The sequence below is a fragment of the Drosophila persimilis genome, unplaced genomic scaffold (genome assembly GCF_003286085.1).
Source record: "Drosophila persimilis strain 14011-0111.01,24,50 unplaced genomic scaffold, DperRS2 tig00001184-arrow-arrow-pilon, whole genome shotgun sequence".
In the NCBI taxonomy this organism is placed as follows: domain Eukaryota; kingdom Metazoa; phylum Arthropoda; class Insecta; order Diptera; family Drosophilidae; genus Drosophila; species Drosophila persimilis.
The window spans coordinates 19,171-90,513 of NW_020825432.1; the positions used below are offsets into that span (position 1 = coordinate 19,171).

General features: G+C 45.5%; 5 protein-coding genes across 5 annotated transcripts; 4 read left to right on the forward strand and 1 right to left on the reverse strand.

Annotated features, from left to right (window-relative positions):
- Positions 1-6,878: 6,878 nt before the first annotated feature.
- LOC113566880 (cysteine and histidine-rich protein 1 homolog) lies at positions 6,879-8,033 on the reverse strand. The gene is made up of 2 exons (XM_026994045.1): positions 7,272-8,033; positions 6,879-7,202 (listed from the first exon to the last, which is right to left on the reverse strand). The coding sequence occupies exons 1-2, from the start codon at positions 8,031-8,033 to the stop codon at positions 6,879-6,881; spliced, it is 1,086 nt and encodes a 361-aa protein (XP_026849846.1).
- Positions 8,034-10,419: 2,386 nt separating this feature from the next.
- On the forward strand, positions 10,420-11,571 carry LOC113566881 (cysteine and histidine-rich protein 1 homolog). Its single transcript, XM_026994046.1, has 3 exons — positions 10,420-11,149; positions 11,184-11,287; positions 11,383-11,571. The coding sequence occupies exons 1-3, from the start codon at positions 10,420-10,422 to the stop codon at positions 11,569-11,571; spliced, it is 1,023 nt and encodes a 340-aa protein (XP_026849847.1).
- Positions 11,572-18,289: 6,718 nt separating this feature from the next.
- Positions 18,290-30,314, forward strand: LOC113566882 (cysteine and histidine-rich protein 1 homolog). The gene is made up of 2 exons (XM_026994047.1): positions 18,290-18,508; positions 29,691-30,314. The coding sequence occupies exons 1-2, from the start codon at positions 18,290-18,292 to the stop codon at positions 30,312-30,314; spliced, it is 843 nt and encodes a 280-aa protein (XP_026849848.1).
- Positions 30,315-47,768: 17,454 nt separating this feature from the next.
- On the forward strand, positions 47,769-48,889 carry LOC113566883 (cysteine and histidine-rich protein 1 homolog). Its single transcript, XM_026994048.1, has 2 exons — positions 47,769-48,455; positions 48,566-48,889. Exons 1-2 carry the CDS (start codon positions 47,769-47,771, stop codon positions 48,887-48,889), a joined length of 1,011 nt encoding a protein of 336 aa, XP_026849849.1.
- Positions 48,890-51,192: 2,303 nt separating this feature from the next.
- Positions 51,193-52,313, forward strand: LOC113566884 (cysteine and histidine-rich protein 1 homolog). Its single transcript, XM_026994049.1, has 2 exons — positions 51,193-51,879; positions 51,990-52,313. The coding sequence occupies exons 1-2, from the start codon at positions 51,193-51,195 to the stop codon at positions 52,311-52,313; spliced, it is 1,011 nt and encodes a 336-aa protein (XP_026849850.1).
- The last annotated feature ends 19,030 nt before the right edge of the window (positions 52,314-71,343 follow it).

The following is a 71,343-nucleotide window of genomic DNA, read 5'->3' on the forward strand; positions in this document are numbered from 1 at the left end:
CGCCGATGCATCGGTATGGCCTCCTGGTACCGGCGGTTTGTACCCAACTTTTCCGAAATAGTAGAACCCATGACTGCGTTGTTAAGGAAAGATCGGCAATGGAAATGGTCGGAAGAACAGGAAAAAGCCTTCGAGGAGTTGAAGATCAGGTTAACTGAAGCGCCGGTCCTCGCCTGCCCTGATTTTTCTGAAAAATTCTCATTGCAAACCGACGCTAGCGAACAAGGATTAGGAGCCGTCCTTACACAAAAGATAAGGGACGAGGAACGAGTAATAGCCTACGCGAGTCGACGCTTGTCCAAAGCCGAGGAGAACTACTCCGTTACTGAGAAGGAATGCTTGGCAATAGTGTGGGCAATCCGCAAGCTGCGCTGTTACTTGGAAGGATACCGATTTGACGTGATCACGGACCATCTCGCACTCAAATGGATCAACTCGATCGACAACCCCACTGGACGGATAGCACGTTGGGCTTTAGAGCTGCAGCAGTATCAATTCGATATTCACTATGGCCGAGGGAAGCAGAACGTGGTAGCAGATGCACTTTCCCGCCAACCATTGGAGTTACTACATCAAGCTCTGGAGGAGGAGTCACAGTGCAAGTGGATCAGGAAAATGTTGGCGAGAGCAAATAGAGGGAGCAGCAGCCGGGCAAATATGAAGACTACCGAAGCGAGAGTGGACAACTGTATCGGCGCCTGCACACCGTGCCCGAAGAATAAGACTCCACCCCATGGAAACTCTGCGTCGCTGCAGAACATAGACGACGCGTACTAAAAGAATGCCATGCCCACCCGATGGCCGGACATCTAGGAATCCGAAAAACAAGCACACGAGTCGCCCAAAAGTACTACTGGCCAGGCCTGTTCCGAGAAGTCGCCAGATACGTTCGCCAATGCGTAGTGTGCCAAAAATACAAGGTGAGCCAGTTCAAACCGGCGGGGAAAATGTTCACCAGACAAGTTGACGAACTCTTCAGCGTGTTATGCGCCGACTTTGTTGGGCCGTTGCCCCTCTCCAAACATGGAAACACCGTCCTCCTGGTTTTCTTCGACGCATTTAGTAAGTGGGTCGAACTGGTGCCTTTACGCAAGGCAACTACGCCACACCTGGAAAGATCATTCCGAGAAAGAATCCTAAGCCGCTTTGGTACCCCTCGTACCTTCGTTTGCGACAATGGGGCACAGTTTACCAGCCGATCGTTCAAAGGATTCTGCAAAAGACTAGGGATGGAACTTCAGCATACTGCCCCGTACACTCCCCAACAAAATCCAACAGAACGCGCGAACAGAACAATTAAAACGATGGTGGCGCAATACATCGACGGAAAACAGAACACTTGGGACGAGCTCTTGCCAGAAATCACGCTCGCGATCAACTCAAGCGTGTCCGATTCGACGCGATTCAGCCCCGCGTTTTTGATCCAAGGTCGCGAGCCAAGGCTGCCAGGCGCCTTGTATGACAAGGTTACGCCAGGAACGTGAACTAGCATTGCCGACCCGGAGACCAGAGCACGACAGATGAGAGAGGTGTTCGAAATCGTAAAAACAAACTGCGACAAAGCATCAGAGGAGCAAAAACGACATTACAACCTCCGCCGTATGGAATGGAAACCGGCTATTGGATCCCAAGTGATGTTACGTCGCCACACTCTGTCCAAAGCAGCCGAAGGCTTCGCCTCCAAGTTGGCCTCGAAATTCGAGGGACCATACCGGGTGACCAAGTTTCTCTCTCCGAATCTCGTCCGATTACAGGTTCTAAACGGACGTAAGCAGCGATCAGCCAGTTTGAACGACCTGAAGGCGTTATACCCGACCATCGACGAAGATGACGAAAGGACCGACCAGATCAGGACGGACAGTGAAGACGACCCTGACCGAACCAATATACAACGATCTTGATTACAACGCAGATCTACTCAAACCGCCACGACGATGCTGACACCCCGGATACACAGAGACGAAACCAATCAGGAACCCGGATATCTTGCGAGGAACAACGCACCGAACGAGGCGTGCGTGGCTGCTTCTCCTGGACACATCCGCTTCAGGAACCCGGATATCTTGCGAGGAACGACGCACCGAACGAGGCGTGCGTGGCTGCTTCTCCTGGACCCATCCGCTTCAGGAACCCGGATATCTTGCGAGGAACGACGCACCGAACGAGGCGTGCGTGTCTGCTTCTCCTGGACCCATCCGCTTCAGGAACCCGGATATCTTGCGAGGAACGACGCACCGAACGAGGCGTGCGTGGCCGCTTCTCCTGGACACATCCGCCTCCGGGACCCGGATATCCTTCGAAGAACGACGCACCGAACGAAGCGGGCGTGGCTGTTCCTTCAAGGGCAAACCGCAACCGTGATTGTACCGAAGGGACCAACCAAGGCCGACATTTTGGAGATTCTCATTAAGTCTATAACCGCTCCGCCGCACTCATAGAGTATCAAAGTATTTCTTGCCTGTAGTCAACAAGTCCATTCCTATTCACAGATCATCGAATGCGAGAGACCGCCGCCGACGGAGAACTACGACAAAAGCCAGGCCGGAGCCCCCAATCGACTGGGAGATCATCGAGGAACTGATTCTTCGCCCCACTCCGCGAGAATGCCAAGTCCACCCAGAGGTCCTCAGCTGGGAAAATTTATGCGGCGACGTCGTAAGCTGGCCACGCATCGACCAGATCATCGAGGGGCACGATTCAGACCCCGATCACGTCAATATTACAGGAGACGTGGCCACCAACGCCAGGGACCCAAGCCCTGGCAACGTCGCCAGAGCCACGTTCACCCACGCTCAGGGCCCCAGCCAGGTCAACCCCGACCAGGTCGCCGAAGAGCACGCGCAGGGCCCTGGACACGCCACCGTAGGAGAAGCAGCCGACTTCACCGCTCCGGGTCCGAGCCCCGACGAGGGGGCAGAGGCCATCACTATCCCTGACGGGCTGCCAGGTGCCACCGCACGCGGATACCGCCAGCAATTCGAGCCGACGGAGTTCGAAAAAGAGATGCTCCGCTGGGAAGAGCCACCGCTTCCGGCACTCTTCGGGGCCCTTGATATGCTCAACCTTCTCGAACGGGTAGACGGGTTGGACATCGCCCCCGAAGATGCAGGACTACCGGCCGTCAGCAACTTTGACGCCATCCTGCGTCCCGAAGACATCGCCACCGAAGACGCAGAGCTACCGGCCGTCTGCGATCTGGACGCCATCCTACATCCCGAAGGCGGCCGTCCGGAGATACCAGAAACGTCGACCCCCAACCCAGCCGTTCGTTGGGTGACTGGGGAGGCGGATTGGAGAGTACTTACGCCCGACGGCCGGCTGCCAGACACCCTGAAAGCCCGGCTCCTGGCACAACTCGTCAACCCGCGGCGTAAAGATGTCCGATTCTTGGCAGAGGCGGACAACACCTTCTTCCAGGTCCACATCAGCAAGACGAGCAAAGTGACTATTCGCTCACGGGCCCCCCGAAGTAAGGAGAGGGTGTGAGGACCCATACTGGGAGCCTCACATAGTAACAAGAGTTAAGTGATTAATAAGACAACCTGAAAATATAGTAAGTCGCAATGGAGCGAGATTTGTATTAGTCAAAATCATATGCTATGGTAGTAAATAAGCTAGTTAAGTTTTGCATAGCCGAAATCCCGCCAAACGGCCAGCTCACACGGAACAACCGCAAAGAAAACAGCGAGGAGAGAGAGCCATGCTCAGCCGGCAGCAGAGCGGATCTCTTTCGAGAAAGTCCCGTTGGCCCGAAAACGAGCGCTAGGCGTGGGGAGAACGTCGAGCGACCGTGGCGAGAGAGGAGTCGATTTTTGGAAGCGAGCGAAGACGGAACGTCGCGGACAGTGAAGAGATAAAGAAAAAGTGTTGAACGGCCGCGCGCCAGAGAGGAAAGAAAAAGCATGGACGAGCTGCAGGAACACAGGCGCCGCATCCGCGGGTGAGCTGGCCGATGGCCAAGGTAGTAGTAGGAGTAGAAGGGAGTGCAAGGGGAATCAATCCAATAAAACTTCGATCATATAATTAAGAACTCTTTGGCTTCCATTTGTTTTCTCTGGTCGGACCACCGACTGCGGTCATCTCTCCACCCCCTCCCCTTCCGTTTTCCTGACTGTTTTCGGTCACTACGCTCCCGCTCTGACTCTGGCAACAGGGTTTTACCCTGCTGGAGTGGGAAGTGGTACGCGTTTCGGCAGAGGCGCCCCCCCCCCCCCCTTACCCTTTTCCTTCATCTCCCCGGACCCGCGGCCCACCTCGACCTTGGCAACAGGGGTTTTACCCTGCTGAAGTCGGGGAGTGCAGCGTCTCGGGTGAGTTTCGCGCCGCCCGGCCCAACGCCCGCTTCCCCCCCCTAATTTCTCCCGAAGGCCCCGTCGTTGACGGCGGCTCGGCGATCCCTGCGCCAACGACCCGCCTCCCCCCCCCCAGTCTCAACGTCTCAGCAACTTACAAATAAACTGTAGGTGACCCTGGGCAGACTGAGACTGACCCCAGCCTAGGATCACTACTTTACACTGGAAATCTTTTCTTAATGCGGGCTTTCCGAAACGTAGGTGCCAGTTTCGCATTAATGCCTTTCACAAAACTACTCTGGTCAAAATTTCGTATACACTTCTTGACCCACTTGAAAGTTTACTTCTCGGCTTCGAAGATTATAGATATTTTCATTGCGAACATGCTGCTGTTTCATTGCTTCTGCAGCGGTCTTGCGAATTAGCTCGAAGGAATCGTCGCGATCGAAGACTACTGTTCGGTTCTCCAACATACTGAGGTTTCGTAGGAGTTGATTAGTGGAACCGCCAGTAATCATGTTTTGGCCAAAAGCAACAGGATATGGGCTACTTTTGATGGCTGCATGCACACTGGATTGATCGGGCTTAATGTACGCTTTGATAGCAGTGAGTACCGAGCGATTTACCCGCTCTGAGGCATTGGTTTGGGGAGCGTAGGCGGCGGTGTACGAATGTCGAATTTGGTATTTCGCTAACAGATCCTTGAACTTGTGTGACTTGAATTGAACGCCGTTATCTGACACTATCACTTCCGGGACTCCAAAGCACTGAAACAGGTCTTCCTCCATGAACCGAGTTACGGCATCCGCAGTAAATTTCTTTACCACTTTTAGGAAAGGAAATTTAGAAAAATGATCGAGTACTACAAAAATGCCTATATTCCCGGATCGACTTCGGGGGTACGGACCTAGAAAATCGACGTAAAGTTTTTGAAATAGACGAAAGGTCTCCCCTGCTTTGCCCATTGGCGGACGTAGAGGATGATTGGGATGCTCGGTCGTTCCTATTCGAAGAAGTCGGTCAGCTGTACTCTTCGTCGCCCAAAAAAGCATAACATCTAATTCGTTAATTTCCTTCCTGTTTTGCTACTCAAAAAAAATTCGCTTCAGCAGCGATCAAATACAAAACGAGGGGGAACGTTGTGAGTTGCTGCGGACACCGCAACTCTACGGTTATACCCGATACTAAGTCAGTATGGCTCTCCTCCAGCAGACGCCGCTAATATTAATCGACACGACAAAGAGTGCGTGCGAGAGAGACAGAAAATCAGTCTGAGCGTGACGTCGGGCGCTGCGTAGCCACTGCAAATTGATTTGTTCCTTTTGGCTATAAAAATGATCTGATCTGATCCAGATTCAGCAACCTGATAGATATGCTCATTATTTATGATTCTGCGTTTTTAGTTTTCTCGAATGTGCAATATTGTTGATGCAACAGATTTTCGTCCTTTGTGTGGGCGGAAGGGGGTGGGGCGAAATTTTGAGATATACGTTTTATAGCGAGATCTAACAGGAGTGCGGATACTAAATTTGGTTACTCTAGCCATAATAGTCTCTGAGATTTGTGAATATCCCCAGATTTGCATCATTTTGAAACAAACTCGTCTCGGTCTGATATATTAGGAGTGTGGATACCAAATTTGGTTGCTCTAGCTTTTATAGTCTCTGAGATCTAGGTGCTAATGTTTTACTCTAAGCAAAGCCGCCTATGCTACGTGTGTGTTAGAGAGAGACAGGGCGAGAAAAAATGAAATTGTTTTCTTGATGCTGGCTATAATAATAATACGATCCAATTCAGATTCTGCAGTCTAATAGATATGGTCATTCTCTACGATTCTGCGTTTTTTGTTTTCTCGTATCTTTAAAATTGTGTATGGGCGGGGCAAAGTTTTGAAATATTTTTGGAGCAGTGACATATCACAGAAGTCTGGATCCAAAACATCGTTGCTCTAGCTCTTATAGTCTTTGAGCATTAGGCGCTGAAGGGGACGGACAGACGGACAGACGGACGGACGGACAGACAGACATGGCTCAATCGACTCGGCTATTGATGCTGATCAAGAATATATATACTTTATGGGGTCGGAAACGATTCCTTCTGGACGTTACACACATCCACTTTTACCACAAATCTAATATACCCCAATACTCATTTTGAGTATCGGGTATAAAAATAGCCAAGATTGCTTTGACTGATTGTGGTTTTACTGTAACTCTGCTTTCAGGTGTGCATGTGTGCTCGCGTGCCTCGTGAGGAGCCCACCAAGCCAGTTGAGGCTCAGCTCAACGACCTGCTGGCAAAGGTCAAGGAATTTTTCAACGAGGATAGCGTTAAGGTAAGTCTAGCCGACACTAGCCGACCTTAACAGACCAGACAAAAACGTATGCCTAATTTACTCGATTGCTTCTGCACGACTTCCATGATAAGGCCAACGCTGCTGCTGAAGAAGGTCTTGCTGTGAACGAGCAGATCCAGAAGGCGCCCAAGCCCTAAAAATGCAGCTCTAAAGCAACGAATTTAAAAATCAAATCAAAAGATGTGCCCAATAAAGGTTTAAACCACAATTTAAAGGTTTTTAGCGTCAGCTCAATAATGCAAAAACATCCACAAACGGAGCTGGATCCGGGTCATGGCAAATAGCCGGTACAGGGCCTGAGGTCCCGCCAAGGGAAGCTCCTGGCGCTTTGCGCACTTGCCGGTTGAATCGAAAATATGGCGGTAGATACGCGGGCGTATGTCGTGCAGCTGCTTGGCGCTGCAGACACTCTGCGGCATCTGGATCAAATGGTCAACCATGAGGGACACTCGTGGGGTAGTCGAAAGCAATAGCTGGCCGCTGACGGTGATTTTTTCCCCAGCTCTTTTCAGACGTAGACGCAGCACCCAATCCTCCTCAAAGGAACGAATCGTCTGTGGGGATCGGGATAAGAGATCATCAGAGGTATGCTGCAGACGAGTTCTGGTTCTCAAAAACCTTACCTCAGACTCGAGGGTCCGTGGGTGTAAACCCTCTGAGCGGTGTATCCACTTCATTCTCAAGGTGAAAAATTCCACCCGGCTAGCACTCAGCACCCGATGGAGCTGCAACACGGGCTTTTGGGCCTCAAGCTCCCTGTCTTCGACATGCAGCAGAATATCTAGGATCTCCTTTCCCTGCTTCTGGGGAAACCCACAGTCGGAATCATGTGAGACGCTGTCCTTGTAGGAGCCCTTCCAAGAACAGCCCACGCAGTGGTACTTCCAGCAAACCACACGCCCCTCACAAACGAACTCCAAGTGTCTGGAGAGATCTTTCCTATCTGAGAACTGGTCATTGCAGCTGGGGCAGCTGATGGGTAGCTCCCAGAGGGTCTGGCGCACCACTAGATTCTGCTCCTGATCGTAGTTTCTAATGAGCGATCGACAACTGGGGCAGCAGGCACGCGTTTTATTGAAGATGGCAACAGCCAGAACGGCGGTCTTGCAGTCCTCACACATGATATGCCCATGGCTGCACTGATAGAAGTCGTGTGGTTGTGGAACCTCGCGGCACACAACGCACACCAGTATGTTATGCAGTCGCTCACGAAGATCGGAGACGCCACCACCCGAGGACCCGCCGACCTCACCCTCACTGCTGTCCATAGTAGTCGAAATCTCATTCAAAGTACTTTCATCTTTACTTGCAACATCTGACAATCGCTGCCTCTTGGCGGCTGGGGGCTGCTCGTTGTTGTTGTCATTGGGGTTGGCATTCGACATTCTGAAGGGTATTTCGGCCAGCAGCCTCGGCCTGGCTTTACAGTATGTGTTCGTGCTTTATTCAACAATTCTGATTGCCTGTGTGTGGGCGGAAGGGGGTGGGGCGAAATTTTCAGATATACGTTTTATAGTGACATCTAACAGGAGTGCGGATACTAAATTTGGTTACTCTAGCCTTAATAGTCTCTGATATTTGTGAATATCCCCAGATTTGCATCCTTTGCGGGGGCGGAAGGGGGTGTGGCGAAATTTTGAAACAAACTCGTCTCGGTCCGATATATTAGGAGTGTGGACACCAAATTTGGTTGCTCTAGCTTTTATAGTCTCTGAGATCTAGGCGCTAATGTTTTACTCTAAGAAAAGCCGCCTGGCTATAATAATAATACGATCCAATTCAGATTCTGCAGTCTAAAAGATATGGTCATTCTCTACGATTCTGCGTTTTTGGTTTTATCGTATCTTTAAAAATGTGGATGCCACAGATTTTCGTCCTTTGTGGGGACGGAAGTGGGCGGGGCAAAGTTTTGAAATATTTTTGTAGCAGTGACATATCACAGAAGTCTGTATCCAAAACATCGTTGCTCTAGCTCTAATAGTCTTTGAGCACTAGGCGCTGAAGGGGACGGACAGAAGGACGGACGGACAGACGGACAGACAGACAGACAGACAGGATCAAGAATATATATACTTTATGGGTTCGGAAACGATTCCTTCTGGACGTTACACACATCCACTTTTACCACAAATCTAATATACCCCAATACTCATTTTGAGTATCGGGTATAAAAAAACATGTCAGCAACATATCTATTTGACATGTACTACATGAAGCATGGACTAATAGGCACCGTAATCTTGTTTGCGATAGCAGAGCACTTTGGCGGTCAAAGAGGTTACTTTTCACCACACCTGTCCACCGAGACACCACCCCCCCAGACCCATTGAACGCCTTGGGCCGCATTACAAATATTTTTGAGTACATTTATGTGTAGATCAAAGTGCATTCTATTAAACTAAACTATTCATGGGGGCCTACTATGCCGTTTTTCTCTGTGTTTATCCTCTGTTTTTATACCCGATACTCAAAATGAGTATTGGGGTATATTAGATTTGTGGTGAAAATGGATGTGTGTAACGTCCAGAAGGAATCGTTTCCGACCCCATAAAGTATATATATTCTTGATCAGCATCATTAGCCGAGTCGATTGAGCCATGTCTGTCTGTCCGTCTGTCCGTCCGTCCGTCTGTCCGTCTGTCCGTCCGTCCGTCTGTCCGTCTGTCCGTCCCCTTCAGCGCCTAATGCTCAAAGACTATAAGAGCTAGAGCAACGATGTTTTGGATCCAGACTTCTGTGATATGTCACTGCTACAAAAATATTTCAAAACTTTGCACCGCCGACTTCCGCCCCCACAAAGGGCGAAAAACTGTGGCATCCACAATTTGAAAGATACAAGAAAACAAAAAACGCAGAATCGTAGAAGATGACTATATCTTCTAGAGTGCAAAATCTGAACCAGATTGTATAATTATTATAGCCAGAATCACGAAAACAATTTCACTCCTTCTCTCTCTGTCTCACTCTAACACACAGGTTTCATGGTCGGTTTTGCCAATTGCAAAATATGAGTTCAAGGATCTCAGAACCCATAAAAGCTAGTGCAACCAAATTTGGTATCCACACTCCTGTGATATCGGACCTTGACCGTTTTGTGTCAAAATTTCGCCGCACCCCCTTCCGCCCCCGCAAAGGATGCAAATCTGGGGATATTCACAAATCTCAGAGACTATTAAGGCTAGAATAACAAAATTTGGTATCCGCACTTCTGCTAGATCTCACTATAAAACGTATATCTCAGAATTTCGCCCCACCCCCTTCCGCCTCCACAAAGGACGAAAAACTGTGGCATCCATAATATTGAGGATACAAGAAAACTAAAAACGCAGAATCATAGATAATAATCATATCTATCAGATTGCTGAATTTTGATCAGATCGGATAATTTGTATAGCCGAAAAGGAAAAAAACAATTTTCAGTGGCTACGCAGCGGCCGACTTCACGCTCAGACTGATTTTCTGTCTCTCTCGCACACACTCTTTGTCGTTTCGTTTAATATTAGCGCCGTCTGCCGGAATAGAGCTATACTGACTTAGTATCGGGTATAACTGTAGAGTTGCGGTGTCCGCAGCAACTCACAACGTTCCCCCTCGTTAAATTTGTAATTTTCAGGGAACCAGCTTGGCCTTGGAAAACTCGTAACCTTGTGCTCGTACTTTACACCAGAGTATCAGTTCACTCTGCAACAACAGGCAATCAGAATTTTTGAATAAAGCACGCACACATACTGTAAAGCCAGGCCGTGGCTGCTGGCCGAAATACCCTTCAGAATGTCGAATGCCAACCCCAATGACAACAACAACGAGCAGCCCCCAGCCGCCAAGAGGCAGCGATTGTCAGATGTTGCAAGTAAAGATGAAAGTACTTTGAATGAGATTTCGACTACTATGGACAGCAGTGAGGGTGAGGTCGGCGGGTCCTCGGGTGGTGGCGTCTCCGATCTTCGTGAGCGACTGCATAACATACTGGTGTGCGTTGTGTGCCGCGAGGTTCCACAACCACACGACTTCTATCAGTGCAGCCATGGGCATATCATGTGTGAGGATTGCAAGACCGCCGTTCTGGCTGTTGCCATCTTCAATAAAACGCGTGCCTGCTGCCCAAGTTGTCGATCGCTCATTAGAAACTACGATCAGGAGCAGAATCTAGTGGTGCGCCAGACCCTCTGGGAGCTACCCATCAGCTGCCCCAGCTGCAATGACCAGTTCTCAGATAGGAAAGATCTCTCCAGACACTTGGAGTTCGTTTGTGAGGGGCGTGTGGTTTGCTGCAAGTACCACTGCGTGGGCTGTTCTTGGAAGGGCCCCTACAAGGACAGCGTCTCACATGATTCCGACTGTGGGTTTCCCCAGAAGCAGGGAAAGGAGATCCTAGATATGCTGCATGTCGAGGACAGGGAGCTTGAGGCCCAAAAGCCCGTGTTGCAGCTCCATCGGGTGCTGAGTGCTAGCCGGGTGGAATTTTTCACCTTGAGAATGAAGTGGATACACCGCTCAGAGGGTTTACACCCACGGACCCTCGAGTCTGAGGTAAGGTTTTGGAGAACCAGAACTCGTCTGCAGCATACCTCTGATGATCTCTTATCCCGATCCCCACAGACGATTCGTGCCTTTGAGGAGGATTGGGTGCTGCGTCTACGTCTGAAAAGAGCTGGGGAAAAAATCACCGTCAGCGGCCAGCTATTGCTTTCGACTACCCCACGAGTGTCCCTCATGGTTGACCATTTGTTCCAGATGCCGCAGAGTGTCTGCAGCGCCAAGCAGCTGCACGACATACGCCCGCGTATCTACCGCCATATTTTCGATTCAACCGGCAAGTGCGCAAAGCGCCAGGAGCTTCCCTTGGCGGGACCTCAGGCCCTGTACCGGCTATTTGCCATGACCCGGATCCAGCTCCGTTTGTGGATGTTTTTGCATTATTGAGCTGACGCTAAAAACCTTTAAATTGTGGTTTAAACCTTTATTGGGCACATCTTTTGATTTGATTTTTAAATTCGTTGCTTTAGAGCTGCATTTTTAGGGTTTGGGCGCCTTCTGGATCTGCTCGTTCACAGCAAGACCTTCTTCAGCAGCAGCGTTGGCCTTATCATGGAAGTCGTGCAGAAGCAATCGAGTAAATTAGGCATACCTTTTTGTCTGGTCTGTTAAGGTCGGCTAGTGTCGGCTAGACTTACCTTAACGCTATCCTCGTTGAAAAATTCCTTGACCTTTGCCAGCAGGTCGTTGAGCTGAGCCTCAACTGGCTTGGTGGGCTCCTCACGAGGCACGGGAGCACACATGCACACCTGAAAGCAGAGTTACAGTAAAACCACAATCAGTCAAAGCAATCTTGGCTATTTTTATACCCGATACTCAAAATGAGTATTGGGGTATATTAGATTTGTGGTAAAAGTGGATGTGTGTAACGTCCAGAAGGAATCGTTTCCGACCACATCCGTTCTCTTTCGTAGTGATCAGACGTGTTTTTGTTTTGCGCTCCGCATTTTTTCCTTTTGTTTCAAATAAACAGCCGGAGTTTTCCTAACTAAATTCTAATTATACTCCCTAACCAGACAACAATCTGGAAACCAATTCTTTTACGCGAGTGCATGCCTTTTGATTTGTGTTAAAATATTATTTAACTTTTTATTTTTCGGCGTCGGCTTGTGTTGTGTTGTTGCAGTGAGTGAGTATTGCATTGCAGTCCGCTCTCGTCTGGTAGCTTTTGTTGTCTTATCGCTCTCTCGCTATCACCTCAACCTCAATAACTGTTCTTTCTCTCTCGCTCTTTCAACTTTCTGAGCAATAGCGCTCTCTGTCTAGTAGCTCTCGCTATAACCGCTCTCCACTCTGCTCTCTTTTTTTTTTTCTTACCAATTCCGCTTTGAGCGTTGTCTGGCATATTGGTCTGATACCAATTTGTTTTGGAAATTTTTAATTTTTTTGATTTTAATTTTTCTTTGCAAATTTTCTTAAGAAAATATTTAAATAATAAAAATAATAAAAATAAAAATGGAATTCGCTGTGGTCTGCGCCAAAAAAACCTGCAAGAAGCAGATCACTCAAGATCAGCCGAATGTCCCCTGCTGGCTCTGCGACAGCGTAGTCCACGCAAAATGCGCGGGATTTTCTGGCCTCGTGAGTGATGCTATAGCCAAACGTAATGGCTTGCATTACAGTTGCGAGGCATGCCGTGCGGTGGAGAAAGACATGGTGGCTTTCATGAGGCAGACGCGGAGTGGCTTTAAGGAGCTGACCGTTGGTTTCAAAAACCAATACGATCGGCTCCTAGCCATGGAGGCTCAGTTTAGCGGTTTAAGACTGCTGAATGAGTCTCCGAGGCGCAAAAAGGTCACTCCGCGGGACCTGCAAGTGCCAACCGTCACTCAGCCGTGCGCCGCCGAAAAACTGACTCCGACCACTCCAAGTGTGCAGCAGTTGATCTCGTTTGCCACTCCAAAGGCAACGAAAGCTGCTGGCGATGCAGATTCGGTAGCCGAATTCATCGCCTCGGAGAATGTGCAGCCAAGTACGTCTGCAGCGTCCGTGTCCGTGCTGTCCGCAAGTTCACTAGTTGTCCCGTCTATCCCGATCCCACCAGTAAATAGGCGTTCCGGACCTCCGGATATTGTCACCACAGGTACTAGACCTGTGGTGACTAAACCACTGGTGGGAGTCCCACCAAAACGACAAGTTTTTGTTTCACGGCTGGCCCCTGACCTCACATCTAATGATGTAACTGCTTTCATTCAAAGCAAAATAAAAGCCGTGGGTTTAAAGGTGGAGAAATTTAACTTCTCTTATGCCAGGGAGATAGCGTCGTTTAAGATAAGCATCTCCCCAACTCAATTTGACACCATTTGCTCCACCAAATTTTGGCCGGAGCATTTGGTGGTGAAGGAGTTTAAGGCTAAGAAGAAGAATAGGCCCCCTATATCGCTTCCAAATCTTTCCAGCGTGCCACCCTCAACCTCAACTTCCTCTTCCTCAACTTCCCGTCTTGCTCCAACCTTTCCAAAAAACTAACTTCTCTTTTAGTAACCTATCAGAATGTAAGAGGCTTGCGTAGTAAGCTCAGCATTCTTTTCCGGGATAGTGTTGCATTTGCTTCCCACGTTATTGTGTTTACTGAAACCTGGTTAAAGCCGGACATTCTTAGTTCCGAGGTTTTGGCAGGTCGGTACACAACTTTTAGAAAGGACCGTTCGTCTCGACGTGCAGGAGGGGTTCTAATTGCAGTGGACTCTTACTTCACGTCAGAACACTTCACAGTCCAAGTTCAACAGGAACTGGAATTCCTGTGTGTAAAACTGATTCTTCCCGCTTTCGCTATATTCATTACTTGCTCGTATATCCCACCTTCTTCGGATATTTCAATTTATGAGCAGCACTTGTCCGCTTTAACCGCTGTTGCTTCCTCGCTATCTGATAAAGATCGTATGATAGTTCTTGGTGACTTCAACTTGCCAGGAACTGTTTGGTCTTCGGTAAACGAGTCTAGTATCCTAGTGCCCATGTCACGACATGACTTTGTTGACGGCTTGCTTGACCTGTCCCTGTCTCAAGTCAATCATGTGAAAAATTCCTTGGGTCGATTGCTTGATCTATGCTTTGTATCGGATCCGACCATAGTGTTGTTAACCCGAGCCCTTCCGCTCACTATACCTGAAGACGCCTACCACCCTACTTTCGAGGTGTCGCTAGACATAGGACCAACTGTATTGGATCGGTCGAGTAGACTACCTGAACGTGTCCGCTGCTTTCGTAAAGCCGAGTTTGCGAAGCTTAATAACCTAATTAGGGATTTTGATTGGTCCGCTTTGTACTTGTGCACTGATGTCACAAAAGGCACAAACATTTTTTACAATGCTCTTGGCACATTTTTTGATTCTTGTGTCCCGCTTTCTTGTCCGATTATCCGATTAGATCTGGAAAACCCCCTTGGTTTACCAAAGAGTTATCCAGTCTAAAAAACTTAAAATCAAGACTTTATAAAAAATTTCAAGAAGTGGGTTCTCCTACTTCTCACTCTCGTTATGTAATAGCTCGGTCAAACTTTTCAGTTCTTAATGCTCAATGCTATAAGAACTACCTATCTCGTTGCAGGATACGTTTTTCTCACGACCCTAAACAGTTTTACTGCTTCGTAAACAGTAAGCGTAGAACGTCCGCACACCCATCCTCGCTATCATTTTGTAATACGTCGGCAAATAATGATCAGGCAATTGCCGATCTTTTTGCCCAGTTTTTCCAAACCACCTATTCTGAGGAACGCTACTCTGGTCAACCGTACCCATTCGGATTACCGAGGTCGAACGGCATTTTCAGTCCCTTGTTAAATGAATATTCCCTACTTCAAGATCTTCGACTAGTTAAGCCGGTGTTTTCACCGGGTCCAGACGGGGTTCCAGGTTGTGTACTCAGGTACTGCGCCGAGGCTCTGTGTGGACCATTGCTTAAACTATTCACCCTGTCCATTGATTCCTCTTGCTTCCCCCCAATCTGGAAGGAATCGTTTATAATTCCTCTCCATAAAAAAGGTAGCAAGTCTGATGCAAAAAATTATAGAGGTATAGCAAAGTTATCCGCTATTCCCAAATTGTTTGAGAAGGTTTTAACTCCGCACTTGCAACATCTCTGCAAGTCACTTATATCTCCAACTCAGCATGGATTTATAAGGCGGCGATCAACCACCACGAACTTGTTAGAGTTTACCTCTTTCATTATTAAAGGCTTTCAAGGTAACTTACAGACGGATGTTATTTACACCGACTTTAGTAAAGCATTCGACTCTGTAAACCATTCCCTTTTAGCACATAAACTTGACCTTTTAGGGTTTCCGCCCAACCTCCTGAGATGGATTTCTAGCTATCTTTGTTCTAGGTCTCAAAGAGTCCTCTTCAAAAACTCCCTCTCTTTACCAGTAAAGGTTTCTTCGGGAGTACCACAGGGCAGCCATCTAGGCCCCTTACTCTTCACACTCTTTATTAATGACTTGCCTTCAGTATTAACATACTCTCGAGTATGATGTTAAACTCTGTGTCCAGTACAAGGACATTTCATTTCATTCTCGCTTGCAATCCGATCTCAATAGCTTTCAGTCATGGTGTTGTGCAAACTTGTTACACCTTAATGCCTCGAAATGCAAAGTTATGACATTTCATCGTTCTAACCCTTTGTTGGCTCCCTACACCCTATTTGGGGGTTCTCTTGAGAGAATTACCCTGGTGGATGATCTGGGTGTTATGTTAGACCCCAAGTTAAAGTTTTCCGAACACATTTCTACCATGGTAAATAAGGCCATGGGCGTGCCCATATATAACAAAGACTCTCTATACCTCGCTTTCGGTTCGTCCGATCTTAGAATACGGCTCCTGTGTATGGTGCCCTCAGTACAAAGTACACCAGGACCGTATAGAATCAGTACAGAAAAACTTTTTACTCTTTGCTCTGCGGGGCCTTAACTGGGATGCGGGTGTAAGACTCCCATCTTACTCTAGTAGACTATTATTAGTAAACCTCCCATCCTTAGTTAACCGTAGAAAAATGCTTGGTGTGATATTTATGCACAACTTGATCAGGGGTGACACAGACAGCCCTGATCTATTGAGCCGCATAAACTTCACGATTCCTATTAGACTGACTAGAAACTTTATACCGTTGTTCCTTCCACTTTGTAGATCGAATTATTCCTTGCATGAACCGTTTAGGGTCTTATGCTCGGATTATAATTCCCTCTAACATATTATATCCTCCACTAATTCTCTTCCTCTTATTAAATTACTAATCCTTACACACCTTTCTAGTAATTAGTAATTGTAGTGGTATTTGTATTTTGTATTTTATTGCATGCTTAATTTCTTAATAAGTTCAGTGCTAATTTTCCTCGAATGTTAGTCTAATATCTATCTTTCTTGCATGCTCGCGTTTGGTTCGGCTACGCACCGCGCGTCATGCGGCAGCGCCCCTCGGTCGGTTGGGCGGGAGGAGGGCTGCGTTTTGCCTGGGATCCGCGCGTAACAGCCTTCTGCTGGTGTCACACGGGCCACTTGACGGTGCAGTAATTGCATCGCCTCTTGATAGATGCAGTCTTTGCATGTCAACGTCCATATATTATATATTCTTGATCAGCATCAATAGCCGAGTCGATTGAGCCCTGTCTGTCTGTCCGTCCGTCCGTCCGTCTGTCCGTCTGTCCGTCCCCTTCAGCGCCTAATGCTCAAAGACTATAAGAGCTAGAGCAACGATGTTTTGGATCCAGACTTCTGTGATATGTCACTGCTACAAAAATATTTCAAAACTTTGCCCCGCCCACTTCCGTCCCCACAAAGGACGAAAATCTGTGGCATCCACATTTTTAAAGATACGATAAAACCAAAAACGCAGAATCGTAGATAATGACCATATCTTTTAGACTGCAGAATCTGAATTGGATCGTATTATTATTATAGCCAGGCGGCTTTTCTTAGAGTAAAACATTAGCGCCTAGATCTCAGAGACTATAAAAGCTAGAGCAACCAAATTTGGTGTCCACACTCCTAATATATCGGACCGAGACGAGTTTGTTTCAAAATTTCGCCACACCCCCTTCCGCCCCCGCAAAGGATGCAAATCTGGGGATATTCACAAATCTCAGAGACTATTAAAGCTAGAGTAACCAAATTTGGTACACACCCTCCTTTAAGATGTCACTATAATTCGTATATCTCAGAATTTCGCCCCACCCCCTTCCGCCCACACAAAGGACGAAAATCTGTTGCATCCACAATATTGCAGATTCGAGAAAACTAAAAACGGGGAATCATAGATAACGACCATATCTATCAGATTGCTGAATCTGGATCATATCAGATCATTTTTGTAGCCAAAAGGAACAAATCAATTTGCAGTGGCTACGCAGCGCCCGACGTCACGCTCGGACTGATTTTCTGTCTCTCTCGCACGCACTCTTTGTCGTGTAGTTTAATATTAGCGGCGTTTCACAACGTTCCCCCTCGTTATACCCGATACTCAAAATGAGTATTGGGGTATATTAGATTTGTGGTAAAAGTGGATGTGTGTAACGTCCAGAAGGAATCGTTTCCGACCCCATAAAGTATATATATTCTTGATCAGCATCAATAGCCGAGTCGATTGAGGCATGTCTGTCTGTCCGTCTGTCCGTCCGTCCGTCTGTCCGTCCCCTTCAGCGCCTAATGCTCAAAGACTATAAGAGCTAGAGCAACGATGTTTTGGATCCAGACTTCTGTGATATGTCACTCCTACAAAAATATTTCAAAACTTTGCCCCGCCCACTTCCGCCCCCTCAAAGGACGAAAATCTGTGGCATCCACAATTTAAAAGATACGAGAAAACCAAAAACGCAGAATCGTAGAGAATGACCATATCTTTTAGACTCCAGAATCTGAATTGGATCGTATTATTATTATAGCCAGGCGGCTTTTCTTAGAGTAAAACATTAGCGCCTAGATCTCAGAGACTATAAAAGCTAGAGCAACCTAATTTGGTATCCACACTCCTGTGATATCGGACCTTGACCGTTTTGCGTCAAAATTTCGCCACACCCCCTTCCGCCCACACACAGGCAATCAGAATTGTTGAATAAAGCACGCACACATACTGTAAAGCCAGGCCGAGGCTGCTGGCCGAAATACCCTTCAGAATGTCGAATGCCAACCCCAATGACAACAACAACGAGCAGCCCCCAGCCGCCAAGAGGCAGCGATTGTCAGATGTTGCAAGTAAAGATGAAAGTACTTTGAATGAGATTTCGACTACTATGGACAGCAGTGAGGGTGAGGTCGGCGGGTCCTCGGGTGGTGGCGTCTCCGATCTTCGTGAGCGACTGCATAACATACTGGTGTGCGTTGTGTGCCGCGAGGTTCCACAACGCGTGCCTGCTGCCCCAGTTGTCGATCGCTCATTAGAAACTACGATCAGGAGCAGAATCTAGTGGTGCGCCAGACGCTCTGGGAGCTTTGGGAGCCCATCAGCTGCCTCAGCTGCAATGACCAGTTCTCAGATATGAAAGATCTCTCCAGACACTTGGAGTTCGTTTGTGAGGGGCGTGTGGTTTGCTGGAAGTACCACTGCGTGGGCTGTTCTTGGAAGGGCTCCTACAAGGACAGCGTCTCACATGATTCCGACTGTGGGTTTCCCCAGAAGCAGGTAAAGGAGATCCTAGATATTCTGCTGCATGTCGAAGACAGGGAGCTTGAGGCCCAAAAGCCCGTGTTGCAGCTCCATCGGGTGCTGAGTGCTAGCCGGGTGGAATTTTTCACCTTGAGAATGAAGTGGATACACCGCTCAGAGGGTTTACACCCACGGACCCTCGAGTCTGAGGTAAGGTTTTGGAGAACCAGAACTCGTCTGCAGCATACCTCTGATGATCTCTTATCCCGATCCCCACAGACGATTCGTGCCTTTGAGGAGGATTGGGTGACGTCTACGTCTGAAAAGAGCTGGGGAAAAAATCACCGTCAGCGGCCAGCTATTGCTTTCGACTACCCCACGAGTGTCCCTCATGGTTGACCATTTGATCCAGATGCCGCAGAGTGTCTGCAGCGCCAAGCAGCTGCACGACATACGCCCGCGTATCTACCGCCATATTTTCGATTCAACCGGCAAGTGCGCAAAGCGCCAGGAGCTTCCCTTGGCGGGACCTCAGGCCCTGTACCGGCTATTTGCCATGACCCGGATCCAGCTCCGTTTGTGGATGTTTTTGCATTATTGAGCTGACGCTAAAAACCTTTAAATTGTGGTTTAAACCTTTATTGGGCACATCTTTTGATTTGATTTTTAAATTCGTTGCTTTAGAGCTGCATTTTTAGGGTTTGGGCGCCTTCTGGATCTTCTCGTTCACATCAAGACCTTCTTCAGCAGCAGCGTTGGCCTTATCATGGAAGTCGTGCAGAAGCAATCGAGTAAATTAGGCATACGTTTTTGTCTGGTCTGTTAAGGTCGGCTAGTGTCGGCTAGACTTACCTTAACGCTATCCTCGTTGAAAAATTCCTTGACCTTTGCCAGCAGGTCGTTGAGCTGAGCCTCAACTGGCTTGGTGGGCTCCTCACGAGGCACGCGAGCCCACATGCACACCTGAAAGCAGAGTTACAGTAAAACCACAATCAGTCAAAGCAATCTTGGCTATTTTTATACCCGATACTCAAAATGAGTATTGGGGTATATTAGATTTGTGGTAAAAGTGGATGTGTGTAACGTCCAGAAGGAATCGTTTCCGACCCCATAAAGTATATATATTCTTGATCAGCATCAATAGCCGAGTCGATTGAGGCATGTCTGTCTGTCCGTCTGTCCGTCTGTCCGTCCGTCCGTCTGTCCGTCCCCTTCAGCGCCTAATGCTCAAAGACTATAAGAGCTAGAGCAACGATGTTTTGGATCCAGACTTCTGTGATATGTCACTGCTCCAAAAATATTTCAAAACTTTGCCCCGCCCACTTCGGCCCCCACAAAGGGCGAAAATCTGTGGCATCCACAATTTCGACGATACGAGAAAACTAAAAAAGCAGAATCGTAGAAGATGACTATATCTTCTAGAGTGCAAAATCTGAACCAGATCGTATAATTATTACAGCCAGAATCACGAAAACAATATCACTCTTTCTCGCTCTGTCTCACTCTAACACACACGTAGCATAGGCGGCTTTGCTTAGAGTAAAACATTAGCGCCTAGATCTCAGAGACTATAAAAGCTAGAGCAACCAAATTTGGTATCCACACTCCTAATATATCAGACCGAGACGAGTTTGTTTCAAAATTTCGACACACCCCCTTCCGCCCCCGCAAAGGATGCAAATCTGGGGATATTCACAAATCTCAGAGACCATTATGGCTAGAGTAACCAAATTTAGTATCCGCACTCCTGTTACATCTCACTATAAAACGTATATCTCAAAATTTCGCCCCACCCCCTTCCGCCCACACAAAGGACGAAAATCTGTTGCATCAACAATATTGCACATTCGAGAAAACTAAAAACGCAGAATCATAAATAATGACCATATCTATCAGGTTGCTGAATCTGGATCAGATCAGATCATTTTTATAGCCAAAAGGAACAAATCAATTTGCAGTGGCTACGCAGCGCCCGACGTCACGCTCAGACTGATTTTCTGTCTCTCTCGCACGCACTCTTTGTCGTGTCGATTAATATTAGCGGCGTCTGCCGGAGGAGAGCCATACTGACTTAGTATCGGGTATAACTGTAGAGTTGCGGTGTCCGCAGCAACTCACAACGTTCCCCCTCGTTTTGTATTTGATCGCTGCTGAAGCGAATTTTTTTTGAGTAGCAAAACAGGAAGCAAATTAACGAATTAGATGTTATGCTTTTTTTGGGCGACGAAGAGTACAGCTGACCGACTTCCTCGAATAGGAACGACCGAGCACCCCAATCATCCTCTACGTCCGTCAGTGAGCAAAGCAGGGGAGACCTTTCGTCTATTTCAAAAACTTTACGTCGATTTTCTAGGTCCGTACCCCCGAAGTCGATCCGGGAATATAGGCATTTTTGTAGTACTCGATCATTTTCTAAATTTCCTTTCGTAACTGGGTTCATGGAGGAAGACCTGTTTAATTGCTTTGGAGTCCTGGAAGTGATAGTGTCAGATAACGGCGTTCAATTCAAGTCACACAAGTTCAAGGATCTGTTAGCGAAATACCAAATTCGACATTCGTACACCGCCGCCTACGCTCCCCAAACCAATGCCTCAGAGCGGGTAAATCGCTCGGTACTCGCTGCTATCAAAGCGTACATTAAGCCCGATCAATCCAGTGTGCATGCAGCCATCAAAAGTAGCCCATATCCTGTTGCTTTTGGCCAAAACATGATTACTGGCGGTTCCACTTATCAACTCCTACGAAACCTCAGTATGTTGGAGGACCGAACAGTAGTCTTCGATCGCGACGATACCTTCGAGCTAATTCGCAAGACCGCTGCAGAAGCAATGAAACAGCAGCATGTTCGCAATGAAAATATCTATAATCTTCGAAGCCGAGAAGTAAACTTTCAAGTGGGTCAAGAAGTGTATAGACGAAATTTTGACCAGAGTAGTTTTGTGAAAGGCATTAATGCGAAACTGGCACCTACGTTTCGGAAAGCCCGCATTAAGAAAAGATTTCCAGGGTCGCTTTATTGGTAAATATCACGCAAATGATATTAAACAATAAATCGTATCCAGCACTCCAAGTGTGGATCACGCTTTGGTTAGCAAGACCCCAAACTGTGATTTCAGCGGGGTTGTAATATTCGACGCTTACCGTGTCTTCTTGTATTTTAATTATCCACGGCTAACTCCCAAAATTATAGCCTAAAACTAGGCCGTAAAAAAATTCGAGTTGAAGATCTTGTGAGCATTGATAAAGCTTATCAACAGCTGTTTTGCGACCAAGCGGCAACGCTTTGATATCCAATTTTTCTGCCGTGCACTATATTTTATTAAATATTGCTGTGTCTGGATCCTGTATAAAAGAAGAAGACCATAGAAAGTGTGGGAAAACGTGGGTTGCTGTTTTTAGTAGTCCCAGCCTCTTTATTTCTCTCCTCGTGACCGTCAGAGTGACCGGCCGTGGAAAAAGAAGTCTTGTAGAGCTGACCCAGTTCTCTAAACCAAGGTCAAGCCAAAGTCAGAGCCTAGTGCAAGTGCCAAGTGCGGCTCAAAGTGATCATTTAATTTGAGTGGACGCGCCAGTTATATATCGTCAATACTGGGGCAGCCGTTCGACCATTTGGAGAACGAACGCCCACAGTTCAGTAAAATTTTTCGATCAGTGGTGTAATTCTGTTGAGGTAATTATCCACCCAGCTACAGAGACCCGTTGAAAAATTCCTGTTCTTTCCACGTAGGATTAGCACCTCTAGTATCTACGTATTACAACGCTGGTCTAGAAGTTACGGATTGGTTATTCCCGGACACGTGCCAGTACCACCGATTTAACCCCCATCTGAAAAGAATGAATGTGCGGTAACTATTCGTTGGTCTTCAACCATAATCACGGTTTTATACATGCTCGTGCATTTATATATACCTACTACTAATCAGTTTTATAGATTTAAGATCATTATACCCTACCTCGCCCTTATGATATTCCTTCCCCAGTATATGCTGTATAGTAATACCCTATAAATGTAAGACAATATCGAATAGCAGGCTTATTTGAAGGGATCCTGACTGTTAATAGGTGGCCCTGAAGGATCATGGTAGGGTGGGCGTTCTCGCCAATGAGCGATACCGCAGCCGACAAAGATCTGACCGGTGATCTTCTTCGTTTACGTATCCATGCCCACATAGTATGCTACATAGTCTATAACTCTACTTTGAGCACTCTACTTCACTCCACTCTCTTATCTGAGCGGACCGGGACGTACGCTTCTAAGCACTTGACCTTGATAGTGGCGCCGGTAATAAGCCCGGCTCTCGGTTTCATCTCGGCTGCGACGCAAAACGAGCTGTCGCTATGAGTACTCAAGTCAACGTTCTTCAGTAAAGAGCAGCACCAGTAAAACAAACTAAAAACCAACGAGGGGGAACGTTGTGAGTTGCTGCGGACACCGCAACTCTAGAGTTATACCCGATACTAAGTCAGTATGGCTCTCCTCCGGCAGACGCCGCTAATATTTAACGACACGACAAAGAGTGCGTGCGAGAGAGACAGAAAATCAGTCTGAGCGTGACGTCGGGCGCTGCGTAGACACTGCAAATTGATTTGTTCCTTTTGGCTATAAAAATTATCTGATCTGGTCCAGATTCAGCAATCTAATAGATATGGTCATTATCTATGATTCTGCGTTTTTAGTTTTCTCAAATCTGCAATATTGTGGATGCAACAGATTTTCGTCCTTTGTGGGGGCGGATGGGGGTGGGGCGAAATTCTGAGATATACGTTTTATAGTGACATCTTAAAGGAGTGTGTGTACCAAATTTGGTTACTCTAGCCTTAATAGTCTCTGAGATTTGTGGTTGCCTCAGATTTTCGTCCTTTGCGGGGGCGGAAGGGGGTGCGGCGAAATTTGGACATGAAACGGTCAAGGTTCGATATCACAGGAGTGTGGATACCAAATTTGGTTACTCTAGCTCTTATGGGTTCTGAGATCCTTGAACTCATATTTTGCAATTGGCAAAACCGACCATGAAACCTGTGTGTTAGAGTGAGACAGAGCGAGAAAGAGTGAAATTGTTTTCGTGATTCTGGCTATAATAATTATACGATCTGGTTCAGATTTTGCACTCTAGAAGATATAGTCATCTTCTACGATTCTGCGTTTTTAGTTTTCTCGTATCGTCGAAATTGTGGATGCCACAGATTTTCGCCCTTTGTGGGGGCCGAAGTGGGCGGGGCAAAGTTTTGAAATACTTTTGGAGCAGTGACATATCACAGAAGTCTGGATCCAAAACATCGTTGCTCTAGCTCTTATAGACTTTGAGCACTAGGCGCTGAAAGGGGACGGACAGACGGACGGACGGACAGACAGACAGGGCTCAATCGACTCGGCTATTGATGCTGATCAAGAATATATATACTTTATGGGGTCGGAAACGATTCCTTCTGGACGTTACACACATCCATTTTCACCACAAATCTAATATACCCCAATACTCATTTTGAGTATCGGGTATAAAAACAGAGGATAAACACAGAGAAAAACGGCATAGTAGGCCCCCATGAATAGTTTAGTTTAATAGAATGCACTTTGATCTACACATAAATGTACTCAAAAATATTTGTAATGCGGCCCAAGGCGTTCAATGGGTCTGGGGGGGTGGTGTCTCGGTGGACAGGTGTGGTGAAAAGTAACCTCTTTGACCGCCAAAGTGCTCTGCTATCGCAAACAAGATTACGGTGCCTATTAGTCCATGCTTCATGTAGTACATGTCAAATAGATATGTTGCTGATATGTTTTTTATACCCGATACTCAAAATGAGTATTGGGGTATATTAGATTTGTGGTGAAAGTGGATGTGTGTAACGTCCAGAAGGAATCGTTTCCGACCCCATAAAGTATATATATTCTTGATCAGCATCAATAGCCGAGTCGATTGAGCCCTGTCTGTCTGTCTGTCTGTCCGTCTGTCCGTCCGTCCTTCTGTCCGTCCCCTTCAGCGCCTAGTGCTCAAAGACTATTAGAGCTAGAGCAACGATGTTTTGGATACAGACTTCTGTGATATGTCACTGCTACAAAAATATTTCAAAACTTTACCCCGCCCACTTCCGTCCCCACAAAGGACGAAAATCTGTGGCATCCACATTTTTAAAGATACGATAAAAAACGCAGAATCGTAGAGAATGACCATATCTTTTAGACTGCAGAATCTGAATTGGATCGTATTATTATTATAGCCAGGCGCCTTTTCTTAGAGTAAAACATTAGCGCCTAGATCTCAGAGACTATAAAAGCTAGAGCCACCAAATTTGGTGTCCACACTCCTAATATATCGGACCGAGACGAGTTTATTTCAAAATTTCGCCACACCCCCTTCCGCCCCCGCAAAGGATGCAAATCTGGGGATATTCACAAATCTCAGAGACTATTAAGGCTAGAGTAGGTTAGGTTAGGTTAGGTAGAGACGGCCGCCAAGCTCGCTCGGAGCCCAGCACACATAGGCCGGTTTCGGCCCGTTGTGATACCGTTTGGGATCATTCCCTCCCTGCAGATGAGACTTCATGTCAACAGTTGTCCCATCCAGATGCCCTTATAAAGTTGACGATCTTTCTGGGACATAGCGTGGACATCTCCGAGATGTCGTTCAGAAAGGCAGAGCCCAAGTGATGCAGCCTCCTTCTGCTGAGAGCTGGACAGGAACAGAACAGGTGTTCCACTGTTTCCTCCTCGTCCTCGTCTCTGCAGCTGCGGCAGAAATCATTGTATGGGGCACCCAGCCTGTTTGCGTGGGTGCCTACTAGCCAGTGTCCTGTGAGGGAACGTATGACTGCGCTGCACCTTTCCCTGCCTAGTTTGCAGAGCTCTGAGGTGCGCTTCTTATCTATGGTCGGCCATGTTTGCCGAGCTGTGCGACAACGTGGCCCTGTTTGCCACTTGTTGTCTATCAGTAGCGTGTACTGCTCTTTTATGATGAGCTTGCAGGTGGCCATAGGCATACAAATATCCACCTTATCTTGGAGAAGGGGGGTTGTAGTGCCAGATCTGGCCAGCTCGTCCGCTATGCAGTTGCCCTCGATATCCCGGTGACCCGGGACCCATATAAGGCTGATAGCAAATTGCTGAGCCATCTCGTGAAGAGATCTGCGGCACTTCGCCACAGTAGCCGAGTTCGAGGAGATCGCGTTAAGTGATCTGATCGCAGCTTGGCTGTCGCTGTAGATGTTTAGATTGGTTGCCGTGGTGGTAACCGTATGAAGGCAGTACAGAGCCTCCCTGATTGCTGTAACTTCCGCTTGGAAGACGCTACAGTGATCCGGAAGCCTGAAAGATTGCCTTATGTTAAGTTGTTCAGAGTAGATTCCTCCTCCAACCCTGCCGTCCAGTTTTGAGCCATCCGTGAAGATGCTTATGGCCCCGTCTGGGCCGGGGGGTCCCTCGAGCCAATCGTCTCTATGAGGGATGATTATGCTGAATGGAGTCTCCGTGTGCTCCATTGGAACTTGATAGTCCGTTCTTGCTGGGACCTTGTTGTTTTTGTTTAGTATAGATGAGTGACCTATGTTCTGGGGTACCCATTGGTCAGAGTCCCTAAGACGTATTGCTGCCATTTCTGCCCGCTCCTTTCCTGCAAAGTCAAGGCTCTGAAGGCATAACATGGCGTTTAGCGCATCATTTGGTGTAGTTCGAAGAGCTCCACTGATGCAGAGGGCGGCTGTTCGCTGAACCTTGCCCAGCTGATTGGTTATTGTCCTTTTCGCTAGGGCAGGCCACCAGACAGTAACTCCGTAGAGTATTATAGGTCTGACTATTGCCAGATATATCCATCGGACTATGCTTGGGTTCATGCCCCACTTTAGGCCGATAGCTTTTTTGCAAGTATAGAGTGCTGTCGTTGCCTTCCTCACTCTATCCTTGACATTCAGGTTCCAGCTGAGCTTTTTGTCAATTACCAACCCTAAGTAACTGGCACTGTCGCTGAAGGAGAGCCTGTATCCGTTTAGTGTTGGGGGGTTGAGGGGCGGGACCTTGTATTTTTTTGTGAATAACACGAGTTCCGTTTTCGAGGGATTTAGTCCCAATCCGCGCGATTCTGTCCATTGGGACAATCGAGCAAGCTTTGCAGTCATTAGGTCGCATAGTGTTTGGGGGTATTTCCCCGCAAAGATAATTGCAACGTCATCCGCGTATGCCACTACTTTACAGCCCCCCTCTTCCAGGTCGCAAAGAATCTTATTGACTGCAATGTTCCATAGAAGAGGAGACAGAACTCCCCCTTGCGGGGTTCCTCTGTTGACATACCTTGACTGGGTGGACGATCCCATCGATGATGTCACCGTACTGCGTATGAGCAATTGATCAATGAGCATCACCAAGTGACGGTCCACCCCCAGGTCAGTCAGGGCTTCTGTAATGGCGCCCGGTGTGACGTTATTGAAGGCTCCCTCGATATCGAGAAAAGCTATTAGTGAGTATTCTTTGAGATGCAGGGATTTTTCTACACTCGAGATCACTTCGTGAAGTGCCGTTTCTGTGGATTTTCCTTTCCGGTAGGCATGCTGCGCACTTGAGTACAGCTGGGGACTTATGGTAGTACGTAATTGTAGCCCGATAAGTCTCTCAAAGGTTTTGAGTAGGAAAGACGATAAACTGATTGGTCTAAAGTCTTTTGGGGTTGAGTGTGAGGCTTTGCCTGCTTTAGGGATGAAAACTATCCTAGCCTTAAGCCACGCTTGCGGTATTATACATACCGCCAGTATCTTCCTGAAGATACTATGTAGCCAGTTGATGGCCGTCTCACCGGCCCTCTGAAGCTGGGCCGGGATTACCTGGTCCGGGCCTGGCGATTTAAACGGGTTGAAGCTGTTTACTGCCCAACTTATGTTCCGTTTTGTAAGGATATGGTCCATCGATACTACCGATCCCTCTCTTGGGAGGTATGACGGCTCGGTGGATGTGCATCCGGGGAAGTGCGTGTCGAGCAAAATATGCAGGGACTCCTCACTAGAGTTGGTCCACGTGCCATCATTCTTTTTGAGGTACCCTACCGAGGGGGTGGTTTTTGAGAGAACTTTCCGGAGTCTTGCGGCCTCCTCCGTCTGGGTTGACGACAGGAAGCGCCGCGGCCGCCGCGTCCGATTTGTACACCTTGATGGTGACCGAGCTGAAGCCGAAGTTTAGCTCTCCTTTTGCTGCCTCTATCGGGGCCAGCGACTCTTTATTGAGAACGAGAACTGCCTGGTTAGTCGGCCCTTGTGTCGTCTCAACTTTGGCTACCTTCCAATCGGAGGTTGGTAGTCCTGGGTTGCACCTCTGCAACATCTTGAGGATGCGTTCTGGCTCCTTAAAGGTAGCCGGCACCCAAATTCTGGCCCTCGGTCTGCTGGGCACCTCGCTCCAGTCGACTGCGACGAGTTTCGCCCCAGCATAAACCTCGCCGACCTGCGCTACCGCCGCTTTGTACAGCTTCACTGAGCGCTCGTCTTCGCAGGCAATTATCTTTACATTGCCCTGGAACCACCCCATGTCCTTGCAGACTGGCGGAGGTCCAGGGTCTTTGTCGAGGAGTTCGAAGCAGCGGTCGGCCAATGCCGCTTCCACCCACTTCCACTGACTCCTTGGGATTCTCCCCTCTGCGCTGCCTTTGTCGAGGACACCAATTAGCGTCCTCTCCTTGGCAATCTGCGCAAAGGAGACATTTGGCAGCACTCTGGAGCGCTTTGCTACCGGTCCCGGTGTCTCCTGCGAGCGCTGCCTCTTGGCTTGGGGAGCCACCTTTTTCTGTTCTAAGGTGAACTCCGGAAGTACGGCCGAAGCCCATTCCACCTTCTTCAGCCATTCGGCTGATGTGCTGGCTTCACTGCTGGCGTGTTGCCGACGGAGTATGTGCCCTGCACTCCTCTTTTCGGCATATGAGTATCGTCTGGCTTGGGCACTTGTCGACGGCAAGTCAACCCCCTCCGCTTTACCAGAAGGTCGGGCAGCCGAAATATTGCTTAGCTTCCCTTCCAAGGTGTCAGCTTCGGGAGTCACCTTGCCACCCACACCGGATTCGGGATGGGACCCCCTCGGGTTCGCACAGGCACCTTCCACCTTGTAGGTATTCCCCACTATAGAGCCAGTTGGGCCAGGCCTTTGGGCCGCTGCCTTTCCGAGCTTGGGATTGCTCCCAGTTGGCATTTGGGGAGCGCCGCACTCATTTGTTTTTTTGTTGGTTTTTTTGTTTTTATTGTTATACATCTTGTTCCCACGAGATGCAGAGAAAGGGAAAGGTCAGCCCGGGCAGAGATCCACGTTGCCCGGGTAAGGCATCATTAAAACAGGGGGCTGCCAAGTCCCTGAGCCCTCCGTTAGAGACTGGGCTATTTTTTATACCGAGCCCCCAGCCAGGCTGACTCTCGGCACGGGTCGAGTAACACACTTAGTCCGGCCCGGTGTGAGGTGGATGTGGGGGTTGGGATGTGGGATATTGAGGCGGCACCACAAGCGCATCGTCAGTGTTGCTGCTTCGCGAACACCCGCTGGCTGTCCGGGACTGCTTATTTCGGTACTCTCCCGTGAGGGATGCCCGCTTATTCGCAGCTGACCTACCGAGGTAGGCCGTTCGCTATCCGCAACCCGCGACCCGTCCGGTGGCCTCAGCTAGGCCCCCTTTGAGCTACCTCACAAGCTCATCAGACCAGAAAGGCTAGAGTAACCAAATTTAGTATCCGCACTCCTGTTAGATCTCACTATAAAACGCATATCTGAAAATTTCGCCCCACCCCCTTCCGCCCACACACAGGCAATCAGAATTGTTGAATAAAGCACGCACACATACTGTAAAGCCAGGAATGAGATTTCGACTACTATGGACAGCAGTGAGGGTGAGGTCGGCGGGTCCTCGGGTGGTGGCGTCTCCGATCTTCGTGAGCGACTGCATAACATACTGGTGTGCGTTGTGTGCCGCGAGGTTCCACAACCACACGACTTCTATCAGTGCAGCCATGGGCATATCATGTGTGAGGACTGCAAGACCGCCGTTCTGGCTGTTGCCATCTTCAATAAAACGCGTGCCTGCTGCCCAAGTTGTCGATCGCTCATTAGAAACTACGATCAGGAGCAGAATCTAGTGGTGCGCCAGACCCTCTGGGAGCTACCCATCAGCTGCCCCAGCTGCAATGACCAGTTCTCAGATAGGAAAGATCTCTCCAGACACTTGGAGTTCGTTTGTGAGGGGCGTGTGGTTTGCTGGAAGTACCACTGCGTGGGCTGTTCTTGGAAGGGCTCCTACAAGGACAGCGTCTCACATGATTCCGACTGTGGGTTTCCCCAGAAGCAGGGAAAGGAGATCCTAGATATTCTGCTGCATGTCGAAGACAGGGAGCTTGAGGCCCAAAAGCCCGTGTTGCAGCTCCATCGGGTGCTGAGTGCTAGCCGGGTGGAATTTTTCACCTTGAGAATGAAGTGGATACACCGCTCAGAGGGTTTTGGAGAACCAGAACTCGTCTGCAGCATACCTCTGATGATCTCTTATCCCGATCCCCACAGACGATTCGTGCCTTTGAGGAGGATTGGGTGCTGCGTCTACGTCTGAAAAGAGCTGGGGAAAAAATCACCGTCAGCGGCCAGCTATTGCTTTCGACTACCCCACGAGTGTCCCTCCTGGTTGACCATTTGATCCAGATGCCGCAGAGTGTCTGCAGCGCCAAGCAGCTGCACGACATACGCCCGCGTATCTACCGCCATATTTTCGATTCAACCGGCAAGTGCGCAAAGCGCCAGGAGCTTCCCTTGGCGACCTCAGGCCCTGTACCGGCTATTTGCCATGACCCGGATCCAGCTCCGTTTGTGGATGTTTTTGCATTATTGAGCTGACGCTAAAAACCTTTAAATTGTGGTTTAAACCTTTATTGGGCACATCTTTTGATTTGATTTTTAAATTCGTTGCTTTAGAGCTGCATTTTTAGGGTTTGGGCGCCTTCTGGATCTGCTCGTTCACAGCAAGACCTTCTTCAGCAGCAGCCTTGGCCTTATCATGGAAGTCGTGCAGAAGCAATCGAGTAAATTAGGCATACGTTTTTGTCTGGTCTGTTAAGGTCGGCTAGTGTCGGCTAGACTTACCTTAACGCTATCCTCGATGAAAAATTCCTTGACCTTTGCCAGCAGGCCGTTGAGCTGAGCCTCAACTGGCTTGGTGGGCTCCTCACGAGGCACGCGAGCACACATGCACACCTGAAAGCAGAGTTACAGTAAAACCACAATGAGTCAAAGCAATCTTGGCTATTTTTGGTTTTTAGTTTGTTTCACTGGTCCTGCTCTTTACTGAAGAACGTTGACTTGAGTACTCATAGCGACAGCTCGTTTTGCGTCGCAGCCGAGATGAAACCGAGAGCCGGGCTTATTACCGGCGCCACTATCAAGGTCCGCTCAGATAAGAGAGTGGAGTGAAGTAGAGTGCTAAAAGTAGAGTTATAGACTATGTAGCATACTATGTGGGCATGGAGGACATTTTACTACCCATTTAGAGCTCTGGCAAATGGTCGAGATAAGAATTTATATAAAAAAAAATCGCGTACGAGTAGGAAAAGGATACTAGGAAACGGGATACAGGGGGTCAAAGGGACAGATCAGCATGGATACGTAAACGAAGAAGATCACCGGTCAGATCTTTGTCGGCTGCGGTATAGCTCATTGGCGAGAACGCCCACCCTACCATGATCCTTCAGGGCCACCTATTAACAGTCAGGATCCCTTCAAATAAGCCTGCTATTCGATATTATCTTACATTTATAGGGTATTACTATACAGCATATACTGGGGAAGGAATATCATAAGGGCGAGGTAGGGTATAATGATCTTAAATCTATAAAACTGATTAGTAGTAGGTATATATAAATGCACGAGCATGTATAAAACCGTGATTATGGTTGAAGACCAACGAATAGTTACCGCACATTCATTCTTTTCAGATGGGGGTTAAATCGGTGGTACTGGCACGTGTCCGGGAATAACCAATCCGTAACTTCTAGACCAGCGTTGTAATACATAGATACTAGTGGTGCTAATCCTACGCGGAAAAAACAGGAATTTTTCAACGGGTCTCTGTAGCTGGGTGGATAATTACCTCAACAGAATTACACCACTGATCGAAAAATTTTACTGAACTGTGGGCGTTCGTTTTCCAAATGGTCGAACGGCTGCCCCAGTATTGACGATATATAACTGGCGCGTCCACTCAAATTAAATGATCACTTTGAGCCGCACTTGGCACTTGCACTAGGCTTTGACTTTGGCTTGACCTTGGTTTAGAGAACTGGGTCAGCTCTACAAGACTTCTTTTTCCACGGCCGGTCACTCTGACGGTCACGAGGGGAGAAATAAAGAGGCTGGGACTACTAAAAACAGCAAACCACGTTTTTCCACACTTTCTATGGTCTTCTTCTGTTATACAGGATCCAGACACAGCAATATTTAATAAAATATAGTGCACGGCAGAAAAATTGCATATCAAAGCGTTGCCGCTTGGTCGCAAAACAGCTCTTGATAAGCTTTATCAAAGCTCACAAGATCTTCAACTCGAATTTTTTTACAGCCTAGTTTTAGGCTGTAATTTTGGGAGTTAGCCGTGGATAATTAAAATACAAGAAGACACGATAAGCGTCGAATATTACACCCCCCGCTGAAATCACAGTTTGGGGTCTTGCTAACCAAAGCGTGATCCACACTTGGAGTGCTGGATACGATTTATTGTTTAATATCATTTGCGTGATATTTACCAATAAAGCGACCCTGGAAATCTTTTCTTAATGCGGGCTTTCCGAAACGTAGGTGCCAGTTTCGCATCAATGCCTTTCACAAAACTACTCTGGTCAAAATTTCGTCTATACACTTCTTGACCCACTTGAAAGTTTACTTCTCGGCTTCGAAGATTATAGATATTTTCATTGCGAACATGCTGCTGTTTCATTGCTTCTGCAGCGGTCTTGCGAATTAGCTCGAAGGAATCGTCGCGATCGAAGACTACTGTTCGGTTCTCCAACATACTGAGGTTTCGTAGGAGTTGATTAGTGGAACCGCCAGTAATCATGTTTTGGCCAAAAGCAACAGGATATGGGCTACTTTTGATGGCTGCATGCACACTGGATTGATCGGGCTTAATGTACGCTTTGATAGCAGCGAGTACCGAGCGATTTACCCGCTCTGAGGTATTGGTTTGGGGAGCGTAGGCGGCGGTGTACGAATGTCGAATTTGGTGTTTCGCTAACAGATCCTTGAACTTGTGTGACTTGAATTGAACGCCGTTATCTGACACTATCACTTCCGGGACTCCAAAGCACTGAAACAGGTCTTCCTCCATGAACCGAGTTACGGCATCCGCAGTAAATTTCTTTACCACTTTTAGGAAAGGAAATTTAGAAAAATGATCGAGTACTACAAAAATGCCTATATTCCCGGATCGACTTCGGGGGTACGGACCTAGAAAATCGACGTAAAGTTTTTGAAATAGACGAAATGTCTCCCCTGCTTTGCCCATTGGCGGACGTAGAGGATGATTGGGATGCTCGGTCGTTCCTATTCGAGGAAGTCGGTCAGCTGTACTCTTCGTCGCCCAAAAAAAGCATAACATCTAATTCGTTAATTTCCTTCCTGTTTTGCTACTCAAAAAAAATTCGCTTCAGCAGCGATCAAATACAAAACGAGGGGGAACGTTGTGAGTTGCTGCGGACACCGCAACTCTAGAGTTATACCCGATACTAAGTCAGTATGGCTCTCCTCCGGCAGACGCCGCTAATATTTAACGACACGACAAAGAGTGCGTGCGAGAGAGACAGAAAATCAGTCTGAGCGTGACGTCGGGCGCTGCGTAGCCACTGCAAATTGATTTGTTCCTTTTGGCTACAAAAATGATCTGATATGATCCAGATTCAGCAATCTGATAGATATGGTCGTTATCTATGATTCTGCGTTTTTAGTTTTCTCGAATCTGCAATATTGTGGATGCAACAGATTTTCGTCCTTTGTGGGGGCGGATGGGGGTGGGGCGAAATTCTGAGATATACGTTTTATAGTGACATCTTAAAGGAGTGTGTGTACCAAATTTGGTTACTCTAGCCTTAATAGTCTCTGAGATTTGTGGTTGCCTCAGATTTTCGTCCTTTGCGGGGGCGGAAGGGGGTGTGGCGAAATTTGGGCATGAAACGGTCAAGGTTCGATATCACAGGAGTGTGGATACCAAATTTGGTTGCTCTGGCTTTTATAGGTTCTGAGATCCTTGAACTCATATTTTGCAATTGGCAAAACCGACCATGAAACCTGTGTGTTAGAGTGAGACAGAGCGAGAAAGAGTGAAATTGTTTTCGTGATTCTGGCTATAATAATTATACGATCTGGTTCAGATTTTGCACTCTAGAAGATATAGTCATCTTCTACGATTCTGCGTTTTTAGTTTTATCGTATCGTCGAAATTGTGGATGCCACAGATTTTCGCCCTTTGTGGGGGCGGAAGTGGGCGGGGCAAAGTTTTGAAATATTTTTGGAGCAGTGACATATCACAGAAGTCTGGATCCAAAACATCGTTGCTCTAGCTCTTATAGTCTTTGAGCATTAGGCGCTGAAGGGGACGGACAGACGGACAGACGGACAGACGGACGGACGGACGGACGGACAGACAGACAGGGCTCAATCGACTCGGCTATTGATGCTGATCAAGAATATATATACTTTATAGGGTCGGAAACGATTCCTTCTGGACGTTACACACATCCACTTTTACCACAAATCTAATATACCCCAATACTCATTTTGAGTATCGGGTATAAAAAAACGAGGGGGAACGTTGTGAGTTGCTGCGGACACCGCAACTCTACGGTTATACCCGATACTAAGTCAGTATGGCTCTCCTCCGGCAGACGCCGCTAATATTAAACGACACGACAAAGAGTGCGTGCGAGAGAGACAGAAAATCAGTCTGAGCGTGACGTCGGGCGCTGCGTAGCCACTGCAAATTGATTTGTTCCTTTTGGCTACAAAAATGATCTGATATGATCCAGATTCAGCAATCTGATAGATATGGTCGTTATCTATGATTCTGCGTTTTTAGTTTTCTCGAATCTGCAATATTGTGGATGCAACAGATTTTCGTTCTTTGTGGGGGCGGAAGGGGGTGGGCCGAAATTCTGAGATATACGTTTTATAGAGAGATCTAACAGGAGTGCGGATACTAAATTTGGTTACTCTAGCCTTAATAGTCTCTGAGATTTGTGAATATCCCCAGACTTGCATCCTTTGCGGGGGCGGAAGGGGGTGTGGCGAAATTTTGAAACAAACTCGTCTCGGTCCGATATATTAGGAGTGTGGATACCAAATTTGGTTGCTCTAGCTTTTATAGTCTCTGAGATCTAGGCGCTAATGTTTTACTCTAAGCAAAGCCGCCTATACTACGTGTGTGTTAGAGAGAGACAGGGCGAGAAAAAATGATATTGTTTTCTTGATGCTGGCTATATTAATAATACGATCCAATTCAGATTCCGCAGTGTATAAGATATGGTCATTCTCTACGATTCTGCGTTTTTGGTTTTATCTTATCTTTAAAATTGTGGATGCCACAGATTTTCGCCCTTTGTGGGGGCGGAAGTGGGCGGGGCAAAGTTTTGAAATATTTTTGTAGCAGTGACATATCACAGAAGTCTGGATCCAAAACATCGTTGCTCTGGCTCTTATAGTCTTTGAGCATTAGGCGCTGAAGGGGACGGACAGACGGACAGACGGACAGACGGACGGACGGACAGACGGACAGACGGACGGACGGACAGACAGACATGGCTCAATCGACTCGGCTATTGATGCTGATCAAGAATATATATACTTTATGGGGTCGGAAACGATTCCTTCTGGACGTTACACACATCCATTTTCACCACAAATCTAATATACCCCAATACTCATTTTGAGTATCGGGTATAAAAACAGAGGATAAACACAGAGAAAAACGGCATAGTAGGCCCCCATGAATAGTTTAGTTTAATAGAATGCACTTTGATCTACACATAAATGTACTCAAAAATATTTGTAATGCGGCCCAAGGCGTTCAATGGGTCTGGGGGGGTGGTGTCTCGGTGGACAGGTGTGGTGAAAAGTAACCTCTTTGACCGCCAAAGTGCTCTGCTATCGCAAACAAGATTACGGTGCCTATTAGTCCATGCTTCATGTAGTACATGTCAAATAGATATGTTGCTGATATGTTTTTTATACCCGATACTCAAAATGAGTATTGGGGTATATTAGATTTGTGGTAAAAGTGTATGTGTGTAACGTCCAGAAGGAATCGTTTCCGACCCCATAAAATATATATATTCTTGATCAGCATCAATAGCCGAGTCGATTGAGCCCTGTCTGTCTGTCCGTCTGTCCGTCCGTCCTTCTGTCCGTCCCCTTCAGCGCCTAGTGCTCAAAGACTATTAGAGCTAGAGCAACGATGTTTTGGATACAGACTTCTGTGATATGTCACTGCTACAAAAATATTTCAAAACTTTGCCCCGCCCACTTCCGTCCCCACAAAGGACGAAAATCTGTGGCATCCACATTTTTAAAGATACGATAAAAAACGCAGAATCGTAGAGAATGACCATATCTTTTAGACTGCAGAATCTGAATTGGATCGTATTATTATTATAGCCAGGCGCCTTTTCTTAGAGTAAAACATTAGCGCCTAGATCTCAGAGACTATAAAAGCTAGAGCAACCAAATTTGGTGTCCACACTCCTAATATATCGGACCGAGACGAGTTTGTTTCAAAATTTCGCCACACCCCCTTCCGCCCCCGCAAAGGATGCAAATCTGGGGATATTCACAAATCTCAGAGACTATTAAGGCTAGAGTAGGTTAGGTTAGGTTAGGTAGAGACGGCCGCCAAGCTCGCTCGGAGCCCAGCACACATAGGCCGGTTTCGGCCCGTTGTGATACCGTTTGGGATCATTCCCTCCCTGCAGATGAGACTTCATGTCAACAGTTGTCCCATCCAGATGCCCTTATAAAGTTGACGATCTTTCTGGGACATAGCGTGGACATCTCCGAGATGTCGTTCAGAAAGGCAGAGCCCAAGTGATGCAGCCTCCTTCTGCTGAGAGCTGGACAGGAACAGAACAGGTGTTCCACTGTTTCCTCCTCGTCCTCGTCTCTGCAGCTGCGGCAGAAATCATTGTATGGGGCACCCAGCCTGTTTGCGTGGGTGCCTACTAGCCAGTGTCCTGTGAGGGAACGTATGACTGCGCTGCACCTTTCCCTGCCTAGTTTGCAGAGCTCTGAGGTGCGCTTCTTATCTATGGTCGGCCATGTTTGCCGAGCTGTGCGACAACGTGGCCCTGTTTGCCACTTGTTGTCTATCAGTAGCGTGTACTGCTCTTTTATGATGAGCTTGCAGGTGGCCATAGGCATACAAATATCCACCTTATCTTGGAGAAGGGGGGTTGTAGTGCCAGATCTGGCCAGCTCGTCCGCTATGCAGTTGCCCTCGATATCCCGGTGACCCGGGACCCATATAAGGCTGATAGCAAATTGCTGAGCCATCTCGTGAAGAGATCTGCGGCACTTCGCCACAGTAGCCGAGTTCGAGGAGATCGCGTTAAGTGATCTGATCGCAGCTTGGCTGTCGCTGTAGATGTTTAGATTGGTTGCCGTGGTGGTAACCGTATGAAGGCAGTACAGAGCCTCCCTGATTGCTGTAACTTCCGCTTGGAAGACGCTACAGTGATCCGGAAGCCTGAAAGATTGCCTTATGTTAAGTTGTTCAGAGTAGATTCCTCCTCCAACCCTGCCGTCCAGTTTTGAGCCATCCGTGAAGATGCTTATGGCCCCGTCTGGGCCGGGGGGTCCCTCGAGCCAATCGTCTCTATGAGGGATGATTATGCTGAATGGAGTCTCCGTGTGCTCCATTGGAACTTGATAGTCCGTTCTTGCTGGGACCTTGTTGTTTTTGTTTAGTATAGATGAGTGACCTATGTTCTGGGGTACCCATTGGTCAGAGTCCCTAAGACGTATTGCTGCCATTTCTGCCCGCTCCTTTCCTGCAAAGTCAAGGCTCTGAAGGCATAACATGGCGTTTAGCGCATCATTTGGTGTAGTTCGAAGAGCTCCACTGATGCAGAGGGCGGCTGTTCGCTGAACCTTGCCCAGCTGATTGGTTATTGTCCTTTTCGCTAGGGCAGGCCACCAGACAGTAACTCCGTAGAGTATTATAGGTCTGACTATTGCCAGATATATCCATCGGACTATGCTTGGGTTCATGCCCCACTTTAGGCCGATAGCTTTTTTGCAAGTATAGAGTGCTGTCGTTGCCTTCCTCACTCTATCCTTGACATTCAGGTTCCAGCTGAGCTTTTTGTCAATTACCAACCCTAAGTAACTGGCACTGTCGCTGAAGGAGAGCCTGTATCCGTTTAGTGTTGGGGGGTTGAGGGGCGGGACCTTGTATTTTTTTGTAAATAACACGAGTTCCGTTTTCGAGGGATTTAGTCCCAATCCGCGCGATTCTGTCCATTGGGACAATCGAGCAAGCTTTGCAGTCATTAGGTCGCATAGTGTTTGGGGGTATTTCCCCGCAAAGATAATTGCAACGTCATCCGCGTATGCCACTACTTTACAGCCCCCCTCTTCCAGGTCGCAAAGAATCTTATTGACTGCAATGTTCCATAGAAGAGGAGACAGAACTCCCCCTTGCGGGGTTCCTCTGTTGACATACCTTGACTGGGTGGACGATCCCATCGATGATGTCACCGTCCTGCGTATGAGCAATTGATCAATGAGCATCACCAAGTGACGGTCCACCCCCAGGTCAGTCAGGGCTTCTGTAATGGCGCCCGGTGTGACGTTATTGAAGGCTCCCTCGATATCGAGAAAAGCTATTAGTGAGTATTATTTGAGATGCAGGGATTTTTCTACACTCGAGATCACTTCGTGAAGTGCCGTTTCTGTGGATTTTCCTTTCCGGTAGGCATGCTGCGCACTTGAGTACAGCTGGGGACTTATGGTAGTACGTAATTGTAGCCCGATAAGTCTCTCAAAGGTTTTGAGTAGGAAAGACGATAAACTGATTGGTCTAAAGTCTTTTGGGGTTGAGTGTGAGGCTTTGCCTGCTTTAGGGATGAAAACTATCCTAGCCTTAAGCCACGCTTGCGGTATTATACATACCGCCAGTATCTTCCTGAAGATACTATGTAGCCAGTTGATGGCCGTCTCACCGGCCCTCTGAAGCTGGGCCGGGATTACCTGGTCCGGGCCTGGCGATTTAAACGGGTTGAAGCTGTTTACTGCCCAACTTATGTTCCGTTTTGTAAGGATATGGTCCATCGATACTACCGATCCCTCTCTTGGGAGGTATGACGGCTCGGTGGATGTGCATCCGGGGAAGTGCGTGTCGAGCAAAATGTGCAGGGACTCCTCACTAGAGTTGGTCCACGTGCCATCATTCTTTTTGAGGTACCCTACCGAGGGGGTGGTTTTTGAGAGAACTTTCCGGAGTCTTGCGGCCTCCGAGGTTTCCTCGATTTCGGAGCAAAATTTTTGCCAGGAGGCTCTTTTAGCCTTCCTCGTTTCCTTTTTGTATAGTGCTAGACTGGTTTTATAGTCTGCCCAGTGAGTATCCTCCTTATTTCTTGTGGATCTGTTGAATAGAGTCCTGCAAGTTCTACGAAGGGTGTCTAGTTGCTTAGACCACCAGGGGGGTTTCTTTTTTCCCCTTGGTCTGGTAGAAGGACATGCTGCCTTGAAGGCTTTGTTGCACGCATCCGTAAACCTGTACACAAGACGGTTTAGGTTGTCTTCAGTGTTCGGGCAGTTAGGGGCGTTAGGAGGGAGTAGCTCCTCCAGCGTTGTGCTATATTTTTCCCAGTTGGCTTTTCTGGGGTTGATATAGTCGGTTGGTTTGGGAATATCGAAGGATAATATCGTCTCGATATACCTGTGGTCCGAGAAGGAGTGGTCTCCTAGGACTCTCCAGCTCTTGATTGTGTCCAGCAGTTTGCTTGACACTAGCGTGAGGTCAATGACCTCCTGCCGATTTTTAATTATAAATGTGGGGTCATTACCCCGATTGCATATGAATAAATTTGAGTTCAGGATGAAGCTGAACAGTGACTCAACCCTTACATTCGTGTCCGTACTCCCCCATTGGGTGTGGTGGGCGTTGGCATCGCAACCTATAAGTAGGTCTTTGTCCGTCCTTTCGCTGTCGCTGGCTATTTTGCGAACAAGGTCGTTCGGAGGATCATTCTCCTCGTGGGCCATATAGGATGCCACCAGCCTGAGATGATGACCTCTTAGTTCTAGGCTTGCCGCCGTGTTATCTCCATCGCTATAATTGTGGAGCAGAAAGATATTTAGGTGCTTTCTAGCAAGTATGCAGGTACGGATTTTACCTTCATTTTGGGATACAATGATCTTGTATTCCCTCGTCCCCAATCCACAGACCTTGCCTCCTACCACCCAAGGCTCCTGGATCAGGACTACGTCGGCTCCGCTTGCGTCTAGGCGGAGTATGAGAGCAGCCGATGCTGCTTTACAGTGGTGGAGATTTATTTGAAGGATCCTTAGGACCATCTTCAAGATTCTCCACCACCGTGATGTCCGCGTCCGAGTCATCTGAGACTCTCTCTCGGCACATTGACTCGAAGTCGAGCATCAGTTCTGTTTCTGAGGAGAAGCCTTCCTGGTCTGGCTCCAGCTCGTCGTCAGGCGCTTCGATCTCCGCAACGACATCCTGCACGTCTGGGTTGACGACAGGAAGCGCCGCGGCCGCCGCGTCCGATTTGTACACCTTGATGGTGACCGAGCTGAAGCCGAAGTTTAGCTCTCCTTTTGCTGCCTCTATCGGGGCCAGCGACTCTTTATTGAGAACGAGAACTGCCTGGTTAGTCGGCCCTTGTGTCGTCTCAACTTTGGCTACCTTCCAATCGGAGGTTGGTAGTCCTGGGTTGCACCTCTGCAACATCTTGAGGATGCGTTCTGGCTCCTTAAAGGTAGCCGGCACCCAAATTCTGGCCCTCGGTCTGCTGGGCACCTCGCTCCAGTCGACTGCGACGAGTTTCGCCCCAGCATAAACCTCGCCGACCTGCGCTACCGCCGCTTTGTACAGCTTCACAGAGCGCTCGTCTTCGCAGGCAATTATCTTTACATTGCCCTGGAACCACCCCATGTCCTTGCAGACTGGCGGAGGTCCAGGGTCTTTGTCGAGGAGTTCGAAGCAGCGGTCGGCCAATGCCGCTTCCACCCACTTCCACTGACTCCTTGGGATTCTCCCCTCTGCGCTGCCTTTGTCGAGGACACCAATTAGCGTCCTCTCCTTGGCAATCTGCGCAAAGGAGACATTTGGCAGCACTCTGGAGCGCTTTGCTACCGGTCCCGGTGTCTCCTGCGAGCGCTGCCTCTTGGCTTGGGGAGCCACCTTTTTCTGTTCTAAGGTGAACTCCGGAAGTACGGCCGAAGCCCATTCCACCTTCTTCAGCCATTCGGCTGATGGGCTGGCTTCACTGCTGGCGTGTTGCCGACGGAGTATGTGCCCTGCACTCCTCTTTTCGGCATATGAGTATCGTCTGGCTTGGGCACTTGTCGACGGCAAGTCAACCCCCTCCGCTTTACCAGAAGGTCGGGCAGCCGCAATATTGCTTAGCTTCCCTTCCAAGGTGTCAGCTTCGGGAGTTACCTTGCCACCGACACCGGATTCGGGATGGGACCCCCTCGGGTTCGCACAGGCACCTTCCACCTTGTAGGTATTCCCCACTATAGAGCCAGTTGGGCCAGGCCTTTGGGCCGCTGCCTTTCCGAGCTTGGGATTGCTCCCAGTTGGCATTTGGGGAGCGCCGCACTCATTTGTTTTTTTGTTGGTTTTTTTGTTTTTATTGTTATACATCTTGTTCCCACGAGATGCAGAGAAAGGGAAAGGTCAGCCCGGGCAGAGATCCACGTTGCCCGGGTAAGGCATCATTAGAACAGGGGGCTGCCAAGTCCCTGAGCCCTCCGTTAGAGACTGGGCTATTTTTTATACCGAGCCCCCAGCCAGGCTGACTCTCGGCACGGGTCGAGTAACACACTTAGTCCGGCCCGGTGTGAGGTGGATGTGGGGGTTGGGATGTGGGATATTGAGGCGGCACCACAAGCGCATCGTCAGTGTTGCTGCTTCGCGAACACCCGCTGGCTGTCTGGGACTGCTTATTTCGGTACTCTCCCGTGAGGGATGCCCGCTTATTCGCAGCTGACCTACCGAGGTAGGCCGTTCGCTATCCGCAACCCGCGACCCGTCCGGTGGCCTCAGCTAGGCCCCCTTTGAGCTACCTCACAAGCTCATCAGACCAGAAAGGCTAGAGTAACCAAATTTAGTATCCGCACTCCTGTTAGATCGCACTATAAAACGTATATCTGAAAATTTCGCCCCACCCCCTTCCAGCTATTGCTTTCGACTACCCCACGAGTGTCCCTCATGGTTGACCATTTGATCCAGATGCCGCAGAGTGTCTGCAGCGCCAAGCAGCTGCACGACATACGCCCGCGTATCTACCGCCATATTTTCGATTCAACCGGCAAGTGCGCAAAGCGCCAGGAGCTTCCCTTGGCGACCTCAGGCCCTGTACCGGCTATTTGCCATGACCCGGATCCAGCTCCGTTTGTGGATGTTTTTGCATTATTGAGCTGACGCTAAAAACCTTTAAATTGTGGTTTAAACCTTTATTGGGCACATCTTTTGATTTGATTTTTAAATTCGTTGCTTTAGAGCTGCATTTTTAGGGTTTGGGCGCCTTCTGGATCTGCTCGTTCACAGCAAGACCTTCTTCAGCAGCAGCCTTGGCCTTATCATGGAAGTCGTGCAGAAGCAATCGAGTAAATTAGGCATACGTTTTTGTCTGGTCTGTTAAGGTCGGCTAGTGTCGGCTAGACTTACCTTAACGCTATCCTCGATGAAAAATTCCTTGACCTTTGCCAGCAGGCCGTTGAGCTGAGCCTCAACTGGCTTGGTGGGCTCCTCACGAGGCACGCGAGCACACATGCACACCTGAAAGCAGAGTTACAGTAAAACCACAATGAGTCAAAGCAATCTTGGCTATTTTTGGTTTTTAGTTTGTTTCACTGGTCCTGCTCTTTACTGAAGAACGTTGACTTGAGTACTCATAGCGACAGCTCGTTTTGCGTCGCAGCCGAGATGAAACCGAGAGCCGGGCTTATTACCGGCGCCACTATCAAGGTCAAGTGCTTAGAAGCGTACGTCCCGGTCCGCTCAGATAAGAGAGTGGAGTGAAGTAGAGTGCTAAAAGTAGAGTTATAGACTATGTAGCATACTATGTGGGCATGGAGGACATTTTACTACCCATTTAGAGCTCTGGCAAATGGTCGAGATAAGAATTTATATAAAAAAAAATCGCGTACGAGTAGGAAAAGGATACTAGGAAACGGGATACAGGGGGTCAAAGGGACAGATCAGCATGGATACGTAAACGAAGAAGATCACCGGTCAGATCTTTGTCGGCTGCGGTATAGCTCATTGGCGAGAACGCCCACCCTACCATGATCCTTCAGGGCCACCTATTAACAGTCAGGATCCCTTCAAATAAGCCTGCTATTCGATATTGTCTTACATTTATAGGGTATTACTATACAGCATATACTGGGGAAGGAATATCATAAGGGCGAGGTAGGGTATAATGATCTTAAATCTATAAAACTGATTAGTAGTAGGTATATATAAATGCACGAGCATGTATAAAACCGTGATTATGGTTGAAGACCAACGAATAGTTACCGCACATTCATTCTTTTCAGATGGGGGTTAAATCGGTGGTACTGGCACGTGTCCGGGAATAACCAATCCGTAACTTCTAGACCAGCGTTGTAATACGTAGATACTAGTGGTGCTAATCCTACGCGGAAAAAACAGGAATTTTTCAACGGGTCTCTGTAGCTGGGTGGATAATTACCTCAACAGAATTACACCACTGATCGAAAAATTTTACTGAACTGTGGGCGTTCGTTTTCCAAATGGTCGAACGGCTGCCCCAGTATTGACGATATATAACTGGCGCGTCCACTCAAATTAAATGATCACTTTGAGCCGCACTTGGCACTTGCACTAGGCTTTGACTTTGGCTTGACCTTGGTTTAGAGAACTGGGTCAGCTCTACAAGACTTCTTTTTCCACGGCCGGTCACTCTGACGGTCACGAGGAGAGAAATAAAGAGGCTGGGACTACTAAAAACAGCAAACCACGTTTTTCCACACTTTCTATGGTCTTCTTCTGTTATACAGGATCCAGACACAGCAATATTTAATAAAATATAGTGCACGGCAGAAAAATTGCATATCAAAGCGTTGCCGCTTGGTCGCAAAACAGCTCTTGATAAGCTTTATCAAAGCTCACAAGATCTTCAACTCGAATTTTTTTACAGCCTAGTTTTAGGCTGTAATTTTGGGAGTTAGCCGTGGATAATTAAAATACAAGAAGACACGATAAGCGTCGAATATTACACCCCCCGCTGAAATCACAGTTTGGGGTCTTGCTAACCAAAGCGTGATCCACACTTGGAGTGCTGGATACGATTTATTGTTTAATATCATTTGCGTGATATTTACCAATAAAGCGACCCTGGAAATCTTTTCTTAATGCGGGCTTTCCGAAACGTAGGTGCCAGTTTCGCATCAATGCCTTTCACAAAACTACTCTGGTCAAAATTTCGTCTATACACTTCTTGACCCACTTGAAAGTTTACTTCTCGGCTTCGAAGATTATAGATATTTTCATTGCGAACATGCTGCTGTTTCATTGCTTCTGCAGCGGTCTTGCGAATTAGCTCGAAGGAATCGTCGCGATCGAAGACTACTGTTCGGTTCTCCAACATACTGAGGTTTCGTAGGAGTTGATTAGTGGAACCGCCAGTAATCATGTTTTGGCCAAAAGCAACAGGATATGGGCTACTTTTGATGGCTGCATGCACACTGGATTGATCGGGCTTAATGTACGCTTTGATAGCAGCGAGTACCGAGCGATTTACCCGCTCTGAGGTATTGGTTTGGGGAGCGTAGGCGGCGGTGTACGAATGTCGAATTTGGTGTTTCGCTAACAGATCCTTGAACTTGTGTGACTTGAATTGAACGCCGTTATCTGACACTATCACTTCCGGGACTCCAAAGCACTGAAACAGGTCTTCCTCCATGAACCGAGTTACGGCATCCGCAGTAAATTTCTTTACCACTTTTAGGAAAGGAAATTTAGAAAAATGATCGAGTACTACAAAAATGCCTATATTCCCGGATCGACTTCGGGGGTACGGACCTAGAAAATCGACGTAAAGTTTTTGAAATAGACGAAATGTCTCCCCTGCTTTGCCCATTGGCGGACGTAGAGGATGATTGGGATGCTCGGTCGTTCCTATTCGAGGAAGTCGGTCAGCTGTACTCTTCGTCGCCCAAAAAAAGCATAACATCTAATTCGTTAATTTCCTTCCTGTTTTGCTACTCAAAAAAAATTCGCTTCAGCAGCGATCAAATACAAAACGAGGGGGAACGTTGTGAGTTGCTGCGGACACCGCAACTCTAGAGTTATACCCGATACTAAGTCAGTATGGCTCTCCTCCGGCAGACGCCGCTAATATTTAACGACACGACAAAGAGTGCGTGCGAGAGACACGAGAGACAGAAAATCAGTCTGAGCGTGACGTCGGGCGCTGCGTAGCCACTGCAAATTGATTTGTTCCTTTTGGCTACAAAAATGATCTGATATGATCCAGATTCAGCAATCTGATAGATATGGTCGTTATCTATGATTCTGCGTTTTTAGTTTTCTCGAATCTGCAATATTGTGGATGCAACAGATTTTCGTCCTTTGTGGGGGCGGATGGGGGTGGGGCGAAATTCTGAGATATACGTTTTATAGTGACATCTCAAAGGAGTGTGTGTACCAAATTTGGTTACTCTAGCCTTAATAGTCTCTGAGATTTGTGGTTGCCTCAGATTTTCGTCCTTTGCGGGGGCGGAAGGGGGTGTGGCGAAATTTGGGCATGAAACGGTCAAGGTTCGATATCACAGGAGTGTGGATACCAAATTTGGTTGCTCTGGCTTTTATAGGTTCTGAGATCCTTGAACTCATATTTTGCAATTGGCAAAACCGACCATGAAACCTGTGTGTTAGAGTGAGACAGAGCGAGAAAGAGTGAAATTGTTTTCGTGATTCTGGCTGTAATAATTATACGATCTGGTTCAGATTTTGCACTCTGTAAGATATAGTCATCTTCTACGATTCTGCGTTTTTAGTTTTCTCGTATCGTCGAAATTGTGGATGCCACAGATTTTCGCCCTTTGTGGGGGCCGAAGTGGGCGGGGCAAAGTTTTGAAATACTTTTGGAGCAGTGACATATCACAGAAGTCTGGATCCAAAACATCGTTGCTCTAGCTCTTATAGACTTTGAGCACTAGGCGCTGAAAGGGGACGGACAGACGGACGGACGGACAGACAGACAGGGCTCAATCGACTCGGCTATTGATGCTGATCAAGAATATATATACTTTATGGGGTCGGAAACGATTCCTTCTGGACGTTACACACATCCATTTTCACCACAAATCTAATATACCCCAATACTCATTTTGAGTATCGGGTATAAAAAACGAGGGGGAACGTTGTGAGTTGCTGCGGACACCGCAACTCTACAGTTATACCCGATACTAAGTCAGTATGGCTCTCCTCCGGCAGACGCCGCTAATATTAAACGACACGACAAAGAGTGCGTGCGAGAGAGACAGAAAATCAGTCTGAGCGTGACGTCGGGCGCTGCGTAGCCAGTGCAAATTGATTTGTTTCCTTTGGCTATAAAAATGATCTGATCTGATCTAGATGCAGCAATCTGATAGATATGGTCGTTCTCTATGATTCTGCGTTTTTAGTTTTCTCGAATCTGCAATATTGTGGATGCAACAGATTTTCGTCCTTTGTGGGGGCGGAAGGAGGTGGGGCGAAATTTTGAGATAAACGTTTTATAGAGAGATCTAACAGGAGTGCGGATACTAAATTTGGTTACTCTAGCCTTAATAGTCTCTGAGATTTGTGAATATCCCCAGACTTGCATCCTTTGCGGGGGCGGAAGGGGGTGTGGCGAAATTTTGAAATAAACTCGTCTCGGTCCGATATATTAGGAGTATGGATACCAAATTTGGTTGCTCTAGCTTTTATAGTCTCTGAGATCTAGACGCTAATGTTTTACTCTAAGCAAAGCCGCCTATGCTACGTGTGTGTTAGAGAGAGACAGGGCGAGAAAAAATGAAAAAAAGCAGTGACATATCACAGAAGTCTGGATCCAGAACATCGTTGCTCTAGCTCTTATAGTCTTTGAGCATTAGGCGCTGAAGGGGACGGACAGACGGACAGACGGACGGACGGACAGACGGACAGACGGACAGACGGACAGACAGACATGCCTCAATCGACTCGGCTATTGATGCTGATCAAGAATATATATACTTTATGGGTTCGGAAACGATTCCTTCTGGACGTTACACACATCCACTTTTACCACAAATCTAATATACCCCAATACTCATTTTGAGTATCGGGTATAAAAAACATGTCAGCAACATATCTATTTGACATGTACTAAATGAAACATGGACTAATAGGCACCGTAATCTTGTTTGCGATAGCAGAGCACTTTGGCGGTCAAAGAGGTTACTTTTCACCACACCAGTCCACCGAGACACCACCCCCCCCAGACCCATTGAACGCTATGGGCCGCATTACAAATATTTTTGAGTACATTTATGTGTAGATCAAAGTGCATTCTATTAAATTAAACTATTCATGGGTGCCTACTATGCCGTTTTTCTCTGTGTGTATCCTCTGTTTTTAAATTTGTAATTTTCAGGGAACCAGCTTGGCCTTGGAAAACTCGTAACCTTGTGCTCGTACTTTACACCAGAGTATCAGTTCACTCTGCAAAAACAGGCAATCAGAATTGTTGAATAAAGCACGCACACATACTGTAAAGCCAGGCCGAGGCTGCTGGCCGAAATACCCTTCAGAATGTCGAATGCCAACCCCAATGACAACAACAACGAGCAGCCCCCAGCCGCCAAGAGGCAGCGATTGTCAGATGTTGCAAGTAAAGATGAAAGTACTTTGAATGAGATTTCGACTACTATGGACAGCAGTGAGGGTGAGGTCGGCGGGTCCTCGGGTGGTGGCGTCTCCGATCTTCGTGAGCTACTGCATAACATACTGGTGTGCGTTGTGTGCCGCGAGGTTCCACAACCACACGACTTCTATCAGTGCAGCCATGGGCATATCATGTGTGAGGACTGCAAGACCGCCGTTCTGGCTGTTGCCATCTTCAATAAAACGCGTGCCTGCTGCCCAAGTTGTCGATCGCTCATTAGAAACTACGATCAGGAGCAGAATCTAGTGGTGCGCCAGACCCTCTGGGAGCTACCCATCAGCTGCCCCAGCTGCAATGACCAGTTCTCAGATAGGAAAGATCTCTCCAGACACTTGGAGTTCGTTTGTGAGGGGCGTGTGGTTTGCTGGAAGTACCACTGCGTGGGCTGTTCTTGGAAGGGCTCCTACAAGGACAGCGTCTCACATGATTCCGACTGTGGGTTTCCCCAGAAGCAGGGAAAGGAGATCCTAGATATTCTGCTGCATGTCGAAGACAGGGAGCTTGAGGCCCAAAAGCCCGTGTTGCAGCTCCATCGGGTGCTGAGTGCTAGCCGGGTGGAATTTTTCACCTTGAGAATGAAGTGGATACACCGCTCAGAGGGTTTTGGAGAACCAGAACTCGTCTGCAGCATACCTCTGATGATCTCTTATCCCGATCCCCACAGACGATTCGTGCCTTTGAGGAGGATTGGGTGCTGCGTCTACGTCTGAAAAGAGCTGGGGAAAAAATCACCGTCAGCGGCCAGCTATTGCTTTCGACTACCCCACGAGTGTCCCTCCTGGTTGACCATTTGATCCAGATGCCGCAGAGTGTCTGCAGCGCCAAGCAGCTGCACGACATACGCCCGCGTATCTACCGCCATATTTTCGATTCAACCGGCAAGTGCGCAAAGCGCCAGGAGCTTCCCTTGGCGGGACCTCAGGCCCTGTACCGGCTATTTGCCATGACCCGGATCCAGCTCCGTTTGTGGATGTTTTTGCATTATTGAGCTGACGCTAAAAACCTTTAAATTGTAGTTTAAACCTTTATTGGGCACATCTTTTGATTTGATTTTTAAATTCGTTGCTTTAGAGCTGCATTTTTAGGGTTTGGGCGCCTTCTGGATCTGCTCGTTCACAGCAAGACCTTCTTCAGCAGCAGCCTTGGCCTTATCATGGAAGTCGTGCAGAAGCAATCGAGTAAATTAGGCATACGTTTTTGTCTGGTCTGTTAAGGTCGGCTAGTGTCGGCTAGACTTACCTTAACGCTATCCTCGTTGAAAAATTCCTTGACCTTTGCCAGCAGGCCGTTGAGCTGAGCCTCAACTGGCTTGGTGGGCTCCTCACGAGGCACGCGAGCACACATGCACACCTGAAGGCAGAGTTACAGTAAAACCACAATGAGTCAAAGCAATCTTGGCTATTTTTGGTTTTTAGTTTGTTTCACTGGTCCTGCTCTTTACTGAAGAACGTTGACTTGAGTACTCATAGCGACAGCTCGTTTTGAGTCGCAGCCGAGATGAAACCGAGAGCCGGGCTTATTACCGGCGCCACTATCAATGTCAAGTGCTTAGATGCGTACGTCCCGGTCCGCTCAGATAAGAGAGTGGAGTGAAGTAGAGTGCTCAAAGTAGAGTTATAGACTATGTAGCATACTATGTGGGCATGGAGGACATTTAACTACCCATTTAGAGCTCTGGCAAATGGTCGAGATAAGAATTTATATAAAAACGAGGGGGAACGTTGTGAGTTGCTGCGGACACCGCAACTCTACGGTTATACCCGATACTAAGTCAGTATGGCTCTCCTCCGGCAGACGCCGCTAATATTTAATGACACGACAAAGAGTGCGTGCGAGAGAGACAGAAAATCAGTCTGAGCGTGACGTCGGGCGCTGCGTAGCCACTGCAAATTGATTTGTTCCTTTTGGCTATAAAAATGATCTGATCTGATCCAGATTCAGCAATCTAATAGATATGGTCATTATCTATGATTCTGCGTTTTTAGTTTTCTCAAATCTGCAATATTGTGGATGCAACAGATTTTCGTCCTTTGTGGGGGCGGATGGGGGTGGGGCGAAATTCTGAGATATACGTTTTATAGTGACATCTTAAAGGAGTGTGTGTACCAAATTTGGTTACTCTAGCCTTAATAGTCTCTGAGATTTGTGGTTGCCTCAGATTTTCGTCCTTTGCGGGGGCGGAAGGGGGTGTGGCGAAATTTGGACAGGAAACGGTCAAGGTCCGATATCACAGGAGTGTGGATACCAAATTTGGTTGCTCTGGCTTTTATAGGTTCTGAGATCCTTGAACTCATATTTTGCAATTGGCAAAACCGACCATGAAACCTGTGTGTTAGAGTGAGACAGAGCGAGAAAGAGTGAAATTGTTTTCGTGATTCTGGCTGTAATAATTATACGATCTGGTTCAGATTTTGCTCTCTAGAAGATATAGTCATCTTCTACGATTCTGCGTTTTTAGTTTTATCGTATCGTCGAAATTGTGGATGCCACAGATTTTCGCCCTTTGTGGGGGCGGAAGTGGGCGGGGCAAAGTTTTGAAATATTTTTGGAGCAGTGACATATCACAGAAGTCTGGATCCAAAACATCGTTGCTCTAGCTCTTATAGTCTTTGAGCATTAGGCGCTGAAGGGGACGGACAGACGGACAGACGGACAGACGGACGGACGGACGGACGGACAGACAGACATGGCTCAATCGACTCGGCTATTGATGCTGATCAAGAATATATATACTTTATGGGTTCGGAAACGATTCCTTCTGGACGTTACACACATCCACTTTTACCACAAATCTAATATACCCCAATACTCATTTTGAGTATCGGGTATAAAAAACATGTCAGCAACATATCTATTTGACATGTACTAAATGAAACATGGACTAATAGGCACCGTAATCTTGTTTGCGATAGCAGAGCACTTTGGCGGTCAAAGAGGTTACTTTTCACCACACCAGTCCACCGAGACACCACCCCCCCCAGACCCATTGAACGCTATGGGCCGCATTACAAATATTTTTGAGTACATTTATGTGTAGATCAAAGTGCATTCTATTAAATTAAACTATTCATGGGTGCCTACTATGCCGTTTTTCTCTGTGTGTATCCTCTGTTTTTAAATTTGTAATTTTCAGGGAACCAGCTTGGCCTTGGAAAACTCGTAACCTTGTGCTCGTACTTTACACCAGAGTATCAGTTCACTCTGCAAAAACAGGCAATCAGAATTGTTGAATAAAGCACGCACACATACTGTAAAGCCAGGCCGAGGCTGCTGGCCGAAATACCCTTCAGAATGTCGAATGCCAACCCCAATGACAACAACAACGAGCAGCCCCCAGCCGCCAAGAGGCAGCGATTGTCAGATGTTGCAAGTAAAGATGAAAGTACTTTGAATGAGATTTCGACTACTATGGACAGCAGTGAGGGTGAGGTCGGCGGGTCCTCGGGTGGTGGCGTCTCCGATCTTCGTGAGCTACTGCATAACATACTGGTGTGCGTTGTGTGCCGCGAGGTTCCACAACCACACGACTTCTATCAGTGCAGCCATGGGCATATCATGTGTGAGGACTGCAAGACCGCCGTTCTGGCTGTTGCCATCTTCAATAAAACGCGTGCCTGCTGCCCAAGTTGTCGATCGCTCATTAGAAACTACGATCAGGAGCAGAATCTAGTGGTGCGCCAGACCCTCTGGGAGCTACCCATCAGCTGCCCCAGCTGCAATGACCAGTTCTCAGATAGGAAAGATCTCTCCAGACACTTGGAGTTCGTTTGTGAGGGGCGTGTGGTTTGCTGGAAGTACCACTGCGTGGGCTGTTCTTGGAAGGGCTCCTACAAGGACAGCGTCTCACATGATTCCGACTGTGGGTTTCCCCAGAAGCAGGGAAAGGAGATCCTAGATATTCTGCTGCATGTCGAAGACAGGGAGCTTGAGGCCCAAAAGCCCGTGTTGCAGCTCCATCGGGTGCTGAGTGCTAGCCGGGTGGAATTTTTCACCTTGAGAATGAAGTGGATACACCGCTCAGAGGGTTTTGGAGAACCAGAACTCGTCTGCAGCATACCTCTGATGATCTCTTATCCCGATCCCCACAGACGATTCGTGCCTTTGAGGAGGATTGGGTGCTGCGTCTACGTCTGAAAAGAGCTGGGGAAAAAATCACCGTCAGCGGCCAGCTATTGCTTTCGACTACCCCACGAGTGTCCCTCCTGGTTGACCATTTGATCCAGATGCCGCAGAGTGTCTGCAGCGCCAAGCAGCTGCACGACATACGCCCGCGTATCTACCGCCATATTTTCGATTCAACCGGCAAGTGCGCAAAGCGCCAGGAGCTTCCCTTGGCGGGACCTCAGGCCCTGTACCGGCTATTTGCCATGACCCGGATCCAGCTCCGTTTGTGGATGTTTTTGCATTATTGAGCTGACGCTAAAAACCTTTAAATTGTAGTTTAAACCTTTATTGGGCACATCTTTTGATTTGATTTTTAAATTCGTTGCTTTAGAGCTGCATTTTTAGGGTTTGGGCGCCTTCTGGATCTGCTCGTTCACAGCAAGACCTTCTTCAGCAGCAGCCTTGGCCTTATCATGGAAGTCGTGCAGAAGCAATCGAGTAAATTAGGCATACGTTTTTGTCTGGTCTGTTAAGGTCGGCTAGTGTCGGCTAGACTTACCTTAACGCTATCCTCGTTGAAAAATTCCTTGACCTTTGCCAGCAGGCCGTTGAGCTGAGCCTCAACTGGCTTGGTGGGCTCCTCACGAGGCACGCGAGCACACATGCACACCTGAAGGCAGAGTTACAGTAAAACCACAATGAGTCAAAGCAATCTTGGCTATTTTTGGTTTTTAGTTTGTTTCACTGGTCCTGCTCTTTACTGAAGAACGTTGACTTGAGTACTCATAGCGACAGCTCGTTTTGCGTCGCAGCCGAGATGAAACCGAGAGCCGGGCTTATTACCGGCGCCACTATCAATGTCAAGTGCTTAGATGCGTACGTCCCGGTCCGCTCAGATAAGAGAGTGGAGTGAAGTAGAGTGCTCAAAGTAGAGTTATAGACTATGTAGCATACTATGTGGGCATGGAGGACATTTAACTACCCATTTAGAGCTCTGGCAAATGGTCGAGATAAGAATTTATATAAAAACGAGGGGGAACGTTGTGAGTTGCTGCGGACACCGCAACTCTACGGTTATACCCGATACTAAGTCAGTATGGCTCTCCTCCGGCAGACGCCGCTAATATTTAATGACACGACAAAGAGTGCGTGCGAGAGAGACAGAAAATCAGTCTGAGCGTGACGTCGGGCGCTGCGTAGCCACTGCAAATTGATTTGTTCCTTTTGGCTATAAAAATGATCTGATCTGATCCAGATTCAGCAATCTAATAGATATGGTCATTATCTATGATTCTGCGCTTTTAGTTTTCTCAAATCTGCAATATTGTGGATGCAACAGATTTTCGTCCTTTGTGGGGGCGGATGGGGGTGGGGCGAAATTCTGAGATATACGTTTTATAGTGACATCTTAAAGGAGTGTGTGTACCAAATTTGGTTACTCTAGCCTTAATAGTCTCTGAGATTTGTGGTTGCCTCAGATTTTCGTCCTTTGCGGGGGCGGAAGGGGGTGTGGCGAAATTTGGACAGGAAACGGTCAAGGTCCGATATCACAGGAGTGTGGATACCAAATTTGGTTGCTCTGGCTTTTATAGGTTCTGAGATCCTTGAACTCATATTTTGCAATTGGCAAAACCGACCATGAAACCTGTGTGTTAGAGTGAGACAGAGCGAGAAAGAGTGAAATTGTTTTCGTGATTCTGGCTGTAATAATTATACGATCTGGTTCAGATTTTGCACTCTAGAAGATATAGTCATCTTCTACGATTCTGCGTTTTTAGTTTTATCGTATCGTCGAAATTGTGGATGCCACAGATTTTCGCCCTTTGTGGGGGCGGAAGTGGGCGGGGCAAAGTTTTGAAATATTTTTGGAGCAGTGACATATCACAGAAGTCTGGATCCAAAACATCGTTGCTCTAGCTCTTATAGTCTTTGAGCATTAGGCGCTGAAGGGGACGGACAGACGGACAGACGGACAGACGGACGGACGGACGGACGGACAGACAGACATGGCTCAATCGACTCGGCTATTGATGCTGATCAAGAATATATATACTTTATGGGGTCGGAAACGATTCCTTCTGGACGTTACACACATCCACTTTCACCACAAATCTAATATACCCCAATACTCATTTTGAGTATCGGGTATAAAAATCGCGTACGAGTAGGAAAAGGATACTAGGAAACGGGATACAGAGGGTCAACGGGACAGATCAGCATGGATACGTAAACGAAGAAGATCACCGGTCAGATCTTTGTCGGCTGCGGTATCGCTCATTGGCGAGAACGCCCACCCTACCATGATCCTTCAGGGCCACCTATTAACAGTCAGGATCCCTTCAAATAAGCCTGCTATTCAATATTGTCTTACATTTATAGGGTATTCCTATACAGCATATACTGGGGAAGGAATATCATAAGGGCGAGGTAGGGTATAATGATCTTAAATCTATAAAACTGATTAGTAGTAGGTATATATAAATGCACGAGCATGTATAAAACCGTGATTATGGTTGAAGACCAACGAATAGTTACCGCACATTCATTCTTTTCAGATGGGGGTTAAATCGGTGGTACTGGCACGTGTCCGGGAATAACCAATCCGTAACTTCTAGACCAGCGTTGTAATACGTAGATACTAGTGGTGCTAATCCTACGCGGAAAAAACAGGAATTTTTCAACGGGTCTCTGTAGCTGGGTGGATAATTACCTCAACAGAATTACACCACTGATCGAAAAATTTTACTGAACTGTGGGCGTTCGTTTTCCAAATGGTCGAACGGCTGCCCCAGTATTGACGATATATAACTGGCGCGTCCACTCAAATTAAATGATCACTTTGAGCCGCACTTGGCACTTGCACTAGGCTTTGACTTTGGCTTGACCTTGGTTTAGAGAACTGGGTCAGCTCTACAAGACTTCTTTTTCCACGGCCGGTCACTCTGACGGTCACGAGGAGAGAAATAAAGAGGCTGGGACTACTAAAAACAGCAAACCACGTTTTTCCACACTTTCTATGGTCTTCTTCTGTTATACAGGATCCAGACACAGCAATATTTAATAAAATATAGTGCACGGCAGAAAAATTGCATATCAAAGCGTTGCCGCTTGGTCGCAAAACAGCTCTTGATAAGCTTTATCAAAGCTCACAAGATCTTCAACTCGAATTTTTTTACAGCCTAGTTTTAGGCTGTAATTTTGGGAGTTAGCCGTGGATAATTAAAATACAAGAAGACACGATAAGCGTCGAATATTACACCCCCCGCTGAAATCACAGTTTGGGGTCTTGCTAACCAAAGCGTGATCCACACTTGGAGTGCTGGATACGATTTATTGTTTAATATCATTTGCGTGATATTTACCAATAAAGCGACCCTGGAAATCTTTTCTTAATGCGGGCTTTCCGAAACGTAGGTGCCAGTTTCGCATCAATGCCTTTCACAAAACTACTCTGGTCAAAATTTCGTCTATACACTTCTTGACCCTTCTTGACTTCTTGCTGACACCCCGGATACACAGAGACGAAACCAATCAGGAACCCGGATATCTTGCGAGGAACAACGCACCGAACGAGGCGTGCGTGGCTGCTTCTCCTGGACACATCCGCTTCAGGAACCCGGATATCTTGCGAGGAACGACGCACCGAACGAGGCGTGCGTGGCTGCTTCTCCTGGACCCATCCGCTTCAGGAACCCGGATATCTTGCGAGGAACGACGCACCGAACGAGGCGTGCGTGTCTGCTTCTCCTGGACCCATCCGCTTCAGGAACCCGGATATCTTGCGAGGAACGACGCACCGAACGAGGCGTGCGTGGCCGCTTCTCCTGGACACATCCGCCTCCGGGACCCGGATATCCTTCGAAGAACGACGCACCGAACGAAGCGGGCGTGGCTGTTCCTTCAAGGGCAAACCGCAACCGTGATTGTACCGAAGGGACCAACCAAGGCCGACATTTTGGAGATTCTCATTAAGTCTATAACCGCTCCGCCGCACTCATAGAGTATCAAAGTATTTCTTGCCTGTAGTCAACAAGTCCATTCCTATTCACAGATCATCGAATGCGAGAGACCGCCGCCGACGGAGAACTACGACAAAAGCCAGGCCGGAGCCCCCAATCGACTGGGAGATCATCGAGGAACTGATTCTTCGCCCCACTCCGCGAGAATGCCAAGTCCACCCAGAGGTCCTCAGCTGGGAAAATTTATGCGGCGACGTCGTAAGCTGGCCACGCATCGACCAGATCATCGAGGGGCACGATTCAGACCCCGATCACGTCAATATTACAGGAGACGTGGCCACCAACGCCAGGGACCCAAGCCCTGGCAACGTCGCCAGAGCCACGTTCACCCACGCTCAGGGCCCCAGCCAGGTCAACCCCGACCAGGTCGCCGAAGAGCACGCGCAGGGCCCTGGACACGCCACCGTAGGAGAAGCAGCCGACTTCACCGCTCCGGGTCCGAGCCCCGACGAGGGGGCAGAGGCCATCACTATCCCTGACGGGCTGCCAGGTGCCACCGCACGCGGATACCGCCAGCAATTCGAGCCGACGGAGTTCGAAAAAGAGATGCTCCGCTGGGAAGAGCCACCGCTTCCGGCACTCTTCGGGGCCCTTGATATGCTCAACCTTCTCGAACGGGTAGACGGGTTGGACATCGCCCCCGAAGATGCAGGACTACCGGCCGTCAGCAACTTTGACGCCATCCTGCGTCCCGAAGACATCGCCACCGAAGACGCAGAGCTACCGGCCGTCTGCGATCTGGACGCCATCCTACATCCCGAAGGCGGCCGTCCGGAGATACCAGAAACGTCGACCCCCAACCCAGCCGTTCGTTGGGTGACTGGGGAGGCGGATTGGAGAGTACTTACGCCCGACGGCCGGCTGCCAGACACCCTGAAAGCCCGGCTCCTGGCACAACTCGTCAACCCGCGGCGTAAAGATGTCCGATTCTTGGCAGAGGCGGACAACACCTTCTTCCAGGTCCACATCAGCAAGACGAGCAAAGTGACTATTCGCTCACGGGCCCCCCGAAGTAAGGAGAGGGTGTGAGGACCCATACTGGGAGCCTCACATAGTAACAAGAGTTAAGTGATTAATAAGACAACCTGAAAATATAGTAAGTCGCAATGGAGCGAGATTTGTATTAGTCAAAATCATATGCTATGGTAGTAAATAAGCTAGTTAAGTTTTGCATAGCCGAAATCCCGCCAAACGGCCAGCTCACACGGAACAACCGCAAAGAAAACAGCGAGGAGAGAGAGCCATGCTCAGCCGGCAGCAGAGCGGATCTCTTTCGAGAAAGTCCCGTTGGCCCGAAAACGAGCGCTAGGCGTGGGGAGAACGTCGAGCGACCGTGGCGAGAGAGGAGTCGATTTTTGGAAGCGAGCGAAGACGGAACGTCGCGGACAGTGAAGAGATAAAGAAAAAGTGTTGAACGGCCGCGCGCCAGAGAGGAAAGAAAAAGCATGGACGAGCTGCAGGAACACAGGCGCCGCATCCGCGGGTGAGCTGGCCGATGGCCAAGGTAGTAGTAGGAGTAGAAGGGAGTGCAAGGGGAATCAATCCAATAAAACTTCGATCATATAATTAAGAACTCTTTGGCTTCCATTTGTTTTCTCTGGTCGGACCACCGACTGCGGTCATCTCTCCACCCCCTCCCCTTCCGTTTTCCTGACTGTTTTCGGTCACTACGCTCCCGCTCTGACTCTGGCAACAGGGTTTTACCCTGCTGGAGTGAGAAGTGGTACGCGTTTCGGCAGAGGCGCCCCCCCCCCCCCTTACCCTTTTCCTTCATCTCCCCGGACCCGCGGCCCACCTCGACCTTGGCAACAGGGGTTTTACCCTGCTGAAGTCGGGGAGTGCAGCGTCTCGGGTGAGTTTCGCGCCGCCCGGCCCAACGCCCGCTTCCCCCCCCCTAATTTCTCCCGAAGGCCCCGACGTTGACGGCGGCTCGGCGATCCCTGCGCCAACGACCCGCCTCCCCCCCCCAGTCTCAACGTCTCAGCAACTTACAAATAAACTGTAGGTGACCCTGGGCAGACTGAGACTGACCCCAGCCTAGGATCACTACTTTACACTGGAAATCTTTTCTTAATGCGGGCTTTCCGAAACGTAGGTGCCAGTTTCGCATTAATGCCTTTCACAAAACTACTCTGGTCAAAATTTCGTATACACTTCTTGACCCACTTGAAAGTTTACTTCTCGGCTTCGAAGATTATAGATATTTTCATTGCGAACATGCTGCTGTTTCATTGCTTCTGCAGCGGTCTTGCGAATTAGCTCGAAGGAATCGTCGCGATCGAAGACTACTGTTCGGTTCTCCAACATACTGAGGTTTCGTAGGAGTTGATTAGTGGAACCGCCAGTAATCATGTTTTGGCCAAAAGCAACAGGATATGGGCTACTTTTGATGGCTGCATGCACACTATATTGATCGGGCTTAATGTACGCTTTGATAGCAGCGAGTACCGAGCGATTTACCCGCTCTGAGGCATTGGTTTGGGGAGCGTAGGCGGCGGTGTACGAATGTCGAATGTAGAAATGTAGAAAATCGACGTAAAGTTTTTGAAATAGACGAAAGGTCTCCCCTGCTTTGCCCATTGGCGGACGTAGAGGATGATTGGGGTGCTCGGTCGTTCCTATTCGAGGAAGTCGGTCAGCTGTACTCTTCGTCGCCCAAAAAAAGCATAACATCTAATTCGTTAATTTCCTTCCTGTTTTGCTACTCAAAATTCGCTTCAGCAGCGATCAAATACAAAAACGAGGGGGAACGTTGTGAGTTGCTGCGGACACCGCAACTCTACAGTTATACCCGATACTAAGTCAGTATGGCTCTCCTCCGGCAGACGCCGCTAATATTAAACGACACGACAAAGAGTGCGTGCGAGAGAGACAGAAAATCAGTCTGAGCGTGACGTCACGCGCTGCGTAGCCACTGCAAATTGATTTGTTTCCTTTGGCTATAAAAATTATCTGATCTGATCCAGATTCAGCAATCTGATAGATATGGTCATTCTCTACGATTCTGCGTTTTTGGTTTTCTCGTATCGTCGAAATTGTGGATGCCACAGATTTTCGCCCTTTGTGCGGGCGGAAGTGGGCGGGGCAAAGTTTTGAAATATTTTTGCAGCAGTGACATATCACAGAAGTCTGGATCCAAAACATCGTTGCTCTAGCTCTTATAGTCTTTGAGCATTAGGCGCTGAAGGGGACGGACAGACGGACAGACAGACATGGCTCAATCGACTCGGCTATTGATGCTGATCAAGAATATATATACTTTATGGGGTCGGAAACGATTCCTTCTGGACGTTACACACATACACTTTTACCACAAATCTAATATACCCCAATACTCATTTTGAGTATCGGGTATAACGAGGGGGAACGTTGTGAGTTGCTGCGGACACCGCAACTCTATAGTTATACCCAATACTAAGTCAGTATGGCTCTCCTCCGGCAGACGCCGCTAATATTAAACAACACGACAAAGAGTGCGTGCGAGAGAGACAGAAAATCAGTCTGAGCGTGACGTAGGGCGCTGCGTAGCCAGTGCTAATTGATTTGTTTCCTTTGGCTATAAAAATCATCTGATCTGATCCAGATTCAGCAATCTGATAGATATGGTCGTTCTCTATGATTCTGCGTTTTTAGTTTTCTCGAATCTGCAATATTGTGGATGCAACAGATTTTCGCCCTTTGTGGGGGCGGAAGTGGGCGGGGCAAAGTTTTGAAATATTTTTGTAGCAGTGACATATCACAGAAGTCTGGATCCAAAACATCGTTGCTCTAGTTCTTATAGTCTTTGAGCATTAGGCGCTGAAGAGGACGGACAGACGGACGGACGGACAGACAGACATGGCTCAATCGACTCGGCTATTGATGCTGATCAAGAATATATATACTTTATGGGGTCGGAAACGATTCCTTCTTGACGTTACACACATACACTTTTACCACAAATCTAATATACCCCAATACTCATTTTGAGTATCGGGTATAACGAGGGGGAACGTTGTGAAACGCCGCTAATATTAAACGACACGACAAAGAGTGCGTGCGAGAGAGACAGAAAATCAGTCTGAGCGTGACGTCGGGCGCTACGTAGCCAGTGCAAATTGATTTGTTTCCTTTGGCTATAAAAATTATCTGATCTGATCCAGATTCAGCAATCTGATAGATATGGTCGTTATCTATGATTCTGCGTTTTTAGTTTTCTCAAATCTGCAATATTGTGGATGCAACAGATTTTCGTCTTTTGTGTGGGCGGAAGGGGGTGGGGTGAAATTTTGAGATAAAGGTTTTATAGTGAGATCTAACAGAAGTGCGGATACCAAATTTGGTTACTCTAGCTTTAGTAGTCTCTGAGATTTGTGAATATCCCCAGATTTGCATCCTTTGCGTGGGCGGAAGGGGGTGTGTCGAAATTTTGAAACAAAATCGTCTCGGTCCGATATATTAGGAGTGTGGACACCAAATTTGGTTGCTCTAGCTTTTATAGTCTCTGAGATCTAGGCGCTAATGTTTTACTCTAAGAAAAGCCGCCTGGCTATAATAATAATACGATCCAGTAGTTATTATATAGGCACTTTGCTATGGGACAGTGTTAGGTACACAAAGGAGGAATATAAATTATAGAGAAAGTAGAAAGGTTCAAGGGCATCGAAACCGTTTTTCAGGAAACACTTAAAAAATACCTCTAAACTATCACATTAGATTCATTGCAAAGGGATGACCTACCTGTTTGAGGGTTGTTTGAATCGCAACACGGGACCAATCGTAAAAACAGGTTCATTGACAGTAAGTGGGAGGAGAGAGAATATAAATGAGCGAAGGATCGATTTGAGAGGATTTTACATGGTTGAGAAACAGGATTAAGATCGAAGTTAGTTCACATTATCGCCGATAGGTGGCGCCACCAAGTAGTAAGGATAAGGGACGGTCGCTTTTTACACTGAATTACCAAATTCGCAACATGTTGCAGCAACATTTGCTTAAGCATGTGCAGCTTGGCAACATGTTGAATGTAAGTGTGCATCATATTGCTATGTTATTACGTGATCATGTTAAATAAATACTTATAAGATATTTTATTAACATTGAATTGGGAACCAATTTCTGCTATGTTATTAACTGGTCAAGTTAAATAAATACTTATAGGATATTTTATAAACATTGAATTGGGAAAACAAATGTGTGAAGTTTCTGAAATTTACATCCTATAGAAAGCATAGGTTGGAAACCTGGGTATCTAGATGTCCGTATAGAGGGTTGAATGGTAAGAGAACACAAATTAATGGAGATATATATAGGAGCACGCAAAGAATAAAATTATAATAGGAAGACATCAAAATTAATTAATGCTACTTAGAGTAAATATACGTCTGTCCCGTATCCTTACTACTTGGTGGCGCCACCTATCGGCGATAATGTGAACTAACTTCGATCTTAATCCTGTTTCTCAACCATGTAAAATCCTCTCAAATCGATCCTTCGCTCATTTATATTCTCTCTCCTCCCACTTACTGTCAATGAACCTGTTTTTACGATTGGTCCCGTGTTGCGATTCAAACAACCCTCAAACAGGTAGGTCATCCCTTTGCAATGAATCTAATGTGATAGTTTAGAGGTATTTTTTAAGTGTTTCCTGAAAAACGGTTTCGATGCCCTTGAACCTTTCTACTTTCTCTATAATTTATATTCCTCCTTTGTGTACCTAACACTGTCCCATAGCAAAGTGCCTATATAATAACTACTCACAGCTAACAGCTAGGACATAAACTAGTAATCTTTCAACAACGATGGATGACCTTGAAATCATTTTTATCGATTCCCAACCGGAATCAACCATAAATCTGGACTCTCAGCCGAGCTCCGTAGACCTGTCCTTGATTTTTGGGATTAAGACTCAAACCTATCTCGAGAGCAACTTGACCTGGTTAAGTGACATTAAATGGGATGATGACGACGATGACCCAAGGAATGCAACGTCTAATAATGATAATCCAGCATACATTTTCCCGGATGATGACAACATTTTCGATTTAGTAGATAATCAGGATGATGATAAAAGATCTCAACTCCAGGAACTACTTCGGGACGAAGATGATGACGACTTAATTGCTGCGGTAAAATTAGCTGAGGCGAAATTTTAATAATACGAATACATATTTATATAATAAGAATATTTTATGTATTTTTCTAAAAATAATATATACATATGTACATATATAATAAATATAACACATTTAACCACTATTTATTTTAAATGTTTCTGTTTTACTTTTGATTGGTTGAATTTCACTTCCTCTTATTACAAGAGAATCATAGGATTCGTTTGAAACAGGTTTCTTCCACGTGAGGATTACACAAAAAGAATAAGTGGATTTCAGGTAGAATAGAGGTTGTAACCTTTCCCTCATATTATTAGATTGACCCAGTAGGAATCGTTTGAAACAGGTTTGTGAACAGGTACTGTTGTTTTGGATATAAAAGATTAAGAAGGTGTTTGGGAGGGGCCTAAAAAGATACCATTTAAAAAGGAAACCCTTAGTCCTGTTTCAATAGTGAAAGTGGTTAGTTCGATACAAAAAAAAAATAAATAAATAAATAAAACTTAAAATGGCATCAAAAGTTCAGTGCAACATGTGTGATAAGTCCGTTGACTTTTCAGAGTTTCAATCTCATTATGAGAGATGCTCTGATTTGCGTAATAATGTAGTGTGTGACCTTTGCTCTAAGTCCATCGACTTAATAGAGTTTGATAGTCATTATGAAGCATGCTTGGGACCTAGGAATGCTTTTGAGATTCTTATGAGCAAAGGATCTAATTCAAGTGATCTTCAAGGTCCTTCAACGTCAGGAGCTTCAAAACGGCCTCGATTGGATACTCCGATGGACCTAAGGATTATTGACTGTTCAATTTGCGGTGAAAGTTACCCTTCGTCTAGGGAAAGACGCCATATGATGTCGGACAAACATAAGAATGCAAGAGCAGCTCAACTAGAGGAAAATGAAAACGTTATTTTAATTTCAACGGAGTCGCGATTTCCTTTAAAATCATATCGTGTTCACTCAAATAAAAGTGAACAGATTGATTTAAAAGAGTTTTTTTATGATTGCAAAAATGATATTATCAATTTATTGCGTCACTGCATGAGTGAGTACAGATCCATAAAATACAATTTAAAAGTATATGGATTATACGTTAAAAACACTGATGATGAAAGCTTAACAGAAACAATGAAGCATTTCATTACTCCATACAAACCAATATATGAAAACGAGCTGATTGATGATCATCTAAATGATACAATAGAAAATTTGATAACTCTCAGCAGTGAATTCCAGGAGAAGGATTCAGGTTGGGCAATAAAGTGTTTTAAATATTTTGAACTTACCATGATAAAACTAGAGCATATCGCTGCAAACAGGTTTATCCAAGCTCCCAAAAAAATTAAGTCACGAAATGCACTCATAAATGTAAAAAATGACGATGATTTTTGTTTCAAGTGGTGTGTTTTAGCATCATTAGCCTATGGAACACACCTTAAAACTATATATCAAACAGCAGCATTAAAAAAAATTTCCCGAGATAAGTTAACAATACCATCATCCTATCGATGCGGAAACATACGGCAAGACATCATTTATTATGAAGGAGTAAGATTAAATTTTTCCGGAATTGAGTTTCCAATAACAAGCAAAGGAATCAAGCGATTCGAATCAGCAAATGAGGATTTTAGCATCAATGTTTATGAAGTCGATGAGAATGGAAAAAACGTTGTGGGACCCACAGTGAGGACTAAGAAAATTCGGACTCACCACATAAACTTGCTTGGAATTAATAGTGATAATATGCAAATGATGCATTATGCATATATAACGTGCATGAGAAAATTATGTTATTCACAACATAGTAAATCCCATAATACGGCATATTTTTGCGAGAACTGCTTGCAATTTTATAGTACAACAAATACTATACATGACACTAAAGAGTGTGGAAAAGTTGCTGCTTTGTATCCTGAACCTAATACCAAAACTGTATTTAAAAGTTTTTCTAAAAAACTATCTCCACCAGTAGTAATTTATGCTGACATCGAAGCAGTTTTGGAAAATTACGATATAAATCTTAATGATCCATTAAAATCATCAACTACTATGGCACAGAGGCATACAGCATGTGCTGCATCATTTTATATTGTACATAAATACAATGAACATCTAAATGAGATGTGGACATACGAAGGTAAATATTTTAACATTCCAGCAAAGGCAATAAACTCATAAACATTATGATTTCGTTATTTCAGGACCGGATTGTATCCAAAAATTTTGTCAAGCCCTTAGGATGAAAACCGATGGACTTTATGAGAAGTACTGGAAGTCCTATAAAAAACCAATCTATCAGTTTAACATTTGGGATGAGGATTACCAGGAACACGGTGAATGCTATGCCTGCGAGAAACAAATTTCTGATGATGATCGAGAAAAATTCTTTGATCAGTTTACAGGACAATATGTAGGTCCTATTCATAAGCTGTGTAAACAGACATTTAGATTAAGCGATCCCTTTTTCCCGGTAGTTTTTCATAACTTATCTCGTTATGATATACATTTATTTGTTACGTCAATAAAAGATGAACTAAGACCCATTCCTTGCAATAAAGAGTTATATATTGCGTTAACTCAAATTTGTAAGCTCGATGAATCTTATCTTCATCAATATAAAATTAGATATATAGATTCAAATAGATTTTTAAATTCAAGCTTAGAAAAACTCGCTAGTTATATGAACATAGCGAATTTTAAAATTTTGAGAAGTAAATATCAAGGTGAAAAATTTGATATGCTACGACGAAAGGGAGTATTTCCCTATGATTATTTGGATAGTTTTGAAAAATTTGATGAATCCCTGCTTCCTTCGCGAGATAATTTTTATAATTCACTGAATGATGAGGAATGTAGTGTTGAAGACTACAACTTTGCCCAGAAGGTTTGGAACGCATTTAATTGCAAATCTATTAGAGATTATTTAAAATTATATTTGGAAAGCGATGTTTTAATTCTTGCTGATGTATTTGAGAATTTTAGGAGTCTTTGTTCCCGAGTGTACAGGTTAGACCCCATTAATTATGTTACTGCTCCTTCAGTTTCATGGGATGCAATGTTAAAATACACAAGAGTAGAATTAGAACTTGTTAGTGATCCTGACATTTATAATTTTTTAAAAACTGCTGTTCGTGGAGGATTGACCCAATGCACTCAACGGATTGCAACAGCAAATAACAAATATTTAAATAATAAATTTAAGCCTACCGAACCCATAAATTTCCTTTCATATATTGACGCCAACAACTTATATGGATGGGCTATGAGTCAACCCCTTCCATTTTCTAATTTTAAATTTCTAAGTAACGATGAAATTTCATCTTTCAACGTTCTTAGCATATCGGCATCTAGTGATGTTGGATATATTTTAGAAGTAGATTTGCGATATCCTGATGATATTCATAATAAGCATAATAGTTTACCTTTTTGCCCCGAAAATAAGATTCCACCAGGAGGAAAGCAGACAAAACTAATAGCTGACTTAAGTGATAAAAAGAACTATATAATTCATTTAAAGCAGCTACAGTTATGTATAGAGCAAGGTATGATTTTAGAAAAAATATCTAGAGTTTTATCATTTAATCAGTCCTGTTGGCTGAAACCATATATTGACCTCAATACATCTCTTAGAAAATTAGCTAGCAATGACTTTGAGATAAACTTTTACAAATTAATGGTTAATGCCGTTTACGGTAAAACAATGGAGAATGTAGAAAAACGTCGTGAGGTTGCATTAGTTAAGCATTATGAGTCAAGACAAAACTCAGCAGGGTTTAGACAACGCATAGCAAGACATAATTTCCACAGTGTTGAAATCTTTGGAGATAATTTGGCTGCCATTGAATCAACTAAGTCCCGAATTTTTTATGATAAGCCCATATACATTGGAGTTAGTGTACTAGAACTTTCAAAATGGTTAATGTATGACTATTTCTATAATTTTCATTCTGTAAAATGTCCATCATCAAAAATACTCTATATGGATACAGATTCATTTATTATATCATCAGAAGAAGATTTTTATGATTTAATTAAATTCAATCCTAATCGCTTTGATACATCCAATTACCTAGCCTCAAACAGATTCGGTATCAATCTCGCTAATAACAAAGAGCTTGGATTAATGAAAGACGAAAATGCAGGAAAAATAATGACGTCGTTTGCAGGATTAAAAGCGAAAGCATACTCATATTTAATTGCTAAAGATGATAACACTGACTATAACGTAAAAAAGGTTAAAGGCGTAAAAAAGTCAGTAGTTAAACGATTAACTCATACTCATTATATTGAATGCATTAAACATAAAAAAACTTATTATGGACAACAGAGAGTTATTAGAAGTAGAGGTCATAAAATTTATACTGAAATTGTAAATAAGATAAGTCTAAATTATAAGGATGACAAAAGATTTATATTACCTGATAATATTTCAACATTAGCTCATAATCACTATGAAATTACAAATATTTTAGGTGCTAGTAATAATACACAAAATATGGTATAAGTAAATTTAACATTATATTATTATTATTTTTAATTTGTGTATAATTAAAACTATATTTCAATGTAAAAAATACACAAAAATAAATTAAATCTGATAAATATTTTGCGTGCTTAATTATTCTAATATACTCTTTTTATCTATCCATGAATTGTGTGTTTCATCGAAACCTAACCATTTAACAAAAACTTGTTCTTTTTTCCTTCTAAGTATTTTTTCCACTAAGAAAGCATTTTCATCTTTAACTTTTTGGAGTTCTTGATCATAAAATGAGCCTTTGATCATTTCCCCCTTATAGTCCTCCAGCTCATATGTTACAGGATTAGTAGACTTTACTTTTAAAATTTTAAAAACTTCGGCTGTCCAGTTTGGATCATAGCCCTTTGTAAAAATACCTTTATATTTACTTATTCTAACAGGATCACCAATGGAAAACTTGTGTTTAGGAAATACCTTACAAATATTATAAGCTGTTTTCAAAATAAACTCTTCATTTTGTTTGTTTACATCTATAGGCCTCATTTTTATAGTACGGTGATATGAATTATTATAATCTTTTAGTAAGTCATGCAAGATATAAATCCACGTATGATTACCCTGCATACTAAAGATTTTCCACATACGATTTTTTAATGTTCTATTAAAACGTTCACAAATAGATGCTTTAAGGTGTGTATATGTATGGTAATGGTTAATGTTATTCTTTTTCATTAACTCTCCGAAGGCTACATTAAAAAACTCCTTTCCTTGATCAGATTGAATATTTTTAGGTTTATGTTTAGATATTTTTAATATTTTCTTCAATGCTGATAAAACATCTAAAGCTGTTTTAGACTTAACGGGAACTGCATATGCAAACTTCGAGAACGTGTCAATTACTGTCAGCAAGTACCTATATCCTTTGTTTTCCTTATAAAAGGGTATCATTTCAACTAAATCGATTTGCCACGTGTCATTAATTCCCTTTTGTACGAATTTACGACGAATAAAATTTCTTCTAGCAGGCTTATGTATTTCATTAACAACTTGTTGCTTACTCATTTTTAATATAATTTTTTATTTTCTATTGTTATGTTGGGATGATTGCTTATTTAAAAGTGTTTGCTTATACTCAAGAACATCGCGTTTTATTTGATTACACATTTTTTTGGAAATTTCAAAGCATAAACGGGTTAAATCTATTTGCACATTTCTATCATAAGTACCGTCTAAATCAGCTAGTTGAACATCAAATTTTTGTAAGGCTGCACACTTAGGAATAATATTATTATAGTAGAGGTATATAATTTGTTGCTTAAGTATCGTATTCCAACATAAAAATGTGGTAAAAAAAATGCCTAATCTTAAAAACGATCTCCAGGACTCACTATCAAATTCAATTTTATTTCCAAACTGATTTATTATAAACACATACTGCTTATCTGATTTTCGAAATCTAAAATTACACTTAATTGTGGGTAATAATGGATGGTCTATAATTGTATCAGGCATCAAAAAATCATACTGATCAAGTTTCAATTGGATATACTCTTTGTATGTAACCAATTGCATCCATTCATCTTTATCTAAACCGACGAAATTGTTTTTGCTTTGCTGCATCCATATCATTGGAGTGAATTTTCTTGTAGTTGAAAAACCGCATTTAAGTTTTAAATTATGTACTACATAATATTCGAGACCGAAAATGACTTCGTGATCCTGCTTCTTTCTAGTGGACCTAATTCTTTTTGATTGAAGCGTGTCCATTTGGGTTGAATGCTTTTGTAAAACTAAGAACTCTTACTAAATTGGGCTGTATATAAAGGAGATAGGCATCAACAACTCATTCAGTTTCTTACAAAATCTCAAACCAACATGAACACAATCGACAGGAATTCAAGCGTTATAGTTGATTTTCAATATGTCTTTGGAAATAATAAACAACTTTTTATTAAGGAATTGGCGTTTATGCAAACCGGAACAGTAACACCAAACTTCTTTCATTTCAAACCACCATATCATCTGAATGAATTGGATAATGAAATGATTAAACAACAAAATATTAATCGTCAAACCATAAATGGATTGGAATGGTCAGATGGTGAAATATCATATTTAAGTTTAGGTGAAATACTTTCACCACTAAATAGATTTAGCACCGTTATTGTACGTGGTGAAATTAAAAAAAAGTTTTTATCTAAGTATTTAACAAATAATATTATTGATATCGATATTGGAAAAAGTCTCACATTTTATCCAAATTTTTTTACAAACTGTAGAATCCACAAAAAAATTCCTCTTAGATGTGCTCTAAATAATTTATTTAAGCTATTTGTTATCTTGGAAAATTCTAACTACGCTATCTACTGTAATGGTGACTCATATGTTTAGATTTTCAGTTTATATTCAGCACTTGTAGTAACTAGTTGTTTAAAATGGATTCATTTAAGCGTTTGTTTGAAAAGGATCCTCACAAAAGCGGATACACACAAGTTGTTTATTGTAATTATTGCGGCTCTGATACTCACTTAGAAAAAAACTGCCCCAAAAAGCGCGATCAGGAGACGCGTAATTAGAATATCTTAGATGTTAGAAAAACATTTATAAAATATTAATAAATAAAACATAGCCCAAAAATGTTTAAGCAATTTATACATCCTTTTACAATGCTTATTTGCGGTCCTTCAGGATCTGGTAAGACAACGTTTTTAGAAAATTTAATAAACAAAAGAAATGATTTGCTGAGCATTTCAATTAATCGAATAATTTGGTGTTATGGAGAGGAGCATGCTAAGCCAAATTTTAATACCATCGAATACTATAAAGGAGTTCCCGAAACAATTGAAAATGAAAATCATGAGCCTATTCTTTTAATACTAGATGACTTAATGATGGGTGCATTTAATAAAAATGTCTGTGAGCTATTTACAAAAGGATCACACCACAGGAATTTATCCGTAATAGTGGTTACACAAAATATATTTCATAAATCATCACATACTCGAGATATTTCACTAAACACAAAATACATCGTTGCGTTCAAAAATCCTAGGGATAAGCTACAATTTCAATGCTTAGCAAGACAAATTTATCCTGAAAATTCTCAGGAGCTCTTCAGAATATATAAGGAGGTGACAGATGAACCACATGGTTATTTACTTATTGATCTTACTCAGGGAATAAATGATCTCCTTAGATTTCGTACACATATTTTTAATTCTGAGTATACAGTTTGCTTTTCAGATGAAAATGGTTTACAAAAAGAATCTAAATCGACTGAAAGCGAACAAACATTTATTGTATGTGCTCAAAAGGGCAAATAATAAACTTCGAAATGCAATTATAAGTAATTGTGACATTGAGTTAGTAAAAGCATTAGTGGAGATAGTGTTGAATACTCTGCGAGGAAATCATAAGATATCAAAAAAGCAACTATATGCTCTAAAAAAGTATAAAAATGCATTACGTCTTATTTCATGTCCAAAACGGTCAATAAATTCTAAGAGAAAAGTTCTCATCCAAAAAGGAGGATTTTTACCTGTTTTAATAAGTTCATTGCTTTCGGGGATTTTTGGAAAAATATTGAACAATGCTTAAAAATAAGCATCAATTAACCAAAGTTATTTTAATGCATCCGAATGCATATCAAAAATTGGTAAATAATGCCCAGAAAAACGATTTAATAAATATAACGTTTTTGCCTATTTTAAATGATAAAAAAACTAGCGACTTTAATAAATGGATTAAAATACGTCAAGAATTGTGTTACTATCAAAATAAAAAAAGAAATAAGACAATGGATATACGAACTACGCAGAACAAACGACTTTCATCACCTCAAAGCATTGGAATACAAACACAAGACGAGTCAGTTTGGTTAGATGTAAAACCTAACACTTCCATTCTTAACAATAAAAATAATGAGTCCTCAAAAAAGGAACTCTCTATCACAAATGAGTTCTCTGATTTACCTAACGACATCGATGATGAAGATTTTCTGACCGAAAAATCTTTCAACTCAAAACCTAATAAGCGTAAAGTTGAGGATACCTCATTTTTAGACACTCAAGCATCAAAAAAATCAGCATTGACTAAAGTGAAGCTTACTGATAAACAGCGAAAGCTAAGAGTAAAACTTAAGAGGTATAAAAGTGAATCAAATCCATTTCAAGACTTGAAATACGTAAGTGGACGAGAAAAGTTGATGAGGGCTGTTAGAAACAGTAAGGCCGTGCAAATTGGAAAGAACAAAATTAATTGGTTATCCTATAATTAATAAACTGCAAAGAACGTAGAACTAAAAATGGTAAATGTAACAGAGTTTTTCGTGACATTACTTAGTAATGATTCGTTAAATGTATATCATGATAACGTTAAGTGCGCATTTACAAACATTGTAAATATTCCTGAAAACATGAACGATGACTGGGAAGTAGGAATTACAGACTTATATCTAAATAAATGTATAAAAAGCAGGCCTGAGAATACCTCAATCGCATCTGAAGAAACAACAGAATTCGTTATTAGCTTAGTAAATGGAGAAACATTTCGATATGAAAATGAGTCAATAGAGTCTGAACAGTTTCAAAATGGTTTGATTTTTGTTTACACTGACATTATCAAACCAAGATGTGTTGGAAATAAAAGACCTCGATGTCTTCGAGTATTACATTATAATGGAAAAGAGCAACTTATACAATTCAACAATATTGAATATTATCCCATTGAAATATGGTCTCCAAAAGA

Excerpts from the sequence above, each read along its gene's own strand:
- LOC113566884 (XM_026994049.1), top strand. The coding sequence starts at position 51,193 with ATGTCGAATGCCAACCCCAATGACAACAACAACGAGCAGCCCCCAGCC. Across the intron at positions 51,880-51,989 it reads GGGTGCTGAGTGCTAGCCGG|ACGATTCGTGCCTTTGAGGA; the intron begins GTGGAATTTTTC and ends CGATCCCCACAG.
- LOC113566883 (XM_026994048.1), top strand. The coding sequence starts at position 47,769 with ATGTCGAATGCCAACCCCAATGACAACAACAACGAGCAGCCCCCAGCC. Across the intron at positions 48,456-48,565 it reads GGGTGCTGAGTGCTAGCCGG|ACGATTCGTGCCTTTGAGGA; the intron begins GTGGAATTTTTC and ends CGATCCCCACAG.
- LOC113566880 (XM_026994045.1), bottom strand. The coding sequence starts at position 8,033 with ATGTCGAATGCCAACCCCAATGACAACAACAACGAGCAGCCCCCAGCC. Across the intron at positions 7,203-7,271 it reads CACGGACCCTCGAGTCTGAG|ACGATTCGTTCCTTTGAGGA; the intron begins GTAAGGTTTTTG and ends CGATCCCCACAG.
- LOC113566882 (XM_026994047.1), top strand. The coding sequence starts at position 18,290 with ATGTCGAATGCCAACCCCAATGACAACAACAACGAGCAGCCCCCAGCC. Across the intron at positions 18,509-29,690 it reads TGTGCGTTGTGTGCCGCGAG|GTTCCACAACCACACGACTT; the intron begins GTTCCACAACGC and ends GTGTGCCGCGAG.
- LOC113566881 (XM_026994046.1), top strand. The coding sequence starts at position 10,420 with ATGTCGAATGCCAACCCCAATGACAACAACAACGAGCAGCCCCCAGCC. Across the intron at positions 11,150-11,183 it reads GTGGATACACCGCTCAGAGG|GTTTTGGAGAACCAGAACTC; the intron begins GTTTACACCCAC and ends GTCTGAGGTAAG. Across the intron at positions 11,288-11,382 it reads GGATTGGGTGCTGCGTCTAC|ATGCCGCAGAGTGTCTGCAG; the intron begins GTCTGAAAAGAG and ends CATTTGTTCCAG.